The sequence below is a fragment of the Hordeum vulgare genome, chromosome 1H, assembly GCF_904849725.1.
Source record: "Hordeum vulgare subsp. vulgare chromosome 1H, MorexV3_pseudomolecules_assembly, whole genome shotgun sequence".
Taxonomy (NCBI): domain Eukaryota; kingdom Viridiplantae; phylum Streptophyta; class Magnoliopsida; order Poales; family Poaceae; genus Hordeum; species Hordeum vulgare.
Window position 1 is genome coordinate 449,908,362 of NC_058518.1, and position 71,427 is coordinate 449,979,788.

Below are 71,427 nucleotides of genomic sequence, written 5' to 3' on the forward strand. Positions count from 1 at the left end.
CAGATTTAAAACAGAAAACAAAATCTGATGACGTGGCACGATCTGATTGGCCGTATCCGTGCGCTCCTAAAACTAACTAACGAACGGCCCCAATGTAGGGAAAACGATTCGGTTCACTTAACTGGTGGACCGGTTCTTTAAGAAAAAACGAAAAGGTATGTCCCTTGTAATCTACACCGTAGATCTTGATCTAATACGCAAACCAAAAAAAGAAAAAAAACAGGATGAGGAGAAGGAGCCTTACCGTGACTGGCTGGGGCTGGAGGCCTTCTCCGGCGAGGTGGCTGGCATGGGGGAGCAGCTCCGGCGTGGGGGGGAGTCGCCGACGGGGTGGGGTGGCAGAGGAGGGGGGATTCGGCTCCTGGGAGGGGAGACGTGCTCCTTGCGAGGGGGGGAACCAATGGAGAGCTCCTGGCGGCGTTCTCCTGGCAGGAAGCTTCGGCGGGGTGGGGTGACCAGGGGAGGGCGACGAGGTGGAGGGAGGTGCGGCGTGTGGGGGTGGCGCTGGCGGGGTCTAGGTGGTGGAGGGGGGTGACGCTGGGGCGACAGGGCGCTCGGCACGGTCCTGGCGAGGCTCTCCCGGGGATGAACTCCAGCGAGGTAGCGCGCGAGCTAGAGCCGAGGAGAGCGCGGGGTTTCGAGGGGAATGGAACGAGGAGGCCATGGGGGTTCTTATAGAGGCGACGGGAGGCGAGGGGTGGGAAAGAGCTTCGCGAATTCCGGAAGGGGAGGATTTCTTGGTTCCTGCCATGGAATGTTCTCTGTACGTGAGGAACAAACACACGAAGAAGAAGATCCTCTGTTGGGCCAAAATAGGAATCCTCTTAATGGGCCAGCAAGAGTTTCCAAATAAAAGTGATTCCTTTCCTATTTTTAAAACCGGAAAGTAAACAATTAAAAGGGAAACTAAATAAATTCGGAATATAGAGTTTCTATATACTAAAATTACCAGAAAAATAAAATCTAAAAGATGGGCATTTTTCCACTGCCAAAATAAATACTTCAAAAATATATTTTTTTCAAAAAATCCGTAAAAGCTTTATTTTCTTTTTGCAAATATTTTCTCAATTAAATTTTGTTTTCTTGGCTCAAAATACTTCAACAAATGCCCCTGGCTTTGGAGGGTCATGTTCCTCCTCTCTTTTCTGTTTGACAAAATATTATTCCCCGACATTTCTTGAGTGGAGGGAAAATAGAACTTGCAAATTAAAATCGAAGGAAATTCAAATGCCAGCTCCATTCAAATTCTTTATAATTGAAGAAGTCATGTCATCTTCTCTCATTGCTTTTAACTCGCTGAATTTGAATTTACCAGAGCAGGGGAAAGTCATTTCATTCCCTCTCATTCAAAAGATTTGAAAAGTTTCAAATTTCACTCAAGTTTCAATCACTCAAGCAAACAAACAAACAATCTAATAATTATATTAACATTCCAAAATTTAAAATTTTGGGATGTTACAGCCCCAGATGGGAAGTTGCGGAGACAGAAGCTTGCGGCGGCGGAAAAGTACTTTCGATGATCTCCTGATTTTTTCTGGAATTATTGGGAATATATAGGCGAAAGACCTAGGGCAGAGGTGGCCGAGGGAGCCCACAAGCCTGGGAGGCGCGGGCCCCCCTGGCCGCGGCTAGGGGGCTTGTGGGGTCCCTGGTGGCCCCCTGCCTTGATTCTCAAGCTTCTCGATCTTCTTCTGTTTCGGAAAAAATCTTTTCGGAAGTTTTATTCCGTTTGGACTCTGCTTAAAATCCTCCTCTGAAAAGGGTCAAATACACGGAAAAAACAGGAACTCACACTTGGCACCGAGTTAATAGGTTAGTCCCAAAAAGATATAAAAGGCATACAAAACATCCAAAGTTTGACAGGATAATAGCATGAAACCATCAAAAATTATAGATATGTTGGAGACGTATCAATCCCCTCGTGGATACAAGGCCCCTCTCCTAGGGAAGACTAATGGTTATGTGTACCCTTTGTTGACTTTGGATATATGTATCTCTTGTGTTTGAGTGGATGTAGTGGATGTGTGATTGGAGATCGTTCTTGAGTTCGTGTGTTTCTCTTGGTTGTCTCCCTTTTCCCCCTCCAAGTGTGAAAATGTCGACACCCACGGGTTTGCCCCGTATCACATACCTAGTTCAATCTCGTTACTGGCAAGTATATTTACTCGTTCCATAATACAAGATCCCGGGACTAACTCCTTAGTCACATTGCTTGCAAGCTAATTGTGATGTTGTATTACCGAGTGGGCCCCGAGATACATCTTCATCATACAGAGTGGCAAATCCCAGTCTTGCTCCATGCCAACTCAACAAACACCCTTGGAGATACCTGTAGAGCACCTTTATAATCACCAGTTACGTCGTGATGTTTGATACACACAAGGCACTCCTGTCGTGTGAGTGAGTTGCATGATCTCATGGTCATAGAAATAGATACATTGACATGCAGATAGCAATAGCAGTAAAGTGGATAGGATCAAATACTATGATTAAGGTTTGGGTCTTGTCCATCACATCATTCTCCTAATGATGTGATCCTGTTATCAAATGACAACTCATGTCCATGGCTAGGAAACCCCAGCCATCTTTGATCAACGAGCTAGTCCAGTAGAGGCTTAGTAGGGACACTTTGTTGTCTACGTATCCACACATGTATTTGTTGGAATTATGCCCTAGAGGCAATAATAAATGTATAGTTATTATTATAATTCCTGTATCAAGATAATAGTTTATTATCCATGCTATAATTGTATTGAATGAAGACTCATTTACATGTGTGGATACATAGACAAAACACCGTCCCTAGCATGCCTCTAGTTGGCTAGCCAGTTGATCGATGATAGTCAGTGTCTTCTGATTATGAACAAGGTGTTGTTGCTTGATAACTGGATCACGTCATTGGGAGAATCACGTGATGGACTAGACCCAAACAAATAGGCGTAGCATGTTGATCGTGTCATTTTATTGCTACTGTTTTCTGCGTGTCAAGTATTTATTCCTATGACCATGAGATCATATAACTCACTGACACCGGAGGAATGCTTTGTTTGTATCAAACGTCGCAACGTAACTGGGTGACTATAAAGATGCTCTACAGGTATCTCCGAAGGTGTTAGTTGAGTTAGTATGGATCAAGACTGGGATTTGTCACTCCGTATGACGGAGAGGTATCTCGGGGCCCACTCGGTAATACAACATCACACACAAGCCTTGCAAGCAATGTAACTTAGTGTAAGTTGCGGGATCTTGTATTACGGAACGAGTAAAGAGACTTGCCGGTAAACGAGATTGAAATAGGTATGCGGATACTGACGATCGAATCTCGGGCAAGTAACATACCGAAGGACAAAGGGAATGACATACGGGATTATACGAATCCTTGGCACTGAGGTTCAAACGATAAGATCTTCGTAGAATATGTAGGATCCAATATGGGCATCCAGGTCCCGCTATTGGATATTGACCGAGGAGTCTCTCGGGTCATGTCTACATAGTTCTCGAACCCGCAGGGTCTGCACACTTAAGGTTCGACGTTGTTTTATGCGTATTTGAGTTATATGGTTGGTTATCGAATGTTGTTCGGAGTCCTGGATGAGATCACGGACATCACGAGGGTTTCCGGAATGGTCCGGAAACGAAGATTGATATATAGGATGACCTCATTTGATTACCGGAAGGTTTTCGGAGTTACCAGGAATGTACCGGGAATGACGAATGGGTTCCGGGAGTTCACCGGGGGGGCAACCCACCCCGGGGAAGCCCATAGGCTTTGGGGAGACACACCAGCCCTTAGTGGGCTGGTGGGACAACCCCAAGGGGGCCTATGCGCCAAGAATAAGAAATCAAAGGAAAAGAAAAAAAAAAGAGGGAGGAAGTGGGAAGGGAGGGGGACTCCTCCCACCAAACCAAGTCCAACTCGGTTTGGGGGGGGAGTCCTCCCCCCCTTGGCTCGGCCGACTCCTTGGGGGGTCCTTGGACCCCAAGGCAAGGCCCCCCTCCCTCCTCCTATATATATGGAGCAATTAGGGCTGATTTGAGACGACTTTCTCACGGCTGCCCGACCACATACCTCCATAGTTTTTCCTCTAGATCGTGTTTCTGCGAAGCTCGGGCGGAGCCTTGCTGAGACAAGATCATCACCAACCTCCGGAGCCCCGTCACGCTGCCGGAGAACTCTTCTACCTCTCCGTCTCTCTTGCTGGATCAAGAAGGCCGAGATCATCGTCGAGCTGCACGTGTGCTGAACGCGGAGGTGCCGTCCGTTCGGTACTAGATCGTGGGACTGATCGCGGGATTGTTCGCGGGGCGGATCGAGGGACGTGAGGACGTTCCACTACATCAACCGCGTTCTCTAAACGCTTCTGCTGTACGATCTACAAGGGTACGTAGATCACTCATCCCCTCTCGTAGATGGACATCACCATGATAGGTCTTCGTGCGCGTAGGAAAGTTTTTGTTTCCCATGCGACGTTCCCCAACAGTGGCATCATGAGATAGGTTCATGCGTAGATGTCTTCTCGAGTAGAACACAAAAGTTTTTGTGGGCGGTGATGTGCGTTTTGCTGCCCTCCTTAGTCTTTTCTTGATTCCGCGGTATTGTTGGATTGAAGCGGCTTGGACCGACATTACTCGTACGCTTACGAGAGACTGGTTTCATCGTTACGAGTAACCCCCTTTGCTCAAAGATGACTGGCAAGTGACGGTTTCTCCAACTTTAGTTGAATCGGATTTGACCGAGGAGGTCCTTGGATGAGGTTAAATAGCAACTCATATATCTCCGTTGTGGTGTTTGCGTAAGTAAGATGCGATCCTACTAGATACCCTTGGTCACCACGTAAAACATGCAACAACAAAATTAGAGGACGTCTAACTTGTTTTTGTAGGGTATGATTGTGATGTGATATGGCCAATGATGTGATGTGATATATTGGATGTATGAGATGATCATGTTGTAATAGAAAATCGACTTGCACGTCGATGGTACGGCAACCTGCAGGAGCCATAGGGTTGTCTTTATACTAACGTTTGTGCTTGCAGATGCGTTTACTATTTTGCTAGGATGTAGCTTTAGTAGTAATAGCATAAGTAGCACGACAACCCCGATGGCAACACGTTGATGGATGATCATGGTGTGGCGCCGGTGACAAGAAGATCGTGCCGGTGCTTTGGTGATGGAGATCAAGAAGCACGTGATGATGGCCATATCATGTCACTTATGAATTGCATGTGATGTTAATCCTTTTATGCACCTTATTTTTCTTAGAACGACGGTAGCATTATGAGGTGATCTCTCACTAAAATTTCAAGACGAAATTGTGTTCTCCCCGACTGTGCACCGTTGCTACAGTTCGTCGTTTCGAGACACCACGTGATGATCGGGTGTGATAGACTCAACGTTCACATACAACGGGTGCAAAACAGTTGCGCACGCGGAACACTCGGGTTAAGCTTGACGAGCCTAGCATGTGCAGACATGGCCTCGGAACACATGAGACCGAAAGGTCGATCATGAATCATATAGTTGATATGATTAGCATAGGGATGCTTACCACTGAAACTACTCTCGACTCACGTGATGATCGGACTTGGGATAGTGTAAGTGGATCATGAACCACTCAAATGACTAGAGAGATGTACTTTTTGAGTGGGAGTTTAGCATATAATTTGATTAAGTTGAACTCTAATTATCTTGAACATAGTCTAAGTCCACTTTGAATATATTTGTGTTGTAGATCATGGCTCACGCAAGGGTCATCCTGAATTTTAATACGTTCCTAGAGAAAGCTAAGTTGAAAGATGATGGAAGCAACTTTGTAGACTGGGCTCGTAATCTTAAGCTAATCTTACAAGCTGGGAAGAAGGATTATGTCCTTAATGCTGCGCTAGGTGATGAACCACCCGCTACGGCTGATCAGGATGTTAAGAACGCTTGGTTAACGCGTAAGGAGGACTACTCAATAGTTCAATGTGCAGTCTTGTATGGCTTAGAACCGGGACTTCAACGTCGCTTTGAGCGTCATGGAGCATTTGAGATGTTCCAGGAGTTGAAGTTTATCTTTCAGAAGAACGCCCGGATCGAGAGGTATGAGACCTCCGATAAATTCTATGCTTGCAAGATGGAGGAAAACTCGTCTGTCAGTGAACATGTGCTCAAAATGTCTGGGTACTCAAACCGTCTAGCTGAACTGGGGATTGAACTCCCGCAAGAAGCTATCACTGACAGAATCCTTCAATCACTGCCGCCAAGCTATAAAGGCTTTGTGTTGAACTACAACATGCAAGGGATGAACAAGTCTCCCGGCGAGTTGTTTGCGATGCTGAAAGTCGCAAAGTCTGAACTCTGTAAAGAGCATCAAGTGTTGATGGTGAGCAAGACCACTAGTTTCAAGAGAAACGGCAAAGGCAAGAAGGGCAATTCCAAGAAGAGCGGCAAGCCTGTTGCCAATCCGCCGAAGAAACCCAAGGCTGGACCTAAGCCTGAAACAGAGTGCTTCTATTGCAAGGGTATGGGTCACTGGAAGCGCAATTGCCCCAAGTATCTGGCAGATAAGAAGGCGGGCAAAGAAAAATCAGGTATATTTGATATACATGTTATTGATGTGTACTTAACCGGCTCTCGTAGTAGTGCCTGGGTATTCGATACCGGTTCTGTTGCTCACATTTGCAACTCGAAACAGGAACTGCGGAATAGACGAAGGTTGGCGAAAGACGAAGTGACGATGCGCGTAGGAAATGGTTCCAAGGTTGATGCAATCGCCGTCGGCACAGTGTCACTTCAGCTACCATCGGGATTAGTGATGAACTTAAATCATTGTTATTTAGTGCCTGCGTTGAGCATGAACATTATATCTGGATCTTGTTTATTGCGAGACGGTTACTCTTTTAAGTCTGAGAATAATGGTTGTTCTATTTCTATGAGTAACATCTTTTATGGTCATGCACCGAATGTGAGAGGATTGTTCATATTGAATCTTGATAGCGATACGCATATACATAACATTGAGACCAAAAGAGTTAGAGTAAACAATGATAGCGCCATATTTTTGTGGCACTGCCGCTTGGGTCATATTGGTGTAAAGCGCATGAAGAAACTCCATGCTGATGGACTTTTGGAGTCACTTGACTTTGATTCACTTGACACGTGCGAACCATGCCTCATGGGCAAGATGACTAAGACTCCGTTCTCCGGAACAATGGAGCGTGCAAGTGACTTGTTGGAAATCATACATACCGATGTGTGTGGTCCAATGAGCGTGGAGGCACGCGGCGGATATCGTTATTTCCTCACCTTCATTGACGATTTAAGTAGATATGGTTATGTCTACTTGATGAAGCACAAGTCTGAAACATTTGAAAAGTTCAAGCAATTTCAGAGTGAAGTGGAAAATCATCGTAACAAGAAGATCAAGTTCCTACGGTCTGATCGTGGGGGTGAATATCTGAGTTTCGAGTTTGGTGCTCACTTAAGACAATGTGGAATTGTTTCACAGTTAACGCCGCCTGGAACACCACAGCGTAATGGTGTGTCCGAACGTCGTAATCGTACTTTGTTAGAGATGGTGCGATCTACGATGTCTCTTACTGATTTGCCGTTATCATTTTGGGGTTATGCATTAGAAATAGTTGCATTCACTTTAAATAGGGCACCATCAAAATCCGTTGAGACGACACCATACGAACTGTGGTATGGCAAAAGGCCAAAATTGTCGTTTCTTAAAGTTTGGGGATGTGATGCTTATGTCAAAAAGCTTCAGCCTGAAAAGCTGGAACCCAAAGCGGAAAAATGTGTCTTCATAGGTTACCCAAAAGAGACAGTTGGGTACACCTTCTATCTCAAATCCGAGGGCAAAGTGTTTGTTGCTAAGAACGGAACTTTTCTCGAGAAGGAATTTCTCTCGAGAGAATTGAGTGGGAGGAAGATAGAACTTGACGAGGTTGTCGAACCTCTCATCCCTCTGGATGGTGGCGCAGGGCAAGGAGAAACCTCTGTCGTTGCGACGCCGGTTGAGGAGGAAGTTAATGATGATGATCATGAAACTCCAGTTCAAGTTTCTGTTGAACCACGCAGGTCGACGAGATCACGCGCTGCTCCAGAGTGGTACGGTAATCCCGTCTTATCAATCATGTTGTTGGACAACAATGAACCTGCAAATTATGAAGAAGCAATGGTGGGCCCAGATTCCAACAAATGGCTAGAAGCCATGAAATCCGAGATAGGATCCATGTATGAGAACAAAGTGTGGACTTTGGAGATACTACCTGAGGGCCGCAAGGCTATTCAGAACAAATGGATCTTTAAGAAGAAGACGGACGCTGACGGTAATGTGACCGTTTATAAAGCTCGACTTGTGGCAAAGGGTTTTTCACAAGTTCCAGGAGTTGACTACGATGAGACCTTCTCACCTGTAGCGATGCTTAAGTCCGTCAGAATCATGTTAGCAATAGCTGCATTTTTCGATTATGAAATCTGGCAGATGGATGTCAAAACGGCGTTCCTTAACGGTTTCCTTAAGGAAGAGTTGTATATGATGCAACCCGAAGGTTTTGTCGATCCTAAAAATGCTGACAAGGTGTGCAAGCTCCAGCGATCCATTTATGGACTGGTGCAAGCATCTCGGAGTTGGAACAAACGCTTTGATGAGGTGATCAAAGCATTTGTGTTTATACAAGTGGTTGGAGAATCTTGTATTTACAAGAAAGTGAGTGGGAGCTCTGTGGCGTTTCTAATTTTATATGTGGATGACATATTACTGATTGGAAACAACGTAGAGTTTTTGGAGAGCATAAAAGGTTACTTGAATAAAAGTTTCTCTATGAAGGACCTAGGAGAAGCTGCTTACATTCTAGGCATTAAAATCTATAGGGATAGATCAAAACGCCTGATAGGACTTTCACAAAGCACATACCTTGATAAAGTTTTGAAGAGGTTCAAAATGGAACAGTCCAAGAAAGGGTTCTTGCCGGTTTTACAAGGTACGAGATTGAGTAAGACTCAGTGCCCAGCAACTGATGAAGATAGAGAGCATATGCGCTCCGTCCCCTATGCTTCAGCCATAGGTTCTATTATGTATGCAATGCTGTGCACTAGACCGGATGTTAGCCTGGCCATAAGTATGGCAGGTAGGTTCCAGAGTAATCCAGGAGTGGATCACTGGACAGCGGTCAAAAATATCCTGAAGTACCTGAAAAGGACTAAGGAGATGTTTCTCGTGTATGGAGGTGACGAAGAGCTCGTCGTAAAAGGTTACGTCGATGCAAGCTTTGACACAGATCCGGACGACTCTAAGTCGCAAACCGGATACGTATTTATTCTTAATGGGGGTGCAGTAAGCTGGTGCAGTTCCAAGCAAAGCGTCGTAGCAGATTCTACATGTGAAGCAGAGTACATGGCTGCCTCGGAGGCGGCTAAGGAGGGTGTCTGGATGAAGCAGTTCATGACGGATCTTGGAGTGGTGCCAAGTGCACTGGATCCAATAACCTTGTTCTGTGACAACAGTGGTGCCATTGCCTTAGCAAAGGAACCAAGGTTTCACAAGAAGACCAGACACATCAAATGACGCTTCAACCTCATCCGCGACTACGTCGAGGAGGAGGACGTAAATATATGCAAAGTGCACATGGATCTGAATGTAACAGACCCACTGACTAAACCTCTTCCACGGCCAAAACATGATCGACACCAGAACTGTATGGGTGTTAGATTTATTACAATGTAATTCACATGGTGATGTGAGGGCTAGATTATTGACTCTAGTGCAAGTGGGAGACTGTTGGAATTATGCCCTAGAGGCAATAATAAATGTATAGTTATTATTATAATTCCTGTATCAAGATAATAGTTTATTGTCCATGCTATAATTGTATTGAATGAAGACTCATTTACATGTGTGGATACATAGACAAAACACCGTCCCTAGCATGCCTCTAGTTGGCTAGCCAGTTGATCGATGATAGTCAGTGTCTTCTGATTATGAACAAGGTGTTGTTGCTTGATAACTGGATCACGTCATTGGGAGAATCACGTGATGGACTAGACCCAAACAAATAGGCGTAGCATGTTGATCGTGTCATTTTATTGCTACTGTTTTCTGCGTGTCAAGTATTTATTCCTATGACCATGAGATCATATAACTCACTGACACCGGAGGAATGCTTTATGTGTATCAAACGTCGCAACGTAACTGGGTGACTATAAAGATGCTCTACAGGTATCTCCGAAGGTGTTAGTTGAGTTAGTATGGATCAAGACTGGGATTTGTCACTCCGTATGACGGAGAGGTATCTCGGGGCCCACTCGGTAATACAACATCACACACAAGCCTTGCAAGCAATGTAACTTAGTGTAAGTTGCGGGATCTTGTATTACGGAACGAGTAAAGAGACTTGCCGGTAAACGAGATTGAAATAGGTATGCGGATACTGACGATCGAATCTCGGGCAAGTAACATACCGAAGGACAAAGGGAATGACATACGGGATTATACGAATCCTTGGCACTGAGGTTCAAACGATAAGATATTCGTAGAATATGTAGGATCCAATATGGGCATCCAGGTCCCGCTATTGGATATTGACCGAGGAGTCTCTCGGGTCATGTCTACATAGTTCTCGAACCCGCAGGGTCTGCACACTTAAGGTTCGACGTTGTTTTATGCGTATTTGAGTTATATGGTTGGTTACCGAATGTTGTTCGGAGTCCCGGATGAGATCACAGACGTCACGAGGGTTTCCGGAATGGTCCGGAAACGAAGATTGATATATAGGATGACCTCATTTGATTACCGGAAGGTTTTCGGAGTTACCGAGAATGTACCGGGAATGACGAATGGGTTCCGGGAGTTCACCGGGGGGGCAACCCACCCCGGGGAAGCCCATAGGCTTTGGGGAGACACACCAGCCCTTAGTGGGCTGGTGGGACAACCCCAAGGGGGCCTATGCGCCAAGAATAAGAAATCAAAGGAAAAGAAAAAAAAAAGAGGGAGGAAGTGGGAAGGGAGGGGGACTCCTCCCACCAAACCAAGTCCAACTCGGTTTGGGGGGGAGTCCTCCCCCCCTTGGCTCGGCCGACTCCTTGGGGGGTCCTTGGACCCCAAGGCAAGGCCCCCTCCCTCCTCCTATATATGTGGAGCAATTAGGGCTGATTTGAGACGACTTTCTCACGGCTGCCCGACCACATACCTCCATAGTTTTTCCTCTAGATCGCGTTTCTGCGGAGCTCGGGCGGAGCCCTGCTGAGACAAGATCATCACCAACCTCCGGAGCGCCGTCACGCTGCCGGAGAACTCTTCTACCTCTCCGTCTCTCTTGCTGGATCAAGAAGGCCGAGATCATCGTCGAGCTGCACGTGTGCTGAACGCGGAGGTGCCGTCCGTTCGGTACTAGATCGTGGGACTGATCGCGGGATTGTTCGCGGGGCGGATCGAGGGACGTGAGGACGTTCCACTACATCAACCGCGTTCTCTAAACGCTTCTGCTGTACGATCTACAAGGGTACGTAGATCACTCATCCCCTCTCGTAGATGGACATCACCATGATAGGTCTTCGTGCGCGTAGGAAAATTTTTGTTTCCCATGCGACGTTCCCCAACAGTATTTGAGTTTCCAATCAATACAATTATAGCATGGATAATAAACAATTATCATGAACAAGGAAATATAATAATAACCACTTTATCATTGCCTCTACGGCATATTTCCCACAGTGTAGTGTCGTTCTGCAGCTAGTAGGGTTGTTGTTTTCTTTTTATTTGATCTTCGGATCTTCACCGTGTTGTTCTTCCCCTGCTTTGTGCTAAATCTGAATCAAGCGAGCAATTTGTTGGATCTTTAAAAAAAATGGCTCCACCAAATCAATAGTTATCATCTTTTCGAAAAATCGAAACATCTTTGTCCATCATAAGTCCTCAACATGTTGTCGAAGTCTGAGTCTCTCAGATGAATTCATCAACATTTTCCCCCTCTAACCGACAATAAACCAAGACGACACATCTTTTTTCTTGCACGGAACAGACGTAACTAAACCACTCTTATATCTCATGCTCCACTCAGTGAAGTCTATTTTAAACCTTAAGGTTGTATTGCTCGTCGTAAATAAACCCTCAATTCCAAATCCCTGAAGTTTGTACCCTGTCTTGTGTAATCCCGGTCACTTTCAACCCTACACTAACCCTAGACTGTTTGCAATCACAATCCCGGTCGGGATAACTCGTTCCTCTCACTGACCACTTAGACATGCAGCTGAGCACGCATGTGTATAAACACAGAAAAAGAAAAACGCATACATGCATGCAATGTTAGTCTAGCTAGCAAACTATGCAAGCGTGTTGAGCGGAGGTGGCAGACTGGCAGTCCAAGCCAGTCCTAGTCTTCTTCCTGCTCAGTGCTCACCATCTCTATGGCTGCGAACAGCGGCAAGCCTTTGCTGATGACGATCACCAAGTACAGTGTGTGCACGACGCTCTACACCACGCCGCTTAGTGCCTGCCGGCCTGCCGCTAGTGGTCAACCTCTCCGCGACGGCCAGCACGTCGTCGTGCAACGGGCAGATGACGACTGTGGCGCCTTCTTCCAACTCCAGGGACGTCACTCTAGGCAACAACTGGTTGTCCCCGGTCTCCTCCGCTACCCGCGGGACCGCCCCCTCAAGTGTCGTCGGGGCCTGGCTCCTCCAGCGCCTCGTTCGCGACCCAGTTGGCCAGCGCAAAAAGGTGTCCAACTTGTTCGTACTCTCACTCCCAGTCGACGGCAGGAACTGGATCAGCGTGAACGGCGTGGGTGCGGCCATATTCGACTACGGCCCGTTCTTCCTCGTGCCCTGGGCGGATCGGTCGTTCATCATGACACTCCTCTTCAATGACGCCCCGCTCCGCCAACCATTAACCGGGAATCTGGCTACGTCATGACTGACAGCAACAACATCGCCATCGATGGGACGCATGTGGCCGTCTCCAGCTCCAGCGCACTCGTGGTGGCCGTCAATAGCAGCATGTGTTCCACCATGGACGCGCTACCACCATGGGTGTAGCGCGAGCTGTCCGGCTCGGGCGTCAAGGGAGACTGCACATATCGTTACCTGCAATTAGGCGGAGAGAGATGATGACATCCGTGGATTGAACATTGAAGATGTACATGACATGTGGGCCACTGTAGTAAGTGAGAGTAAAGATTGATCCCAACCGGGGTCATTCCTTTTCCAAGTGCGCAAATGGGGTTAGGGTCAAGATAGGCCGGGATCAGTGAGTACATGATACATATTTTAAGGATTTAAAGGTGGGGGTTCATTTACCACGAGCTTTACAACCTGAAGGTTTAAAACAGATTTCACTCTGCTCCACCTAATCAACAATGAACGGGTTTGATGAAAATCAACAGTGAACCACTAATCTGTATACGATAGAGCTTGTCTACCTCTGTTCTCCTGAAAAGAGCCATCTAAGCCATTGATTTAAGTAAGATCAACAGCCCACAAGTGTTGGGGACTTCTCGAGTTCTGGGGTGTGCTCTCACCTCAACGTGGAGGGATTAGCCCAACATTTCGAGCTACGTGCCGCCATTAACTCTCAAGATTGGAAGGTTTGACAAACAGGGGTGGTGACCACTGACCACGTGACTGTTTCGTGTCACTGTACGGCACGGCAACCTCATGCTTCATGCTTCTTTGGTTGGCCCATCAAGTAGCAAAAATGGAACTTGTACGAATCTTTCACATTTTACACTCATGAGAAGTTAGGTACATCTTCAACGATAACTCATATTTTTTCCCGCATATGTTTATGAATAGGGGGACGAGTACGCCGATGCGGGACGATGACATTCAACTATAATCGCATATATTTTGATAATAACTCAAACCAACTGGAAGAACGGCCGAATTTCATACAAACACGACGAATTTCATACAAACACGACGAATTTCATTACATTTACATACAATCCGGCTCTAAAGGTATAACTAATATCTAATCTAAATTATCGTTGGCGTCCGTTTCCCGTGTCCGGCCATGAACCCGGAGAACTGAGACTTTGCCTTCTCCAGTTCTGCTCGGCGCTCTCTAGCTCTGCCTCTGTAACCTCCTCCACTGGGGACCCGACAAGCACAAATGTCTACCTCCACGTCGCCGCCAAACGATTATAGGTTGACGTTGTTCAGCCCACCAAGCTTGGCATCGACGGGAGGGGAGGAGCGGTGGCCTTCCTGGGACCAGAGCAGTGGCGGCCTCCCGTGCACTACTCTTCGTCGCTGCAGGCGGCGCCCGCGGGCGTGCTGACATCATTGGGCGCGACCTCGATGATGTCCACCTCATCCTCGTCGGTTTTCCCAAACGATGACATGCCCTCCTCCTCATCGACCTTGGCCGCAGCCGCCATCTCCGCCACTCGCTGTCGGTACCGCTAGCGGTCGAGGCAAATCTGGTGGGAGGAGCGCTAGGACTCCAGGAGCACCTCCTGCTCCGTCAGGTCCGTGTCAGGCGCGATCGCCTTGCTCGCAACGAGCTGCTCATTCGCGTGCAGGTGTTCGTGAAGGAGATGGTGGTTGTAGGCGGCGGCGGTCTACTCCTCCCGGAACCGCTCCTCCCGCACCATGTCCATGTAATGGGCACCGACCTCGCAGATGGTCATGGTGCAGTGCATCGACAAGGGAGGCATGGCGATGGAGGAGGGTGGCATGACGAAGGAGAAAGAGGAGGTTGCGCAGGGTCGTCGTCGGTCGCGTCCTTCATTGGGACGTCAACATCCTCCGGCTGCCTGCCGGCCCGCCATCGGCCAACAATGTCGGCCATCTCCTTCTTCTGCTCCGGTGTCAGCCCCTCCCAAAGAGCTTTAGCGGGGGAGGAATCCATGATGGGAGAGGGATCGGAGGCTGATGACTGCAGCTATTGTTGGGGCAACGGTTCATATATCAATGGCGGGCAACATATGGACGAACGGGTGGTGATGGAGGAGACGCCTTGGCAACAACATGCCATCAATGTGGGCGGCAGATGGACGGACGAGCAACCGTCGTGTCGTTTGAGCGCGCAACAGTCGCCTGCATCGAGAAGCGGTGCAGGCGATGCTCTCTTGGCCAACGCGCCGCTTCAATGCCGGTGCCAGTGAGCGGTCGTGTCCCCTCTGGCTGGGCATAAATGCGGACACTGACGCTCTAAAGCGATATTGGCCGTTTTCACAAAGGGAAGGGGGTGATGGGTCAGGACAATTAGAATCGAACGAAGTAGTAGCCCGCATTCCCGCAAACCTCTGCACGCTTGTCTTCGATCTGTGAGAGAAATCGTATTCGAAAAACTTCAGACATCATACAGAATCGTGTTAGATGACTTTCATGGATCGGATCATGCGACCCGGACCGATGCCAAAGATTTATAGGTGAACATGCCACACCAACAAAATAAAGACGGAGCCCATCATACACCTAGTTTACAGGTGGTCCGCTTGGGATGATGAAAATGATGGCCTATCTATCGGCCAAACCCTCCATCCCCATCACCACTTGAATAAAAAAGATCCCCCAAAAAAGATCAGAAGCTTTGTATGCTTTCCAAGCCATAACAAACTTTGCCGGTGGGATCTGAAACTAATCTGTTTCCTCTTGGAGATTTGCGCCCGGAGCATATAAAAAAATCGTCCCTATTTTCCTTGACGATGAAGGGAAAAAGAAAGGGTCGATAACCTCTAGGGACCAGGGAGTAAAGTATCCACCAGTCAAGCTAGCCTGTAACTTCCTCCCTGTTCTTCTTTGGTTTGGCCTACCCCGAGCAAAAGGAGGACTAGGACTAGGAGCAGGGGGGCGCCTCTACTCCATCCAATCCGATCCAATCCACTCCACAGGAGAAAAGCCAGGGGTCAGCCGCTTCCTGGTATGATGGACTTTCCTTTCTTCATTCGTGCTTAGTTTCGAGCAAAAGATGGATATTTTTGGGGGGCTGATTCGTCCCGGTGTGCTCTAAATCAAGAACATGGCGTGGAGCCTGTTCCATACCCCCCCTCCCGTCGAATAATATCATTTTCTCCTGCGAAGGGGCGATTAGGGTGCTCGTTCGTTCGGGGATTTATGCGGGGATTTGTGTAGGCTGGGATCGACGACGGGTCTCGCCACCAAATTTATTTCCGGCGCGACGCAATGTTGTGTGAATCTTTGAGTGGTGCCGGAATTGGTCCTTCTGCTTTTAGGGAGGAATGGTATCCTGTTCCCCGTAGGATGGAATCGGCACCTGGTTCTTGGGCTGAGAATCCTGCCTCTTGATCTCCGCCTCCCCTTCTCGGAGATCTCGGTGTCGCCGCGCCTTCAGTTGGGTCTTCTCTTTAGGAATTATTAGGACTGCCTGCCACTCCTGTTCCCAAAGAATCAAAAGACTAGAGTCAACTTTGTATTTGATGCAAGACCTAGCTATGTTCTTCGCCTTGTTCTTGTTCCTCATGCTGGCCTCTTGTAAGATATATGCATGCTTGCCATTGCGGTGTGGAATCTTGTTGCAGATGGACACCGTATTGCTCGTCTTGTTCCACTTGTTCTTGGAAAAATAATTGTTCCTGAGATGCTGCACTTATTTTCTCATATATGACAAATTATATCATGTGTGGTTGTTTTCTTGGGGATTTATACAGATTACCCTTCAACTAAATAATTGTGCATGGTTCACAGGTTTGACTTTTCACCGTGTTCTACGCTTGATCGACGGAAGGATTTGCGATATGGCAGAAGCTGCCATCACGCGGTACTGGTGCCATGAATGTCAGCAGGCCGTTGAGGAGGCCATGGTGGAGGAGCTCAAGTGTCCATTGTGTGACGGTGGGTTTGTCGAAGAGATGATCGGTGAGCATTTTGAGGCATTGGCAAGCCAGCTATCAGAGCAAGGGCCAACTCAGTGGGACCCGCTGGACAACCCTTTTGAGCAGCCAGGATCGCCGGGGGACAGCGATGATGAAGATAATAGTGATATAGGCCGTGAGTTTGAGGGTTTCATCAGAAGGCATCGGCGGGCATCGGCACTGCGCCGTGTGCTTGACAGCATCCATGATGACCTTAGAGATGACAGGGAAAGGGACAACTCCGTTCTGATCAGTGCTTTCAACCAGGCCCTCGCTCTGCAAGGTGCAGCGCTTGACCCTGACGAGGACCGAGGCGACCATGGCAACTCAAATAACGATGATGGTTTGCTAGAGGAGTATGTCCTCGGGGCAGGGCTTAGTCTGCTTCTTCAGCATTTGGCTGAGAATGACCCAAGCCGGTATGGTACCCCTCCCGCGAAGAAAGAAGCAGTCGAAGCCCTGCCCACTGTCAAAATCGAAGAGGTTGTCAGCTGTTCAGTTTGTCTTGATGACCTTGATCTAGGGTCCCAGGCTAAGCAGTTGCCTTGTGAACATAAGTTTCACTCACCATGTATCCTGCCATGGCTTGAACTCCATAGTTCCTGCCCAGTTTGTCGGTTCGAGCTGCCATCTGATGAGACAAAAGACTTAAGCGAGACTAGCAACGTTGATCGAATAGAGAGCAGCCATGAGGAGGTCAGAGCTGATGGCCCTGCAAACGATGGCGAGGACAGTAACACAAATGACAGAGAGGACAGTAACAGACCTTGGGCCCTTGTCCCTTGGTTTAATGGCCTATTCTCGACACCTGAGCCGCAAACTGTCAGGGCTACTTTGACTGATCAGCAGCTGCCTCCTGCTTCTGGAACCAACCCAAATGCAGGGCATAGTTGATCTTCTCTACTGCTGTGAATAATGATCGTACATCTGAGAATAGTGATGCAACTTTGTCAGTAGAACTCTTCTTTCCATCTTATCGATCATCTATCTGGATGAACAACAGGGTACAAAGTTTGTGACTGCTTTGACATATGATTTGCGCTCATTTCACTTTGCTTCAGTGTTATGGCTAAGGCAACCTCATATCTTATTACATCACTTTCCTTCCTCTTTAGTGGTGTGAATTATGCATTCATGATTGTTGCTATCTTGAGCTACTGCAGTCTTCTTTCACTTAAAACATTGACCAGAAAGCAACCTTTTTAAACCATCCTCGTCGAAAATATTATGAGTAGAGTCGTAGGGAAGTCAAAAGCTAATGTTGTGCATGAACTTAGTGAAGGTGTTGTTGCCCAAAATTATTTTTGACCGACTGTGGAACTATACAATAGTTCTATATATTTTAATTAATAAAAAAAATTATGTACTCCCTTTGATCCATATCAATTGTCGCTGATTTAGTACAACTTTGTACTAAATCAGCAACAATTAATATGGATCAGAGGGAGTACATATTATGCATCTGGTTGAAGGGAAGTTGAGCTAATGTTGTGCATAAAGTTTTTTTTTTTTTTGGTTTTGTTGTGCATAAAGTTAGTATTGTTGCCCAAAATTATACATCTGGTTCCAAAAAAAAACGACGATATTTGACAGTGTATGGAATTCCTCTTTACAGGTAGCTACTTTTCTGTTATGCCGAAATTCCTGCGGTTATGAAAATGTTGTGCTACAGTTATGCTATTCCCTCGGTTTTACCTTTGATATAAACCTTTGAATGATCCAGGTTTCATTTGTTTTCGGTTTAACAGATTTTTTTTCCTACGATTATGTTGTTTCGTTGTGGCGTCAATTTGATTAAACCTTTGAATGATTCATGTTTCATTTGTTTTCGGTTTAATGAGATGTCCTATTCCTCTGCTTAGCTGTGACAGTTGTTTGCTCCAAGTTGATTGCAGCCTCTTGTCTTAAGCCCACATTATTGCCCATTGGTTTAGTGGATGCCATGGGATTGAAATGATGCGATATCTAAGATAATCGCATCTAAATCTAAACCAGTCTGTTCATCTTTTGTCAAGCAGCAAATGCTCGGTTCCTCGGGACCGTGGCGGCATCGGAGAAAATTAATGGCGAGCTTAGTGGCTGTGGGATCTATGCTTGCCTTTGCATTATGCATCCGATTATTGTTCCTGAAAATTTAGGAGGTGCTTACAAGCATAAGCTTCGATATGAATTCCTTGATGATGTGATACTAATCAACGGTTGTCTGGTGGCACTCGATGCTTGAGTGCCAGGTGCCAAAAAACTGATGCAGGTTTACAAGAAATCAGCTAAGTTACACCACCAGTGAATGGTCTCGCTCAAGCATGCGTTTTGGCTCCCGGATTAACAATACCCCCAAAAAAATACTAAATGTTTTCAAAAGATTCTGAATTTTTTTGTAAACGTTTTTGTTAGTGTGGCAAGGATGCTTGACAAAATTCATGAGAAACAGAGCGCGTTGGTGAAAAAAAAAAATTGGGGTGCCTTTTGGGGGTGACATTTGGTGTTTTTAATTTTTTTTGCACAAGCCAAAATGGTAAGCTTTTTGCCTAAAAATTTTCAGTTAGCATTTGGGTGTGACTAAGAACGCATAGAATTGTTTTTGAGATTTTGTTTTGACATTTCAAAATTTATTTCCGCATGCAGGAGCATAAGCACCTGGGAGCCGAATTGGTTTTCCGCTCAATCATTAGCTTGTACTACTGCTAATCATATTAACATAAGCCTTTTGGTTCTCCCAAAATGGTTGACGTTCAATATTTTTGTTCTCTCTTCGGAATAAGAAAATATATCTAGCTTATCAAATGATCAATGCTTTCTTCCTTATCACAAGATCAACATTACTGTCATTCCCAACCTTTGGCAAACACAACACCACCTGTGATGTTCACGCTTGAAAGTGAAAGTACAGTCCACTAAACAGAACACAGAGAACTGAATACGAAGACCATAAGACCTTCTCCCATCGCCAACTTTTTTTCCTACAAAAGCTCGTACAAATATTTTCTACTTTCATCACCCTCAGCGAATATAGCAGCAAAAATGGCGCAAGTTCTCTGCTAAAAGGCAGAGCATTTGCTCCGCCGAACAAAGAACAACTTCTTTACTTGCGGTCAAGTGCATGTATGTAACTAGAATGACGATCTTGCGGAGAGACGTTAACGCCTCCGCCCGCATCCACTTATCGCTATCCGAAATCCTCATCTCCAACCTGCGAATGTTGGGTTGTGATGCCATTGCTGCAGTCCCCAACTTTCGGTAGCCAGCTTTAGATACTAGCTGTAGAGCAGCTTGCATATCACCATCCTTTGTTTTCTCACCTATCAGGTGAAATCGATGTCAAACCTGTTACAGCAAGAATTTCGCAAGGTCAAATTGCTTAACATTGGTGTGTTACATAATACTCCATATTTTACAAGAATTTGCCAGTTCTTTGTTGCGCCAAATCATGATAAAATAGTATGTTATGAGGAAGACGCACCTCAGCAATCATCGCCAACCCAGGCCCTAGGCTAAATCTTGGCTTTCAGGTGGAGCTCATAGCAGACAGTGTAGTGCCAGTCCTAGCTCATCTAGCATGTATCCCATGTAGGGAACCCCAGGATCCATTTTCTTCGGATCTAGTGGAACTATAGTCAAGACTCAAGAGCACCCACTGCTGAAGAAAGGCTACACAGCAATTATTCATACAGCACCTATGTGATGAATAGAAGTCAGACTCAAACAAATGAGGAAGAATGACTATATCCAGCATAAGTCGGTGCAGGTTCTGGTGTATGTTGTCCCAGAAAGAGAGCATCATCAACTTTTTCCCGAAGAAATACATCTGCAAGTTTGGTGTGATGCTGTTGATCAGTACCATCTCTACCAGGCAGACAAATCCTGGTGCACCTAACACCAGAGAAGGTGATAGTACATCTGCAATTAACCAGGAGGCGAAATGTGGCACCACTGCGTACAATCTAAAGGGGAATATCGTGCACGAAAGTGACTAATGTTAATCTGATCACTGGAATATGAAAAAGAGAGCAAAATCAAAAGCACTGACCAGGAATTGAAATGCCATATGCTCCAAAGGTGCTCCCAACAAAGAATACGGAACATGTCCCTCTCGACCACCTAAACATAATCTAATTTTAATCATAGATTTCTTTGAAACAAATCTAACCACGTGTCATCAGAGCACATATAAACAGATATAAACAAAGTAAAAAATCTCAAGTGCAAATTTGGCATTAGATACCATATCAGGAACGAACCCTTTCAGGTGCTTCCCCGGTGCCCATGAACTGCAAGAGCATCACATAACCACTAGACCAGACTAGTTGCTCAACAAGCATCGCTGAACAGTAACTATCAATAAGTGTAAGATAGTCGCCGCCGTGATAGTTTATTTGCAGGCTCAGGCAGCATATATTCTGAGAAAATCATAGAAAGCTGCAGTGCTACGCGAGGAATATTGAGATTAGGATGTGGGCAAGGAGCATCAGCCAAAAGAAATAAAACTGTGCATCTAGGAGCATTGATGAGAAAGAAAATGGATATGAAAAGCATCGCTCACCGAAATTGTGCGTGCAACTTGAGGTTGAACACAGATGCCAAGGACACTGAGAAAAGAATTGATGCCGTGGCGCTTGGACGAAGAACCTCCATTCATGAGATAAGTAGCTCATGCAATTGGTATGCGCTATTGACGATTGATTCCAATTGAATTTGCACTTTACTTTATATGCCAGCAACGACCAATTTACAAAGGATGGTTGGAGAAGGAACAAATCGTGTACTAGTGTACTCTTCTCGAAAAAAAGTATCAGAGACGTGAAAGGAACTTCAATTTTATTGACAACGGAAAGATTCTTAGACCAAAGCAGTTTTTCTTGTTTACCATAAAAATTACATAAAACCCTGAACTTCCAATGGGGCACCAAATATATTTTTATGCCTTCCATTCCCCCCTACCAGCTGCATCAGATTCGTTTATTTTCTTTTAACATTATCTGGTTAACCAGGTCTATTGACTGTGTACTCCATGAGAAATTTCATTTTGTAGACTTATATCAAACAGTGAAGGCTCTAGGCTGGCAAAGATGCACATGCAACTAAGCTTCGAAGAGGTTCACAGACACTAGAGCAGAAAGCTTCAGGTCATACATAACCTACAATTCTAGAACAGCTGCCAGGACCAGTCTCTTACAACTGAATATGCTCCCACGAGCTGATGTTGCTTTGCAAAAGATGGAAGAGCAAAGGATGATGCTTTGGATTCTTTTGATAAGTTCTTTACATGTTGATAGCAAGACAGCCCACCCTCCAGTTCAAACAATATGCAAAACCTGATAAGTAGATACACTAATTAAAATAAACTCAAGCAAGTAGAAAAAGAGATAAATTGATACACCATGCTACACGGACATGCAGTCATCAGCATATAGGAGTAAATACAGTAAATTTATGAATGGTGAAATAATTCAGTGCTAGTGTCATAAGCATCATGAAACAAAGACAAATGTTATCTGCTAAAACCTCTGAGGGGCTTAATGTTTCAAAGAGAGAAGAAAGATGAAGCGTAAAAAGAGAGTTACGTTACGAACTAACCATTGCCAGTAAGTAGCTAAAGGAAGACCTTACTGGAAGGGTTAGTGGACTCGGTGATAGTAAAGCATAAAGAGGGATATTCCCTGATAGTTCATTCCCTTAAGTGCAGAGCACCACTAAACCGTAGCAGCTGAAAATGTTTCGCTGGTGGTCCCAAGTGTCGACATATACCACTGGCACAGTTCTAACGAGTGCCACTTCAATCAACTGAATCACACATAGAGAACAGGCGCATAAATACAGAAGGAAACATAGCGCCTACTTCTGCTTAGAACTCACATCTAACTTTTCAGTGTCTTGGTTAGAAGAATGATTGCAATAAGGCAGCTGCCTATGCTAGCAAAAAGTACTGAAATGATGAAGGTTGTGTAGCACATACAGGATCATAGCACATAAGTGCTGTTGTTTGACTAGTGATGATTAAAAAGCAAAGTGGTCTCGTTCAAATGGAGCTTATCCCACGTAAAGAGCATAAGCCAAGTAGGTCCATACTTTTCTGGACTACAATGAGAATATGTACCAATCTCAGGAAAGGACACTGATGGAACTTATGCTTGTTCATATTCTATCCGCTTTACAGTAGTACAAAGGACGGCATAAATTGACAGAAAATTTGTGTTTCTGTGTGTAAGTGTCACTCTCCAAGAAGGCAACAAGTATCAACTATTGAAAAGATAACTTAATCGATTCATTTAAACAATGATACACATATTGCATTCATATAAGAACATTAACATCATTAATCCCGTAACATGACCCAATAACACTAAACTAAATAGTAACTAAGGTATCAGAGAAGTTGTGCAGATATTTCCATCTCGGCAAAATGAGTGATTCGGAAAGGTATCTTTCACGGTCCAAGCAGATAGCAGATAATATGCCAGAAAATAACATTTCAAAAAGATAAATTGCTCCAGTTGTAGGTATTTATTCTGTACATACACTTCTACTGATCTAATGAGTAAAATATGCAGCTGAATCTTCCATACAAAAATGCAGAGAAAATTACAGGATTAGTTTCATTACTGAGGGTACAAGGTTATTTTTAGTTTGGTTATTATTTCCAAGAATAACTAAGGACAGCATCTTCTGTCAGTTGGTTAAAGATTGTTCCTCTGCTGTTTGTTCTAAGATGCTAGATTCTATGTTTCCCCATATAAGGAGGCCCTCACAGGGCATTCCTTATCAACCTCAGAAGACCAAAGTGCATCAAGAGGCTTAAGCTCACAAGGAGAACAGGACTGGTATTCGTCTTTGTCAATAGGGAAATACTCGTACACAGTTTCAACGTGCAACGACAAAGAGGAAGGAAGCGACTGGAGAACAAGTAAGAAATTGGTTAGATCTTTCGGCCCTCCACATTTCCATTGTTCTAAAAATTTCTGTCCATTCTACAGCAGAAGATGTATCACCAACATCAGGGCCCTAGTGAGCTCTTCACTACTAGGACGACCTTTCCCATGGAGAGGCATCTGTTTCTGCATGGAGGAAGTACACAAGGAGATTCCGGGCTAGTTCTCTCAACCGATGCAAAACCAAGGCTGAAATGGACACCCGAGTTACATCAGCGATTTGTAGATGCGGTCAATCAATTGGGTGGAGCAGAGAGTTAGTACACGTCTATACGATTCTTATCTACTAATTGTACATAAGTCAGCTGAATTCTTACACTCATGTTATCACGCAGAAGCTACTCCAAAAACAGTCATGAGGCTTATGGGCATTCCAGGACTCACCTTGTATCATCTGAAAAGCCACCTCCAGGTACATGATAATCAGAAATTCTCATGTTAAAAAGGGCACCCATAACTGCAGACAAGTCACAATTTCTTTGATGTTTCAGAAATACAGGCTCAGTAAGAACCTCCAAGCTCAAGTTAACGTTGGGACAAACAAGAACAGTAAGCCGAAGTTTAACTTCTATAGTTCCATCTTTACCATTATAATAAAACTGTATAGTAACACACAAGTCATGAATTTTGCAGCCATAGGATGCGCAATTGTAGCTGATGGCATGCCGGGAACAAGTGTGCCAGCAATGATCAATACAAATGTCATTCCACAGCCAGAGAAGTAAGGAAACTGGCCATGCAGTTCAGAATTGTATTTCATGCGAATATTGAAGTACTAATCTCTCTTGCTGGGTGACAGAACTATGCAAATTGGTGAAGCCCTACAGATGCAAATCGAGGTGCAGAGGCAATTAAACGAACAACTCGAGGTGAGGTACTGAAACTAGTTGTGTAATAAGCTCTTAACCGACGTAATTCATTAGATGCACACAGTAGATGGAAATCAAGATAACCTGAATCAAGCATCCAGCTACCACTCCATCATGCCAACCAAGGAAAAAACTGATAACGTATTCTAAATCCTTATTTGACCTCTTTGAAGGTTGCACATCCTCCAGGGATGGCCCCATAAAACGTATACGGCCCAGCAATTAAAGAACCAAAAGAGCGAGAAAGCAATTTGGCACCACTCACAAAATTCAGATATTAATACCTCTTCCAATGTAGCAGTGAACTTTTATCAAATCCAGCTAAGTAACACATCATGCTTTCAGTGACTAAAACATATCTATCGGTGCAGTGGTTCTAACCTTAAATTAAATTGGCAACAGGTACAACGGCATCTGCAACTACGGATAGAGGCCCAAGGGAAGTATCTGCAGGCAGTTCTAGAGCAGGCCCAAGAGAGCCTTGGAAAACAGAATTCGGGTCCTGCAAACCTGGAAGATGCAAAATTGAAAATATCAGAATTAGTCTCACAAGTATCAAATGAATGTTTCGGCAATGCAGTTACAGAGATAAAAGAAAGTTCAAGTATGCACAGACTAGAGCCAAGGCAAATCCAATTCATGGAAAGTTCATCAACCAATAACTGTTTGGCTGCAGCCGGAGGATTCATCAATGAGCATAGACTACACAGCCATGGAATGCTCAAAGCATATGATGATAGTTCAATATTTTGTAGAAAGCAATCTCCTGGCCATGAGTATCAGTTTTCTCTTAATAGGAGCCTAAGCGAGCGTAAGATGGGTCATTTGCACAATGTGAATGAGTACCACAAAGCCGAGTTTGGAAGTGAAAGTGACACAGAGATTCAACATGAGTATATTACAGCTCAAAAGAATGGCAGAGGCAGCACCACCAGTTCAGCCTCAGGAAGCAAAGAAAGAGATGCAGGCAGACTATATCTTGAAGAACCAAACTGCAAGAGACAAGCGGTTGAACATTCAGGTTTTGAGCATCCAAGTTCTGGGAAGAAACTTGATCTGAACACTCAGAACACTGATGATGGTGATCAAGGATATAGGCATTTTGATTTAAATGGCTTCAGCTGGAGCTGAACTGTTAATGATATGCAATATGATTGAAGAGAAGAAATGAGCATACAAATAACTTTTCCTGGCATTTTCAACACCATTATTTGGTGATTTGCATAGGTCAAAAAGAAATACTAGTACACCAGAGTTCAACCATTGAGTACAGAAACTGAGATATTATGGATCAGCAGTTTAAATCTCCATTTCAAGAGGTGTAATATACATGAATAGGATATCAAGTCTGTACAATAACAAAAAGGAATAGGGATGGAATCGTGGAATATAGGAATAGAATGCAGAAGGCAAAGATAGCTATAGAACCACCAACTGAGCAAGCATCACAATTATTACAGATAAACCATGGATACCAAAGTGAGAAATACTTATCCATGTAAAGAATACAATTTTTCGGAATTTGAACAGTAATAATAACCGGAACCATGAGAACCTTACCCTCCCAAATAACATCAATTTAGTAACAGAAGCTATCCCTGCCATTATGGGAGGCTTTCAGCTCAACACAGCTTAAAACAGAAATAAACTGTTCATCAATTGATGCAGACTTCACGAACACAACTAACATCTCAGAGAAACACACGTAGAACAAAGATGGAAGTGATCCCTCCACGGTCATCTGCGCACATTGCTCAACCAGCATGATTAGGGTGCATCTATTCATCCACATAGCATGAACGATAGTCCGTCGCAGCACTTATTTGTGTACCATCAGGAAAGGCAAGAGTCACTTATTGCATAATTGAATTAAAAAGTGCAAATGAAAGAGCAAAGCTATGTATAATCTTTGGGGTGATGTGCATCACAAGTCATGAGAAGACATGTATGTATCTATTCCTTTGTTCCTCTCCTTATTCTCAGCTATACTTGCCATAACAGCAAGAGCACTGTATTACTATAGAGTACTGTATGTAATAAGTACTAGAGTAGAAAACTAGTGGTTTATTATGGAGGGCAGTAAGCGCTGGTGTGATCCAGTCATCGCTGCTGCTGCTGCTGCTACTTCTTGATCCGGCGCACCTTCTTGGCGCCCCAGACCTCCATCCTGCCCTTGGCGCAGCCGCAGGGGGCGCGGAAGATGAGGACGGAGCGGCCGTTGGGGGGCGCCATCTTCCTGAGCTCCGCCTCGAGCTCCCGGTGCTCGTCGCCGAGCTCGACGAGGCGCGCGGCGGAGCCGGCAGCGGCGAGGAGCGTCTTGGCGTGGCCGGCGGGCGGCATGAGCCTGCCGCTCCCGCGCACGCACTCCTCCGTCTCGAGCTGGATGTCGAACTCGACGGCCTTGCGCAGGGCGCGGCAGCGGGGCCTGCCGCACTTGCGCGCGTGGTGGCCGGCCGCCTCCCACGCGAGCAGCCCCGCGACGGCGGCCACGGCGGCGCCGGCGCCCGCCGCGAAGGCGACGTACGAGTAGGGCTCGTCCGGGTACTGGCGCACGAGGTCGGCGGCCTCGCGCGCGAGCAGCCTGGCGTAGGGCGCGACGAGGAAGGCCAGCGCGCCGAGCACGGCCAGGAGCGCGAGCGCGTCGAGGGCGGCCGTCGGGGGCGGGTTGTCGCAGAGCGAGGTGAAGAGCCTCCCCCGCGACGATGAGGATGAGGACGAGGCCGCGCGGCGGGGGCGGGCGCACGGGGAGGGGGGGCCGGGCGCGGCGGAGGCGGAGGCGCGGCGGCGGTGCTCGAAGGCGCGGAGGAACTCGATGAGGCTGCGGCAGTCCGCCATGGCGTGGCGGACGCGGGACGGGATTCGGGATCGGGATCTACGCGCCGGTGGGGTGGGGTGGGGTGGGGTGGGGTGGAGCGAGCCGCCTGGCCTCGCGTCGCGTGTGCGGGTGCGGGATCTGATCGTCGATCGGCGCCTTCCCTTCCCGGCGCGCCTGCGCTGTTTTTTTCTGACCCGGTTGGTGGGCGGCTGCGGCTCGTAGTCGTGGGGCGGGCGAGTGACGTGTGGCGTCAAGGAGAACGGATGGACGGAGCGGAAGGAGCGTTCCTCCTCCTTCTTTGTTTCCTCTGTTGCGAGGGAGGGAGGTTCACGTCACATGCTTCACACGGCGTTCTTTTCTCTCTTTGTTACTTTCCTCCCGCTCGCTTTATCTTTGTTTATGCGACCCGTTTACAAGCGCGGGCTCACTGCGCTCTTGGACTTGGTCACCTGACCCGTTCAATTAGTTAGAGGTTAGAGCAACTCCAACGCTGCGGTCCAAACGGACGCGGGGTTTGTCCGATTTTCGTTCGTTTGGATCAGTCGAGCGGACGCCGGTGTTCACTTTTTCAAATGGATCAGCCAAACCGTTCAACGCAGGCTCGGATGCAAACAACGATAAACATAATTAAACATTAAAAGGCCGGTCAAAGCGGGCCCAAGTCCTCCTTCTCCTCCTCGCGCCTGCGCTCGAGCTTCATCTGCTCCGCCGCCTCGGCCTCCTCCCTCGCCATTGTCAGCGACTTACGGTGCATGAGATACTCTTTCTCCTCCTCGCGGACACCCACTCCAGGAGCTGGCCGGTCCACTGGTAGGCGTGTGGCTGGCACGCCTCGGCCTCAGCGACCGACGGAGATGGAGGAGGGGGCACGACGCAGTCGCCCGCCTCGGACAGCGCGAGGGCCTTTTCGAGACCTACCCAGCGCGCATCCTCCTCGCGTCTGCTCTCCTCGATGGCGTAGGTCGTTGCCTCCTCGAGGGCGGCCTCCTCCTCCTACTCACCTAGCTTCACTTGAGGGGGTGGTGGAGGGATGACCGTATCGAACTAGGCGACGTGAATGCGCTCCCGCTCGTGCTGGACGGCGAACCAAACCTCCCATTCAGGGTAGTCGGTCGCGTACGTCGGATCGCGTCGCTGCTCTGGAGTGAGGAGCGCGCGCCGCCGGCGGAGCTCCTTCGCGTGCGCGCGCGCAGACCGCGACACTGCTGGGATAGGGATGCGGTCGGGGTCCAGATGCCAACCATGGGGGAGGTTGACATCTGGATAGGGCAGAGCTTGCATGTACTGCCAGTGCCGCCGAGCTTGGTGGACTAGGATGTACAGACGCTCCCGCGGTGGCGCGCAACGGCGAGGTGGCACCGGCACCTTGGACGAGCTCGCGTCAGGGGTGAGCTTGCCCTTGCCCTTGTCGAAGAAGCCCATGGCTAGGGTTTCGTGGTCGCCGCCGGGGAGCAAGCGTGGCCAGATGTGGACGGGAGGGGGAAGTGGATGAGGCCGGCCCCGGCGCACGCTTTGAAATAAAAAGGACGACCCACAACCACCTTCCACCCACTGCCAGGCGGACCCCGTAGGTAGGTGGTCACATTTAATACGACCGAGGGGTCGTTGGCCGGCCGACGAGTGGGGCCGAGGCGGACACGAGGAGGACGCGCCGCGCGTCCGCTCGGCGTCCGCGGCAACACAAATCCGGTCCAAATTTGCGTCTGAAATAGATCGGCGTGGACGCGAAACAAACGCGATTTAGGACTGAGTCGGCGCGTTGGGTGTCTGTTTTCGTCCGTCTCGATCCAAATGAACGTGGACGGACGAAATGAATCGCCGTGTTGGAGTTACTCTTATACTACTGTTGCTGCTTCTTCTTCTTCTTTACGGTTGGACCGTCGTTAAGTTTGAGGATCTTTGCCTGTGGTTCCGGTTGGACGTTTATGGTCACACAAGACCGGACGAATGAGTCCTCACATGCAAAGCGCACGTCACGTCACACAGTAAATTCTATGTAAAAATAAAGCATTCCCCCCATCTTCTCCCAGTTTCTACTGATAACACTGCCGTGCAGTCCGCAGGGGCATTATCCCGTGTCGTACACACACGCACACGAGACGTGCGTACCCAACGAAATCGTGGCCGTCTGCTACACTCTTACGCCGAAGGACCATCGAAAGCTCCCGGCACGCGGAGACGGCCCAGGAGGGACGCCGTGTCGCCGTGCGACGCAACCGTCCACATCGCGTTAATTACACGGTCCAGCAATTCCAAACGGTGGCAGTCTGGCACGACGCCGCCGCCGACTAGCCGTCGTTGTCCGGCGTCTTAAATCCCGTCTGGTCTTTTCCGGCACCGCAACCGCGTCCACTGGCATTGGTGCGATGTGTACGTCTTTCCAACCCCATGGAATTGGCCGGGCCATTACTGGGGCGTAGATAACAGATTACGTGCGGCGCTGGATCTCCCGGCCGGCCGTCCGTCGTCAGGCCAAGACTTTACGTGCTTGGCAGTGGCACGCGACGGAACGTTTGATTAAGCTAGGCACGGCGTGTTCATGTGATGTGAAGCGTCGAGCGCGTGTGGTTCGTGGCCTAAGCTGTGCCAGATATCCGCTGTCAGTGTTAGCGTTAGTGTTAGACGGAACAGACCGATGTATCATGGATCGGTCGATTCTTCCTTGTCCCGGCGATTGGGAAACAACAAACATAACAGTGCTGTTAGTCAACAAACAGTTTGATCGACGACGCGGCGAAGGCCGGCGCCGATGGCGATGGGCGGCCGACCCGTCTGCTTTTCCGGCGAATCGGAGCTGAACGGCACGACACCGCTGTATGTTTTTTTTTTTTATTATTCTTCCTCTCACGCAGGAACACTTATTCTTACTGCCTGATGATGATGATGGAGCAGTCAGCAGGACCAGGAGAGGAAGAGATTTGAAGTAGTCTATCAGAATTCAATTCGGACCTCCGATAATTCAACCATCTCACAGGCGGATCAACTAGGTCTACTGGAAGTTTTGTTTTTGGACGCCGATATCTCCGGAATTCACTATTTAGAGATCCGATTTAAATGCAAATTTTGCTAACCGACGCCTGTAGTGCTCCGCCATGGACCGGCCCATTTAGAGACCCGATCCGTGTTTCAGTTCGTTTTTTTTTTTCTAAATCGATGATTTTTTTTTTTAAATTCGTGATTTTTTTTAAACGATGATTAATATTTAAAAAACAGATGAACTTTTTTGAAAATCGGTGGACATAATTTAAAACTTGTGAACTTTTTAAAAAATCGATGAACTGTTTTTAAAAATTGATGAACTTTTTTTTGAAAATTGATGTTCTTTTTTTAAAATTCAATGATTTTTCAAATTCTGTGAACTTTTTGAAAATACATAAACATATTTCAAAAATATATGAACTTTTTTTATATAAGCATTGAACTTTTTTCGCAAATCTGTTTTTTTTTATTCTATGATTTTTTTATTTTTAAGGACCAACACATTCTACATGGCCGGCCTATGAGAAGGAGCGCTGAAGGCGTTGGTTTGCCTAACCAGCGCTGAAGGCGCCGTATAGGACCTCCTGATATCTCCCGACCGAGTAGTTCGTTGGGGACCCAATCAATCGAACAACGAGAGATGCCCAGCCCGAACACCATCATCGCATGCCTTTTTTTGTCAAATAAAAGAAAACTAAAGCCCAGCTTGCCTAAAAACTATTGTGACTAAGAAAGCCCACTTTCAGCTAAGAATAATAAAGGTCAGATTTTGCCATACTCTAAAAAAATTGAAATGGTCCGAAAATTAATTTTGTCATGACAGATAGAAAATAAAGAACAGGATACTGCTTAAACAACTACTATAGGTTGAAGCCAAAAAAATTGCAATCATATTAACAAGCAAAATTTATCATGGTAGAAAAATCATTTTATGCAAGTGACAAAAAAGAAAAAATTCATGGCAAATTTGCATCTCTACCATGTTGACAAGAAATGTAAATGAACGACCATTTGTTTAGTAGTAACTGCCATGGTTTGTAAAGTAAATATATCATAGTCTACATGAGCAAAAATTCCCATGAACGATGGAAAAGGCAAAAATTGACGTGGATGTAAAGTATTTTTGCCATGGAAAAAATACAAGTCAAACTTGCCATGCTCCATAGAAATAAATGTGTCATGAGTGACAAAAAGGTAAATTTGCCATGTATGTTAAATAAAAATTGCCGTGGCTATAAAAAGTTAATTTTCCATGTCAATAAAAAGGTTAGTTTTGACATTGTAAAATTTGCCATGTATTGTCAAGTAACTTTGCCATGTACTTACAAGGAAAATTGCCATGGCAATTAAGGTAAACATTTCCCATGGCAACATAAAAGTAAATTTTGTAACATGGCAAAAAAGTGTAAAATTTTCCATGTATGTTAAGGTAATTTGGCATGTACTTACAAGTAAAGCTGCCATGGAAAGTAAGGTAAAAATTTGCCATGACAACTTAAAAGTAAAAAATTTGACATGGCAAAAAAAGTAAAATTTGCCATGTACTTACAAGTAAAGTTGCCATTAAACTTAAAAGTAAAAAAAATTGACATGTGAAAAAAAGTAAAATTTGCCATGTTCTTACAAGTAAAGTTGATGGCAATTAAGGTAAAAAAATCCCATGGCAACTTTTTTTTTTTGACATGGCAAAAAAGTAAAATTTGCCATGTACTTACAAGTAAAATTGACATGGCAATTAAGGTAAAAATTTGCCATGGCAACTTAAATTTAATTTTTCTGACATGGCAAAAAAGTAAAATTTGCCATGTACTCACAAGTAAAGTTGACATGGCAATTAAGGTAAAAGTTTCCCATGGCAACTTAAAAGTATTTTTTTGGACATGGCAAAAAAGAGTAAAATTTGCCATGCATGTAATAGTAAATTTGCCAAGTATTTAAACGTAAAATCGTCATGTCAAGAAATAACGTGTAGTTAAATTTACGTGGAATATATTTTCTAATGAGTGAAACCAGTTTTTAAACGAGTGAAATATAGTCTTTCAGTTGAGTGAGTGTAATGCGTCTTCTAAAATGAGTGAAACTGTTTTTCTAAACGAGTGAAATATATCCTTCAGTTGAATGAGTGTAATGTGTCTTTTGAATTGAGTGAAATATATCTTTTCAAAATAAGTGTAATGCATTTTTGAAAATAATTGAAATATATTTTGTGAAATAATTGAAATCATTCAAAATTTATACAAAATTTTGGGTCAATTCTTTTAATATGTGAAACTTGTTATTTTGAATATGTGAAATGCATTGTTTCATGCGTGAAACTGATTATTTTGAATATATGAAATATTTCATCATAGTGAAATAATTTTATGTTTTATGAAAGTCATTTCAAAGATAATTGAAATATATAAAATAAAAAATAGTTCAAATATATCCAAAATTGATCTTGTTCTGAGGATTTTGCCACCACGATTCCAAATATATAAAAAGTTTTAAAACTGAGAATTTCATTTAGCAAATACCAATCATTCAAAATATAAGAATGAAATAAAATGCAACAATTTTGCTTGGGGAGAGAGAACACATGGCTGTCCTTTTCTTCACACTTACTCTCTGTCATAGGTCATAGCTAAAGCTGACACAAATCTGACATACACTAGTGTATTTCTTTCCTTGCTGTTCGTATTGCATAACAAATTAGTTGTACTTTATACACAAAAAGTTGGCACAAATCTCAGAGGAAGCAAATGAACGGGCGATCCTCCACCAGTAGGTACCGGCTCTTGTAAAAAAACTACTTCCTCCGTAAACTAATATAAAAACATTTAGAACACTATTTTAGTAATCTAAACGTTTTTATATTAATTTATGAAGGGAGTATTTCATTGGGCCTGGCTTCGCTCCCGACTTCGCTGCTCACTTGATCGGAGTAGAATGGAGCCTGAGCTGTGGTGTTGGAGAAGTCGGAGGCCATGCCAACGGTGCAGAAGCCCGTGGCTCCATTAGAACGTCAGCAACGGGTGACGAGGATTGCTCCTTGTTGGCCCCCGTGACTAGACCAAGTTTTCTTTATGATTCCGTTTTAAAAAAAAAGGAGGTTCACTTTTGGCCTCTGCATTAGAACGATACATACGGCCATATTATTAGAATCGAAGCAAAAGCACCCGCACTTGAAAACTATCTTACAAATAAAGTTCAAGAAAAAAAAACCACAACCAGCGTAAAATGGTACTAGAAATCTATCCGTCTATTATACTATTGTACCGTCATCCAAATCGGTTGTATATATCCTGTGTTACCATCTTTCATCGGATAGATGCAGTAGCCAAACACTCCTTGTTCTCCGTAGTAGTGAGCAGCAACCATGTACGGATCAATGATGTTGCCCTATACAAAACCTGCAAGAAATTTGTGCGATTTTGTCTGTTAAAGACCATATCATTTCTTTCATTTCAAATAGCCCAAAGTAACACACGGACTCCTATGCGAATATTTTTTGCCAAAACAATGTCAACACCGTCTAGCCAATTTCCAAACAGCGTGGGAATGCTAGGTGGAGAATCCCTTTTAAAAAAATCTCCGTTATTTTGGATTTTTCGTCCAAAATTTTAAATGAATTTTGAATTCATTTGTCTTACCATCTAAATATATGTAATTTAGCAAATACTCCCTCTGTTCTTAAATATAAGTCTTTTTAGATGTTTCGCTAGAAGGCTACATACGACTGTATATAGACATGGTTTCAAATGTAGATTCATTCATTTTACTTCGTACGTAGTACTTTAGTGAAATCTTTAAAAAGACGGGTACTAGATGAAAAAAGAAAGTTCAAATTCAAATGATTCGAAAAAGTTCGTCTGGTAACAACTTTTGTCGGAGGGTAACGGAAGGGCCGGTTTTTCGATAATCTCTAGCGACAAAAAAAACCTCGACTCGACCAAGTAGTGTCACCGCAGCAGCCAGATCACGTCTCGGCGCGCGGGGTGACGACGCGGGCTATATATCAGAAGTTTTGCTTGAGCACGCATGGCTGTTGACGATTGAGCCCCCCTCAGCATGGAAATCTCTTTTGCCTGAGTGCTTTCTTGGATATCTATCTCCCTCGTGTTGAGTAAATAGGCAATTTTCCGAGTGTATTAATCCACGAGATAATAACTAGCATGGTATTGACTAGACTAATGATGTACTGATCTTGTACTAACCTAACACATACTACGCATATAGTTGATACATCTATGCATGCAAGTAGTACTGCTAGGATAAATACGAACATGAGGATAAACAAGTCATAGCCTCCAATAGGCCAGTTGGCCGTAGCAGCAGCGTTGGCATTGGACACGGCCGTAGCAGCAGCAGCATCCTCTGCCCTCTTCGTCTCGGCTTCAAGGGCGAGACGATCGGCCTCAGATGGTGAAGACATGGCGATGACGAGGACGACGCGGATGTAGACGAAGCAGACGGACGGAGGCGAGCAGTCGCGTGATCGCTCTCCAAAAACCTAATTGCCCCTCTCCCGTACAGGAACCGAAGAGGCGGGGTCTCGGAGGTCTGCTCTCCCGTCGACCGTGTACGCGGTAAACGGGACGGAGTCGCCGGCGGAAGCAGCATCAAAGGGAACGAACGCGTGAGGCAGATGTGATCTGATTCTCGTGATGGCTAGGGTAGGCGTTAGCCTGCTTATAAAGGCGGCTCGGCGGAACCCACGTCTGAGTCGGTAACAGCCCACGATCCGACGTCTCGGATCGTGCCGCGTTACGTATTTTCCGTTCCCGACCGACAAAAATAAGCGCGTAGGTATGAGCTCGGCTCGGCTCATTCCCGCAACCTGCGGCGCGTCGTGTCGTGACGTGGCGAGGCGGGCGGCGGAAGAGGAGTGCGCGAGGGCACCTTGTCTTCTCACTCTCCAATAGCATGTGGAAGAGAGACCCTTATAAAGGGGTCCAACTTCTCCTCCACTAGCGGGGTGGGACTAAACTTCCCACCGCCACCTTGTCATACCACCACCTACATGGGCCCTTGGAGATTTTCTGAAATTCTCTTATGGGCCTAAGGCCCACTACTAATTTCAACAATCCCCCACCAGATCTCAAGGGCACATCGTGTTCCCTCGTTCCAATCACTGTTTTAATATACCAGCATTTCAGTAAAGACCTCTTAAGGTTGAGCTTCACCTAGAGCAAGCAGCTACACCCCTTTACAACTGAACAATCGACTATGCCTTGAATTGTTAGTTTGGCGTAAAGAAGCTTCAACACAAGTCTTACTAGTACTAGGCTACCGAAGGTGACCCCTCGGGTGGAGCATATTAGTCACACTCGTGACCTATTCATGAGTTTACTAGAGATCACCCAAATCTCATAGACTGTGACGAGCAGTCAAGCTCATATAGGTGTGTTCCTCCAAAGATCGCTTTGTAGGACAGCATCTTGCTTACACATAAGCTTCATAACACATTAAGATAGTAGTCATCCTACCATACCGTATCCGAGATCATTGCATCTCCAGCGGAGTGGGTTAGTAAAGTTACTCTCCTCAGTTCACCACTGGCTTGTTTTCCCAGGTCTTACTTCACGGGATCTCCGATCATATAGGTTGGGTTACTGCCATGGCAACTCATGTGGGCCTCATACCCATCTCCCTCGATGCACTATCTATCACAACACGTGATAGCCCTTTAGTAAAGGGATCTGCCGGATTCTTAGCCGTTTGGATGTAATCCAACGCTATCACTCCGGAGTTTCTTAAATGTCTGACAGACTCCAATCTCCTTCTTATATGTTTGTTGGACTTCATATGGTCCTTTGAACTCTTCACTTTGACAATAACCGTCTGATTATCGCAGTTCATAAGGATAGCCGGAACCGGCTTCTCAACCACACGTAAGTCCATCAAAAGATATCGAAGAAATTCTGCTTCGACACCAGATGTGTCTAATGCTGTTAATTCTGCTTCGATAGTCGATCTCGTTAAGATCGTTTGCTTGCAAGACTTCCAGGAAACAACATCACCCCCAAGAGTAAAGATATACCCAGTAGTGGCCTTCATCTCATCAGCATGAGAGATCCAATTCGCATCACTATACCCTTCAAGTATCGATGGGTATCCCGTATAGTGAAGTCCATGGTACACAGTACCTTTCAGGTAGCGCATAATTCTTTCAATAGCACGCCAATGAACATCGCCCGGGTTTGCAACAAACCGGCTAAATTTGCTCACAGCAAACGTGATGTCAGGCCTCGTTGCGCTAGCTAGGTACATAAGAGAACCGATAATTTGAGAGAATCTCAATTGATCTATAGCTGTGCCTTTAAACTTTCGAATAAGCACACTAGGATCATATGGTGTTTGAGAAATTTTGCAGTCTGAATATCCAAAGCGACTCAAAATCTTCTCAACATAGTGGGATTGCAGAAGTGTAATCCCACCCTCATCATCTCTCAAAAGCTTGATGTTCAAGATAACATCAGCCACCCCAAGGTCCTTCATCTCAAAGTTTTGGGACAGAAAAGACTTAACCTCCTCAATTACTTTGAGGTTGGTTCCAAATATCAGTATGTCATCAACATACAAGCACAATATAACTCCTTCGCCCCCACCATGGCGATAGTATACACATTTGTCAGCTTCATTAACAACGAAGCCAACAGATGTCAGAGTTGTATTAAACTTCTCATGCCATTGCTTAGGTGCTTGTCTCAGACCATATAAAGATTTCAGCAACTTACACACCTTTCCTTCCTGACCTTCTATCACAAAGCCATCTGGGTGTTGCATATAGATTTCCTCATTTAGCTCTCCATTGAGGAAAGCCGTCTTAACGTCCATTTGATGAACGAGAAGACCATGAGAGGCCGCCAATGAGAGTAGTACTCGAATGGTGGCCAGTCTAGCCACAGGTGAGTAAGTATAAAACAAATCTTCTTCTTTCTGGGCATAGCCCTTGGCCACAAGCATAGCCTTGTACTTTTCAATCGTACCATCGGGCCTAAGCTTCTTTTTGAACACCCACTTGCATCCCAATGATTTGCAACCATATGGACGATCAGTAATTTCCCATGTCCGATTAGCCATGATGGAATCCATGTTGCTACGGACCGCACTTTACAGTAATCAGCATCTGGAGAAGCATACGCTTCTAAAATAGAAGTGGGATTATCATCACCAAAAGTCTTTGCAGTCCTTTGTCTCTTGCCCCTACCAAGGGTTTCCTCATCATCCTCCCCAGGATTATCATCATGTGTTTGTTCATAATATTCCATAAGAATGGCAGGCTCGGGAGTTATCTCAGATTCCTCTCTAGAAGTGCTTTGTATATCTCTCATGGGAAATATATCCTCAAAGAATGTAGCATCCCTCGACTCCATTATTGTACCGACCTTCACGTCGGGTACCTCAGATTTCACTACTAGAAATCTATAGCCTACGCTATTCTTAGCGTATCCCAAATTAACGCAGTCCACAGTCTTTGGTCCAAGCTTACGCTTCTTGGGGATTGGTACATTGACTTTCGCCAAGCAGCCCCAAGTACGTAAGTACGAGAGCGTCGTCCTTCTCTTCAACCACTCCTCATAAGGAGTGACTTCATTATCTTTTGTAGGAACCTTATTCTGGACATGACGCGCAATTAATATAGCCTCCCCCACCATGCCTTGGATAACCCCGATGTATCTAACATGGCGTTAACCAAATCAGTTAGAGTACGGTTTTTCCGCTCGGCAACCCCATTTGACTGGGGTGAATAGGGAGGCGTCCTCTCATGAATAGTGTCGTGTTCCGCACAAAAGGAATCAAACTCGTTTGAGAAGTACTCTCCACCACGGTCAGACCGGACTCGTTTAATTTTCTTTTCAAGTTGATTCTCAACTTCTGCCTTATAGATTTTAAAGTAGTGTAGAGCCTCATCTTTAGTATTTAACAGATACACATAGCAACATCTAGTGGAATCATCTATCAATGTCATAAAATATTTCTTTCCACCTTTAGTCAACACACCATTCATCTCACAAAGATCAGAATGTATGAGTTCTAATGGTGCCAAGTGTCTCTCCTCTGTAGCCTTGTGAGGCTTGCGAGGTTGCTTTGCTTGCACACACGAATGACACTTAGAACCTTTGGCTAAAGTGAAAGTCGGGATTAAATTCAGTTTTGCTAGCCGCGACATAACACCAAAACTTATGTGACAAAGACGTGAATGCCAAACTTCAGATTCATTAACACTCGAATGAATATTGTTCACGACTTTATTACAAAAATCTGCGAGGGAAAGGCGGAACAGACCTCCGCACTCATAACCTTTTTCAACAAAAACTCCATATTTCGTAACTAGTACTTTATTAGACTCGAATACCAACTTAAACCCTTCTCTACACAGAAGGGAACACCACTAAGGTTCTTCTTGATGGCGGGGACATGCTGCACGTTCTTCAGCTTTCCCGAAGTAAACTTCAGATCGACCGTGGCAACAGACGGGAGGCGAACAGTCGCGTGATCGTTCTCCCGCGTAGAGCGGCTCGGCTCAATCCCGCAACCCGTGGCGAGGCGGGCGGAGGAGGAGGAGTGCGCGAGGGCACCTTCTTTTCTCACTCTCCAATAGCATGTGGAAAAGAGACCCTTATAAAGGGGTCAAACTTCTCCTCCACTAGCAGGGTGAGACTAAACTTCCTACCACCACCTTGTCATACCACCACCTACATGGGTACTTGAAGATTTTCTGAAATTCTCTTATGGGCCTAAGGCCCGCTACTAATTTGAAACACCTCGGCGTTAGGTTTAGCTTCAGTCCCGTCATCTGGGCAAATCGCCAGTGCCGTCCCGGCCGGCCTATATCCCAAACAGATATCCAGCCGCACGTTTTCTTTCTCTGGCTATATACCACCCGGCCCCCGGAGCTCGAGACGCACCGGCTCCTCCGGTCGACGCGGCTATGGTGAGCACCCAGTACCAGTTCCATCTTGGCGCGCACCTCCTCCGATCTGCAATACATTTACTGCTTTTATTTGTTGGCGATACAGATGACGGTGTGGAGGACCCGACCCAGCTCCAGCTGACGCTGGCGCCTCCGGGCGAGAGGAGCCGGGAGCGGGCGATGAAGAATGCCGCCGCCGGCGAGGCAAACCTTGTCAAGGTGCGGATGGAGGGGGTGCCGTACATGCACGAGGTCAACTTGGCGGCGTACAGCAACTACCCCGGGCTCTTCGGGGATCTCAACATAATCTACAACTGCTGCTCCATCGGCATGGGTAAGCAAGCAGAGCCGGTCGCATCTTTAAATCTTTGATCATGTTAAGATTTTGCGTGTTGGAGCTGCTGCTCTTCTTCTTCCTTTCGTCTACCTCTCACACGTCACACACCAACACAAGAATTTTTGGCATCAGCTCCCTTATTCATGCAGCCTGAGCTTTTCTTCTTTCTACGTCTCTTTGCTCACAACCACCAACCCTAAAACCTAAGGGATAAACCCTCAACGGTCAACGCCTAACTACATGCAGGGTATGCAATGCATACAACAAAACGCAAATACGCATGCAGATACAAGATTAGTGCTAATTAACGATGCATGCATGCATCACAGTTGTGAAGGGCGGGGATAGCGTGTGGGAGCACACCGTGGCGTTCCTGGACGCCGACGACGGGATGCTCGTCGGCGACCTGCCTTGGAAAGTATGCGCCTACCCCCCCGCCCCCCACCACCACCAACAACAAATAACTGTAGCTGCCGATAATTTTTTTTATGCCGACGGTTCATATGGCCCAATTTCTGCACTATGCAAATATTATGAATATTGTGATCTCAACCGTGCATCCTGTTGGGTGAATTTGCAGGGACTTCAAAAGCTCGTGCAAGGAGATGCGGCTGATGCGCACATGCGATGCGAAACCGTGATTTGGTGCTGCATGCAGGTGAGGATTCCATTCGCCAAAACCCTAGGAATGTTTGATCAACCAAAACTACTACGATCGTGATAACGCCCACACGTATATGCGTTAAGGGGTCTTAACATACGTCTTGTGTGGTATCTAAGAAAACCAGCCCACAGACCTACGTGTGGGTCAAACAGATAATAACCACACGTCCGGCCTCCTGTCTCGTGGTCCCGCCTAGACGTCTACGTGTGGGCAAAACAGGTAACGCCCACACGCCCGCATGTCTGATCTCCTACACACGGCCCCGCACGCCCGCGTGACAGTCAGCACGCGTCCTCACCTCCGAACCTGTTCGGCTCCTCTTTCATGTTTGTTTAACTACAGTTGCCATGGTTGCTGAACTGCAGTTGTCATGTCTGGACAACTACAGTTGCCATGGTTGTTCAACTACAGTCGCCAAGTCTGAACAAATTGCAGTTGTCATCTCACGTCAAGTACAGTTGACATTTATGGATAACTACAGTTGTTGCCATGTATGGCCTGGTCTACTGCAATTGTCATCTCAGGTCAAGTGCAGTTATCATTTATGGACAAGTGCAGCTGTTGCCATGTATGACGTGATCTACTAGAGTTTCCATGATTTGAAATCTTTAGGAGTTGTCACCTACTAACACTAGGCAGTTTCCATGTAACATTGGAAAAACAAGACAAAAATAATATCTTGGAGTTGCCATATGCTTCTAAGTACACTAGGCAGTTGTCACATAAACACTACAAAAAAAGACATGGCAAAATAACATATTCAGGTAAGAGAGAGAGTTGCCATTTGCTTACAAGCACACTAGACAATTGCCATGTACCACTACAAAAAACATGACAACTGACAGTTTGAAGTATGGGAGAGGAGGCGGGTGGCGATCGTGTGAGCGTGTGGAGGTGAAACAGGCATGTGGGCGAACTGATAAATGCCCACATATGAGTTCATCGGCGTGAATGAAAACAGGCTGTGGGCGAACGAATAAACGCCCACACACCAGTCCCTCTAAGTGCGTGAAACGAATGTGTGGACAACGAGATGAAATGCCCACACACGAGCCCAGCACTACGTGGCATAGAAAATCTGGCAAAACTTGCCAAGATTTGTGCAACCACAAACGAACGTCGATCCATGCGTGTGGGTGAAATGCAAACGCCCACACGTATGGACGTTATCTTTTCTCAACTACTACTCCCTCCATTCCCTTATACAAGGATAGTATCTACGGTACTCCCTCCATTCGCCAAAACCCTAGAAAAGTATGTACAGTAGTGCTATTTTAGCATGTAGGTAGAAGATACTACAGTTTTGAAAAACACAGAGTATTTTGAAGTATCGAGGAGCAAGCAGCATTCTCCTTAGTTAATTAGATTATGATAGTTTGAGCTCTCCTACGTAGTTTCCTTCCATCTCGTCTAATTATAAGGCTAATCATCCATGTCATCTCTGGACTATTCACTTCAAATTGGTTGCATACTTGCATGTTCTGATTGCTTTTCTCTTCGTGTTTAATTTTTGATATAGCCTCTGAATTTTATCTTTTCTTTCATTGTCTGAAGTGACACATTTATAGTGAGGTTTTCATTATTCTATAACCGAAAAAAATAATATGTTTTTTTTATTTTTCAAGAGGCACGATCCTGCCTCTCACAAAAAAAATAGAAACACATTTTTTCGTACAAAAAACAAAATGATTTTTTTTCATCCAATAGATAAGAAAAACCTGTGAAAACCGGAAACAAAAAACAAAAAAAATCCATTCTAAAATACCAAAAATGCGTGCACAAAATTAAAAATAAATTTGAAGGAAACGCACAAAAAGCAACATGTGGCGGCGCATAGAGGCTTTCGAGGAAGTGCTGCTGAACTAGTTGCTCTTCTACTCATGTGGTATTTGGGTTGGCGTTTCCTATTGAGGACTGCACGCGGTTGTATGTATTTCATAAACTGGTGCCTGCAATGACACGTGATGGGCCGGCCCATTACTCTGTACTTTAATACAGCAAAAATATGTGCACTAGGCGGATTTGAACCAGCGACTAGCTAGTTCCAAGAAAGCCACGATAACAACTCACACATCTCTTTTGACGTGCCAGATAAGCTTCTTTCGTTTTGATTACTTTATTACTCATTTTCCGAATGGTTCTGCTCAGTTTTCTCTTTCTTAATTTCTCATTCTTACTTTTTTTTGATAAATTTGGATGTTTTCTTTTGAAAATGGATGATTTTTCAAATTATGATGCTTTTTTTTTAAAATTCGATGATTTTGTTTTAAAAATTGATGAATTTATTTGTAAAATCGATGAGCCTTTATCAAATTCAATGATTTTTTTAAAAAAACTGGTGATTGTTTTTCAAAATCAATGAACTTTTTAAAATACGATGAAATTTTGCCAAAATTGATGAATTTTTTTAATTTTGTGAATTACTTTTCAAAATCACTGAAACTTTATAAAACCTTTGATGAGCTTATATTCAAAATCAATGGAGTTTTTTGAAAATTGGTGAACTTTTCTTCAAATTTGATGAATAAGAAACTCGATAACTTTTTTCAAACCCATGAACTTTGTTGAAATCTCGAATATTCAATTTTCAATATATTTTTCTTTTTCTTTTTTTAAGTCAACGGTTGACCGGTTTACTAGTCAACCTCGAACAAGCGAGTGACCAGGCGGGGAGAGCGCTCGTGGCATGGACCGACCCACTATCTAACGGCTGTGAGCGCCAGGTCTCTTAGCTAGCGCCTGAAGTGCCAACTAGGAGCTCGTGTTGGCTCACGTCAACACCAAAGGGTTTCATGAAAAGTGTAGTAGGAGCCGCCCCGGCAAGAACTTTTGGCCCCCTTGCCTCTGGCTGCCATCTTGGCGCTGTGAGGTGGGCAAACCTCGCATCTTTAAGAGTTTTGTGATCTTCGACAACGTCTAGTGATCTTCGTATTTGCGAGAATAAAAGTACTCTTATTTTTTTGACGATGTCACGAGGTTAATCTGATTATTCGGATATGATGAGTTTATTTTGATGTGTCAAGGTTTGTTTTTTGTGAAGGTGAAATCTTTCATCAACACCATGATAAAGAGACTCCCTTCATTTTTTATATAAAAGGCCAAAAACTAAAATTACAAGTATCAAAGTCAAATTTAATACATGTTTTACAACCTAGCTTTTCTTTTTTGTTTATTGGGATTATTAGTACACTGTATGCATGCAAAAAACATTGAGTGAAGGAAGTAGTTGAGTATCATTATGACTGTATGCATGCAAATATCAAACAAATTGTTAGTTCAAGAAAACATCATTAATTTTTACCCTAATTAATATTGGTGGCCTTGTATAGATGCAAACTATATACTCCCTCCATCCCAAAATAAGTGACAGAAATTTTGTATTAAGTTGGTATAAATTTTATACTAAAACAACGACACTTATTTTAAAACGAAGGGAGTATTTCATAATGGCTTTGTATAATTAAATGGAGGGGTATCATGATTTGACGACCTGCATTTCTAGGAGATCATCCCCGACATAAATACGTTCATCGATAAAGGATTTCCGTCTTTTTGGATGGGCGGCTCAAGTTGCTTCCAAAAACCGTTATTGGTAATGCTCGTGTGGGTGAAGGATGGATAAAATCGTTGCTCCAGTCCAATTGCAATCTCGCTGCCAAAGATTTTGAAGTATTTATTCTAGCAGGGATTGATACCGCGAAGAAGTTACTCCTAAATATTTTTACCGTAATTCTTAGTTATAGGAGTTATTTTGTATTTTCTTGGCTAATAGATGCGGATCATTGTCTGTAATTGTGAGGAGTATGAATAAAACTACAGGTTTCTCCTCAAAAACAAACAAACAAATGTGGTGCTCGGGTGTTCGCTCACTTCACCCCTCTGCCAACCCCTTTTTATATCGATCTCGTCCGCTCGCGTCCACTGGTGCGTGGATGGATGTGGCCGTTAATTCGTGCATCGATGCCATCCGCTGCTGCTAAAGTGCCAAGCCTAATCCCTCGAATACATGCTCCAGAAAGCGTGCTTACTTAAGCCCGCGCACCACGTCCGATCGGGTACGCACAGCTGCACGGCGGAGATGCTTCCTAATCCTGTTTTCTTCCGTGGAGATGCTTTCTAATCCGAGACACGCAAAGCCGGCCGGACGCGTTAGATCCAGCTGCAGGAATCCGAGAAACGGATGATATATATCACTACGGCGATGACTAGACTAGACGGCCGGATTCCTTCTCCTCGCCATTGATACGTTCCCTTGACGATATGAATAAAAGGCCACGTATGGAATCTGGATAGCCTCGCCGACGACATGCAAGCACGGGTGTGGGTGGATTGGTTAAACAAGCCAGAGGATTCTCGGGTTGAAGACGTACGTGATCTATCATCGCATGTGTGCATGCGTGTGTATAGCATCTATCCATCGGCCCGCAAAGTCAAAGGCTAAAGTGTTACTCACGCTGGTGGAAAAACAGGCTTCCGTCCAGCCCCATAAGTCGCGAAGCTGTAGGAACCGCGACTAATGGGACCTTTAGTCGCGGTTCTGGAGGTGAACCGCGACCAAAGGCCTGGGCCCAGGGCGCTCGGTGGCCAGCTGGTGCACGTGAGGGGCTTTAGTCGCGGTTGGCCAGGACAACCGCGACTAAAGGCCTTCGGGCACCTTTAGTCACGGTTTGCCAGGCCAACCGCAACTAAAGCCCCTCCCCTATATATACCCATCCAGCAGCCAACACTTAGCCATTTAGAGCCATTCTCTTCACACTTAGGGTTTAGGTTTGCTTTTGGTTCCTCTTATGCACATAAGGTGTTTGATGAAATGCCCCAAGAGCATGAAACAAACATGACATGAAGTGTTGGAGCCACACTCCTCGATCGCGGTTAGCAACTTGATGAACCTTTGATGTGTCATTGATAAAATATGCATGTGTGTAGTTCATTGTTTAATTTATATTGTTTGTAGCTAGTTAGTTTAACAAATGCATGATGGTTAATTATATATTTTATATTATAATAATGCAGATGAATCGGCAATGGATGTACGTTAACCGACTCTCCGGCGAGTTCACTACGGGTTTGAAAGATTTCCTCGTAGTGGCTAATGCGAACAAGCGGGGGGGTTTTGTTATCTGTCCATGTGTTAACTGTAAGAATCAGAAGGGTTACTCTTCCTCAAGAGATGTTCACATGCATCTGCTTCGGCACGGTTTCATGCCAAGCTATAATTGTTGGACCAAGCATGGAGAAAGAGGGGTTATAATGGAAGAAGATGAAGAAGGGGATGATTTCATCGATGAAAGCTATCTTGCTCATTTCGGTGATACTTTCATGGAGGATGCTGAAGGTGAAGGGGAAGGTGAAGAAGAGGCACGTGATGATCCCGTTGATGATCTTGGTCGGACCATTGCTGATGCACGGAGACGCTGCGAAACTGAAAAGGAGAGGGAGAATTTGGATCGCATGTTAGAGGATCACAGAAAGGCGCTGTACCCCGGATGCGATGATGGTCTGAAAAAGCTGGGCTGCACACTGGATTTGCTGAAATGGAAGGCAGAGGCAGGTGTAGCTAACTCGGCATTTGAAAACTTGCTGAAAATGTTGAAGAATATGTTTCCAAAGGATAACGAGTTGCCCACCAGTACGTACGAAGCAAAGAAGGTTGTCTGCCCTCTAGGTTTAGAGGTTCTGAAGATACATGCATGCATCAACGACTGCATCCTCTACCGCGGTGAATACGAGAATTTGAATGAATGCCCGGTATGCACTGCATTGCGTTATAAGATCAGAGGCGATGACCCTGGTGACGATGTTGAGGGCCAGAAACCCAGGAAGAGGGTTCCCGCCAAGGTGATGTGGTATGCTCCTATAATACCACGGTTGAAACGTCTGTTCAGGAACAAAGAGCATGCCAAGTTGTTGCGATGGCACAAAGAGGACCGTAAGTCGGACGGGGAGTTGAGACACACCGCAGATGGAACGCAATGGAGAAAGATCGACAGATGGTTCAAAGATTTTGCAGCTGACGCAAGGAACATAAGATTTGCTCTAAGTACGGATGGCATGAATCCTTTTGGCGAGCAGAGCTCCAGCCATAGCACCTGGCCCGTGACTCTATGCATCTACAACCTTCCTCCTTGGTTGTGCATGAAGCGGAAGTTCATTATGATGCCAGTGCTCATCCAAGGTCCGAAGCAACCCGGCAACGACATCGATGTGTACCTAAGGCCATTAGTTGATGAACTTTTACAGCTGTGGGGTGGTGTCCGTGTGTGGGATGAGCACAAACAAGAGGAATTTGACCTACGAGCGTTGCTTTTCGTAACCATCAACGATTGGCCTGCTCTTAGTAACCTTTCGGGACTGTCAAATAAGGGATACAATGCATGCACGCACTGCTTACATGAGACTGAAAGTGTACATTTGCCAAATTGTAAGAAGAACGTGTACCTTGGGCATCGTCGATTTCTTTCGAAAATTCATCCAGTAAGAAAGAAAGGCAAGCATTACAACGGCAAGGCAGATCACCGGCCGAAGCCTGCGGAACGCACTGGTGCTGAGGTATTTGATATAGTCAAGGATTTGAAAGTCATCTTTGGAAAGGGTCCTGGCAGACAATCAGTTCCGAAGGGAGCTGACGGGCACGCAACCATGTGGAAGAAGAAATCTATATTCTGGGAGCTAGAATATTGGAAAGTCCTAGATGTCCGCTCTGCAATCGACGTGATGCACGTTACGAAGAATATTTGCGTGAACCTCCTAAGCTTCTTGGGCGTGTATGGGAAGACAAATGATACAAAGGAAGCACGGCAGGACCAGCAACGTTTGAAAGACCCTGATGACCGGCATCCGGAATGGTTTCAAGGTCGTGCCAGCTACGCTCTGACCAAAGAAGAGAAGGTCATCTTTTTTGAATGCCTGAGCAGTATGAAGGTCCCGTCTGGATTCTCGTCCAATATAAAGGGAATAATAAACATGGCGGAGAAAAAGTTCCAAAACCTGAAGTCTCACGACTGCCACGTGATTATGACGCAATTGCTTCCGATTGCTTTGAGGGGGCTCCTGCCGGAAAATGTTCGAGTAGCCATTGTGAAGCTATGTGCATTCCTCAATGCAATCTCTCAGAAGGTAATCAATCCAGAAGTTCTACCACGGTTACAGAACGATGTGATCCAATGTCTTGTCAGTTTCGAGTTGGTGTTCCCGCCATCCTTCTTCAATATTATGACGCACCTCCTGGTTCACCTAGTCGAAGAGATTTTCGTTCTCGGTCCTGTATTTCTACACAATATGTTCCCCTTCGAGAGGTTCATGGGAGTATTAAAGAAATATGTTCGTAACCGTGCTAGGCCAGAAGGAAGCATCGCCAAGGGCTATGGAAATGAGGAGGTACAATCATATTATGGGGCCAGGAGGGTATCGCATTTTGTTGCCTAGGTTGGAGAAGATGGAGAACGAGCTGAGGGCGCGAGGAATCCGTCCAGGTACGGAGGGATGGGACCCAAGGGCCAAAAGCTGGTGGTACGGGCATGGGGGAACGCTGAACCCGGAGACAGGGGAGTGTGTTTACCGGGGCAAATTAATTAAACCCACCCAAGCCCTTATTGACGCAATGAGGGATGCTCAAGAGGGGAAGATCAAGTTCAACAGAGAGAACGACGCGCTGACAAAAGCCCTCGGGAATCCTGAACACGGAGGACGTGTACGAGGCATGGGGCACATTCCGTGGAAAATAGGGTTCCCCCAGAACGATGACCCGTACGGTTACAGAAGCCGTAAGAGAAAGATGGATCGGGAAGCAGATGTTGTGGCGCGGTTGGCATCGGAAATGGATGTGATGAAGAAAACCATGAGTGTACTAGTAGCCGAAAGAGATGCAGCTCGGGTGCAGCATGAAGATCATCCAGCGGATCTCGGAAGCCAGCAGCGGAGAAGCAGCGTGGCTTCCACGGAGGCCCCACCGGCTGGTGCAGATGCACCGACGATCGAAATTAATGCACCGGAGCCTCTGGTGGTCGAAATTACTGCACCGGAGCCTCTGGTGGTCGAAATTACTGCACCGGAGCCTCCTCGCTACCCCGTGGACGATATAAAGGAGATGAAAGAATGTCATCTGTATTATCCTATCGGGAACATGTCCATGAAGGTAGCCATCGGCAGTGCTTTACCATGTTTACCTGGAGCACTCCACCACAACAACCCCATTCAAGATGGCTATGCTCGTGTCACGGTGGAGGACATAGTCCAAGGGTTTGAGGACCTGGAGATTGACATTGCTACACCTGAAGGGGAGAAAAGACTTGGAGATGTCAAGCGCCATTTCATTCTATGGCAAAAGAAGTTTATCAAGTTTCCAGGCGAGGCGCCAAGGACAACAAGTCCACCCCCCTACGGTGGTGGTGGTGGCGGTGGCGGTGGTGGTGGTGGTGGTGGTGGTGGCGGTTCACCTACACCTCCGTCACGTCAGCCGACGCCCCCCAGTCCACAACGTCCGGCGGGTGATCAGACGCCGCCCCCCAGTCCTCGTCCGGCGGGTGATCAGACGCCGCCCCCCAATCCACCTCCGGCAAAGAAGCAGAAGCAGAAGCAGTCCTGGATTATTAACCCGGACCCTTATGTACCTAAGACCACAAAGGTACCGGAGCCATCACTGAAGCCTCTCCCCACAAGGCCTTGGGAACGTAGTGCCGAGGAAGTCGACGCGGCCGCGGCTGCTGATTTGGAGAAATGGAAGGCGGACTGCAAGAAGAAAAGAGAGCCCGAGCCCAAGCCAGTATTTTCTGATGAGCAAAAGAAGTGGGCTAAGTCATTTTTGAGCACACCGTCCCAAGCCGCGAAGAATCTGCCTGACGACTATGCACGTGAACTTCGCAGGCAGGCACTCATGTTCAAGGAGAACAAAGAGCGGGAGAAGGCCGAAAGTAAAAAAAGCGGGAAACAAGTTGCCCAGCTCGGGGAACAAAGTAAACAATCGATTGCCCCGCTTATAGTGGAAGCCGCCGGTCCGGATGCCCCCGAGATCATACAAGCTGCGGCAGCACAGGGATTGACTGCAACGAGTGCCAGAGAACAAGCGGCCAACTTAGGTATTACTCTTCGTGAACTGTTAGGCCTTGATGAGGCGCCAGTGAAGGAGGTAGTAATTACATATGTCAAGAATGGGCCTCTCGTCGAGCCTGCGCAGGAAAAGGATCTACCTCCACAAATGAAAGGTCTGCTGAAATGGTACAAGGGTTACATAAAAAATAAAAACGCCAAAGATTATATTTATGCGGAAGTTAGACATGAGCATCACTTCAAACATTACTATGTACAAATTGAACTGAGTGAATTGTTCCAGCTTTTCAATCTGCGCGATCTCGACAAATCTATCATCAGTTGCTACGTTCTGTAAGTGATTTATTTCTACCCCATCTCGTTCATATTGCCTGCACTATATATATGTCCTAACTATATTGTTGTGTCCGCTATTATACATGCAGAATGAAGATTAAGGAATGCAGAGTAAGGAACATCCATGATGTTGGGTTTATTGACCCACACATCGTTAATGGACATGTGTTGGAGCATCACCCCGCCGACATGGAGGCAGACCTGTGGCAGTTTCTTACAAAGCAGGAACTCAAAAGTGATATTCTATTTCCTTACCATTTTGGGTGAGTGTTTCTGTCTTGAGCACATTCTCTTTTGTTTACTCCATGCATGGTATGTGGCCGGCTAATCGATGAGTTATGCATGACGTACTGTGCATGTATCGTGTCCGCAGGTTCCACTGGATTCTGCTAGTAATTAAAGTTAACACCTCAGAATGTCTCGTCCACGACTCTCTGAATATGGATCCAAAGCTTTGGGGCGGCATGAGAAGAATGCTGCAGAAGTAATTATTTTCATTCATTTGCGCTCTATATCGATCGGCCTATTTCGTTCATTTCCTAATATCAAGTAACTAATAACTCTCTTGTTCATTTAATTTTCTTTGCCTCGTAGGGTTTGGAGACGGTTCGTAGATACAAAGGTCGGTGAATTCAAAAAAGAGCTAGAATTCAAAAGGTCAAAGCCTAAGAATGTTGGGGATATTCAGCCAGCGGGGACCAATCTATGTGGATACTATGTCTGTGAGATGATCCGGAGATACACCTCTGAGCGGGTTCCGAGTGATACCAATGCTCAGAGGAATAACCTCCGGATGATGCTTAGTCCAGAAGCTCGCTTCCGACCACTTCAAGAGGAACTAGCTGGATGGTTCAGCAGGGAAGTCCTCCATCCTAAAGGAGAACACCATTACGAGGACGTAGAACTTTATATGCATTAAATTATGTATGGAAACTTGTTCAAAATTGTATATGGTCATCCGATGATATTGAATATATATTGTATATTCCTCTTGAATTCTTTTTGGTTCTAATTTCAAATTTGTTTGAAATTGTACATTCATATGCATGTATGTAGTACCGTAAAATATATGAAATTCCTTCAAAATTAAAATAAAGCACAAAAGAAATAAAACAATACAAATTAAACAGAAAACGGGTTCAGGGGGGGGGCGCGCGCTAAAACCCTAAACCTGTGGCGGCCTTTAGTCGCGGTTGGCCAGAAGAACCGCGACTAAAGGTCCTCCGCCCCGACGGCCGCCTGGCGCCCACGTGGACGGGCCTTTAGTCGCGGTTCTTAAGAAACCGCGACTAAAGGTGGGGGGCTTTAGTCGCGCTTAGTTGGTCGCGGTTGCGCAACCGCGACTAATGGCAGTTGCGAACCGCGACCAAAGGCCTTTTTTCCACCAGTGTCACTAGCATACTACCATACACTAGTGGTAGAAAGAGATGATCGTGTGATGGATATTGTGCAACACAATATTATAGTACGAGCGTGGGAGGCTCCACTTTTCTGCTCGGTCTATACTTGGATTGCGATGTGGCGTGACGTGAAACCGCATGGGGAATCTTTGTGTCGTGGTCGGGCAGTACCGCTGACTGCTGCCTCGCCGCCCCTCGACAGCGCCGTTCTTGTATGTTTCCAGCTTCATTATTTTCCTTGCGCCACGTCGGTACTACAGCACGCAATAATGCACGCCCGTACGTCTGATCACTGATAATACTAGCGAGGCCTTCACCGATCCATTTCTATCCGAGAGGCGCAATGCATTGTCCATCCACTTGTAGGTCGCAACATCGATCGATTAACGCGTGTGGATCTTCCGGATAGATAGAGTGCATGTGCCTAACTTCAACCTCCGGTGACTCCATCAGGGGTCGGATAAGGCGATAGCAGAGAGGCCGTGGAAAAACGGCGGCATTTCGTCCATGCAAAAGTAAGTAGCCACGTACGGGCATCTAATGGCTACTGTGGACGATAGCTAGCAAGGTAGGGAGCGCGTCTCCGGTGTAAGGATCAGAGGAATGCGTGCATGAGAGGGGAGGAGCCCACTGATCCACAGCGAGCGGCAGATGGATGAGCAACCTCTGAAAGCTTCCGCTTCTCTAACTCGAGACGTCAATGTGTCGTGGTTGCAGACGAAGACGTGGTTCAGCCGGCACGGCGTGCATCAGTCAGTCGCGGTGGGTGCGTGTGTGCCGCTAAGCTCGACACGTACGTTGCGTCGGAAAAGCATCGGCTATACGCGCCACCATGCATCAGCCGTTGTTTAGCTCTAACTCGGACTCCAGAATCTGATGCCTCACGCGTTTAATTAGATCGGTGCAGAGCTGCAAGCCGTAGGAATTTGGGTTCCTTGTTGTCAGTTGTCACGATTGATGTGTTCAGTTCAGTCTCTTCCCGACGTGACCATCCGCTAGCTAGCTAGCCAGAGGCGAATCTGACCAACCGACCGAAACCAGCTTTATCAACGGCGGTGGACGCGGAGCCCCGTAGGCCTAAGCGTGTGGATAGCTTCGCATTTTGCTTTGCATGGAGCTATGCATGCATGGAAGGCGTGGGTTAATTAATCGATCCCGAGGATGAAGATGCGCGATCTAAGACCACTTATAATGGAAAGTAACATATAATAGTAACATATGTATGTTACTAGTCTAAGTTACTACCTTCATAATGGATAGTAACGTAGAAATACTTCCTTCATCACAGTTTATAAGGCATGCACGTGTATATAGGTCGTTAATTTGACTTATATAAAATATATTGTTTTAACATAAAAATTATATCATTAGAAAATAGAACATCTAAAATTTGTAATGATATATCTTTTCTAATATATGCCTCTTATTAAATTGGTTAAATTGATGACCTAGATACACGTGCCGGACTTATAAACTGAAACGGAGGAAGTAATAACATTGAGTCTTTCATTTATGAGCCTATAGGCTCATCTTGCCTCGGTATCCGTTATGTTACATCTACTACCTCCTCCGTCAGAGTATATTGGACGTATCTCACATGACTCTCGGACCTAGATGTTTTTCGGTAGGAAAAAACCGAGCCGATGAGTTGTTGAAGCGCCTAATTAATCACAAAACTGACGCATTAGTAAACCCCGTCCACTAAACGAGCGACTTCCTCGCATGCATTGATGAAGACGGTTTCCAAAACACCCTAATTAATAGGCTAATTAATGTCATGTGCCTTATTTTCTTCTAATTCTGAAAAATTATTGTTTTGGAGATACGCATAATATACTGTGATGGAGGAAGTATGGGTAACATGCTAAGTTACTCAATTTTTCTCTTTTCTCATTAATTAGTTATCACATCATATTTCTTGCTTAGATGACATCTATGTTATTATTTATGTTACTCCCATTATGGATACTCTCTCCATCACGGTTTAGAAGGCACAGTTAAACTTGCGTGCATTTTTAAAATAGACAAGGTTTAAGGCGCGAAAGCAATTACTTTTATTAATTAGTACTAGTACTAGTCATGCATGCGCCCTCTTAATTTGCTGCTCACACATTAGTACTAGTATTTTTTCAGTTGATTAGACGCATTAGCATTTACACCTGCTACATCTTAGAATCAATCGATGACTATCTTGATCCCAAAGATTTTAATGCGTGTCTTATAAACCGTGACGGAGGGAGTAGTACTATTTAAGTATGCATCTATCCACAAACTACTACTCAGAGGGTGCTTGGATCCAAGGGACTAAAATTAATCTGACTAAAACTAGTCTCTTTAAGAGGCTAATGTTCCAAACACCCCTGACTAAAGAGAGGATAAAACTAGTCTTGAGGCTAAAATCTTTTAGTCAGGGGTACCCCTACTAAAATGTGCATTAGTCCTCTCTCTCCTCATTTAACTCCTCAGGCGAGTTCTGGATTGGAGGGTTTGGAGGATAATAAATGATCATTAACTTGATTTTAGTCTCTTTAATATTTGAATCCAAACATGAGTGAGGCTGGCAAATTTTAGTCTCACTATTTTTAGAGGGTGCTTGAATACGTTTTAGTCCCCTGACTAAATAAATGCTCAGGTGCACCATGCTTGGCTAATTATTCTTTGTTACCAACGTTGTCGACCCTTGGGTAGAGGCGATAATTGATGTCTTTTGCTGCTACTTATTATCCATATTGCAAGTATTAGTCGGCTCTATTTACTAAGTACATTTTCTTATATGTTGTCATATCGAGCCAATTTTTTCTATTTCTGAACTTTGCTTTTGATGAATATATGTATATTATATGAGTTTTCCCTCGATTACTAACTAATAATATAAGGTTATGTTTGTGCAAGTATAATATGTTTCATGTGGCTATATATTTACAAAAATTTCTTTTTTTTAGAAAAGGAGGATGACCTCCGGCCTCTGCATCTGGAAGATGCATGCAGCCATTTTATTAATTATTCGCAAAGATCTTACAAAGAAATACATCAATATATCTGAAGCCGCCCTCTTGACAATATTTGTCGCTACTCCTATCCAATGATGAAGGGGTGCAGAAAGTGTGAGCCACATACCCAGACCTCTCACCTAGCCTAACATTTAAAGCCGGAGGCCCCGACCGAGCCACATACCGGGTCAGGGGCAGAAACCGGTCCAACGCACCCTCATAGGTCGTCGCCGCCGCTTACCATCAATCCATCTTCAGAAGAGTTACTAACGCATCGACCTTGCAAGGCCTGCCGTCGATGCCCCCACGGCGCCAGACAACGCCTCCTCCCTACGCGCGCTCATCATCACGCATCTATCGCCGAGACTTTGCTGCGCCTCGCCGCCGAGACTCCACGACGTCGATGTGTCACAAGGAACGCCGCTCCACCGTAGATGCCGACCAATGATCCCTCGAGCCCGTGTGTACCTCCATGAATGACGCCCCCAAAAGGAAAACGACACCAGAGCGTCGCCGTCATCCGATCTACTGATCTATGGTTTCCCCCGGATGTAGCAAAGAGTGGCCCTGAACTTCTCCTCGACGATGCCTTCAGGAAGGGAACGACGTAGACTACGTAGTAGCCGAAAGCAAGCTTTTACCCAGATCTGTTCGAAGAACCCATCTCTCCTGCACGGACCACCACATCCTACGACGTCCCCGGGAGCGGGATCCCAAGATCCGCTGCCACTGGCAACGCCACAAGAACCCACCACCTGACCGTCATCCCTCACGAAGGGGATGGCGCCACCACCTTGTTCAGATCCAGCATCATCCGAGGAGGAGAACCGATCCGGGGTTCACAACCCTAGATCTGCTGGCAGCCCCCGCTGCGCCGCTAGGATCCCATCGGACCATCGGATCTGGGGTTGTGAACGGAGCTTGACTTTCGGTAATATCTACAAGCCCGCAATGCTGGAGTTGAGCCTGTTTCATGGTAGATAGTGATTTTCATTTACCAATTTTTTTATTATTTATTGTATAAATAGACGGGCGCAGCCACACACGTCATCAATGGTCTAGTATATACAATGGCAATGCAAACGTGGGAATCTACTGGTCGTCATGTGATGTGAAGCGGCCGCCCATAGACAGCGCCGGTTTTGTATGTTCCCATCTAGGTCGTCCGTGCGCCACGTAATCCTGTGAGGCCATATATACGCATCTAATGGTCGACAGGGTTCCATGGAAATTCCGCGCTTCTTTCCGGGAGGAATAACGCGCAACGTCTATCCCGCACGTAGCCTTCATCCAGTTAAGAACGTGGATCACTCAGCCATCGAGCACTACATCCATGTACCGATGTACGGCTGCGAGCAAGTTCTTCCGGATAAACTTGGATTTGACCACAGCCATGAATCGGGTGGATCTCCATTCTCCAAGAAAAGGATCAGAAACGCAACGCATGGGAGGAGCCGCTGGCCGCTCCACAGAAAGCTCATGGCACCCTCCTCCGGCTTTCATGCGTCGCATTCTCCCATCCCGTTGCTCTCCGCCGGCTAGCGACGTACACTCAGAAAGGAAATGCGCATCCTCTGCGTACGTACGTAACGTCCACGGTCCAGAAGCGATTCAGGAGCGCGCAAAGTCAAAGCGCAAAACCCGTGTTCCGCTCATCGCACACCTTTAAGCAGGGATCAGATGCACGCGCCTGTCGCCTCTGTGTGAAGTTGCTGTATGGCACATAGGTTCCGTTGGCGGCACCACCACTGATAAGGGGTCCGTCAGACACAGATCACGGGACAGCATCTATCTAGGCATCTCACGTCACGATGGAATCCGTGCACCATCCGACCATCCATCCGTCCGTCGAGCAGCAGCAGCACAGGGGTTGTTTTCGGAGCAGAGGTAGTTGGCGTGTCACGAGCAACCCTTTCCCTCTCTCCCACTGCAACCGTGCACCGACGACGCGTCACGACTCACGAGCGAGCAGGACCCCACGCACATGTCGGGTTACGCCCAGAAGCAACAGATCGGACGAGATCTAGCAGAAACAGGACACGGTCAAGCCAGCAATGATGCCCGCCCCCGTGCGTCGTCTGCCTCCGCTCAGCTGAATTCATTCTTAAACTTAAGCTTGAGCATCGGTGCGTTAACTGATTGGAGCAACCCGTGGGCGCGCTGAACCGACTGATTGGACGCAACGATCGAGAGAGCCCCCCTGGTCGGCTCGGCTCCCATTATCTAGTCTCAAACCGTGGTGGCATCTGGAACATGATGTACGTACGTACGTAGTACATGACAGTTGAGTTGACAGACACACAGTACTAGGAAGAGAGGAGAAGAGGCACGGCGAACAAAACATCAACTTTTCTTGGTTTATAATGCATGGTGTGAACTGTGAAGTACTAGTAGTAGTAGCAACAGCTATGGCTACGGACAGAGCGGCACCAACACAACAGGCGAGACCAGCTGGTGGCGGTGAGCTGAGGAGCTCGCTTCACCCTCTTCCGGGGCCCTTGGGAGGGTCATGGCGGTTGTTGGCGCCGGACCCCGGGTAGTCGTTCACCTCCACGTCCATCCTCGCCGCCGCCCGGCCCTGCAGCCTCCCCGCCACATCCTGCAAGCAGAGCAACAGGTATTAGCCGTCAGCCCGCGTCAGGATTTACGGAACCCAATCAACGGCAAGCAGGCAGGCAGGAACAACGAACCTGCAGGGAAGAAAGCTTCGGAGACGGCGAGCGCTGCTGGTTCCTCAGGCGCACGCTCCCTGCGAGACCACACCAACGATCAGCGACAGCAACCGCGCCGGGACAGAAAAGCAAGGCGGAAAGATTCAGGATCCGAGTAGCCGAACGAGCAGAATGGGTGAAAACTTACTGGTCGTTGGCACCGCGGACGCCGGCTGCAGGGGGAGGGCCAGGAGGAGGACGACGACGAGGAGGCAGAGGGAGGCGAGGAGGAGAGGCTTCGGCCTCGTGGAGCGGCGGGACTCCATTGCTATTGCTAGAAGAGAAAACAACTGTCACTGCTCACGGGTGGTGGTGGTGGTGGTGGTGGAGGTGAGGCGTTGCCTGCTAGCGCTTGGGGTTTTATAGTTGGACCAGGGGCTGGCTGGCTTCCTCTTCTTGTCCCACTACAAAAGGTCAACTTCGCGTTGCTTGCCATGTTTAGAAGGCGGAGGATGCTCTGCGAGGCCCTCCCCTGTGCATATCCTTGTGGCACTGTTATTATTTCAATTTAATGGCTGCCTTTGTGGTAACTGGAGCCACGGGAATGTTGATATTGTTGTGAAGTTCATGTATGGAATTATAATGTCCCAAAAATAGATCAAATGTAATGCACGTAATTAATCCGGGAATGTCGATATTGTTGTGAAGTTCATGTATGAAATTATAATGTTTCAAAAATAGACCAAACGTAATGCACGTAATTAATCCATGGGTTGATTGGCACTTTAATACTTGACATATACCCTTACCGTTTTCAGTCAACATGGTAATGTACATTTCTCTTTTGATAGGGGACGACATGATGTACGTAATTAATTGAATTGATTAGAATACAAATTTTCATCTGTAGCTTAAAATTTCCATGCCCCGTGGTTGCCTGGTCACATGCTTGTTTAGGGGGCATCTTCAATGCTGACCCCAAACGGTCCACAAACATGGATACGAAAGCCGACCATCCATCCATATACGCAAATGCACGTAGACATTTTGAAAGATATTTAACAAAAATGAATAAATTTGATGCATATTTAAACAAACATGATTTTCGTTCATACTTGGATTTCTTTATCCAAACCAAAGTGAATTTAGTACATTTCGCCATATATCAAGTAAATTGCACTCTAAACATAGTATAAGTGACCATCGACACCTATTTCCCATGTCTGACTGATTGTGAGCCTTGAAAAAATGAAGCTCCCCCTCTCTAGCCTGCAAACGGCTAATCGGTTGATGATAATGAAACTGTAAAACTTAACTTCAATGGTAGGGAAGGAATGATGACCTTCCTGAGACCCAAGCACCTCACATGCTCTACTCTTCATTGCCACTCGCAGCTCTTGTAGAGGCACCAACTTCGTCGTCTTGACGACACGGCGTCGCTTAGACGTAGCTGACATCTACGATGTTGTCCTCATTCTTGTCATACACTTCAGGCCAGTTCTTTTGAACAAATTATGAAGAATCTTAGTCTGGAAAATCTTTGGCCAGAAGAACTTGATCGCCCCTTCAAAATCTGTAAAGGATTCTGCAGAATCGTAGTGCAATCCAAAAATCTTCAAAATAGTTGGATTTTCTCGGAATCCCAGATACTACCTAGTCATCAAAAGAAAACGTTTGGAGTTAACAGAATACTCATGTTGTAGCTCGTTATTACCTCAAGAATGCCACCCCGCAGTCTCATTCGAATAGAGGAAAACCAACGCCTTTGCCTTGCGATGCCCCGCCTGGTCGCTCGCCTCGTCGGCCTCGCCTGGCGTCGTCGGCTTGGACCTCCCCTCCGCCGGCCCCACCTCACCTTCGCCGGCCCTAGTTCCTCCTCCGCGATCCTGCGTGTCCGCCGCTGGCCCCACCTCACCACCGGCCCAAGTTCCTCCTCTGCGACCCGCCTGTCCGCCGCCGGCCCGAAACTCGCCGCCGTCGGTCTGAACCTCTCCTCCGACGGCTCGTCCTATCCGTCGAAGTCATCCTCTCTCTCCCAAGTCTTTGTTCTTTTTTTAAGCTATGAATTGGATAGATGCAAAAACTTTGATGCATATATAGATGAATCGATGTGTCAATTGGATAGATAGATTGCTTGCTTGTTTAATTTGTTAGATGGATGAATGATGCTAGAATTTCTTTCTTGATATTTTGTCAATGCTAATATGATGGAAGTTGATGGTACCAAACCAGGAAGTGATGAGCATATTCGACTTAGCGTTAGAAACAAAAAAAGGTGTTAACAAATTATCAAACAATTTTTATCTAATGATTATACGGACATTTCAGCACACAACATTTATCAGAATCTCAAACTATAAACTCTGAAACGAAGTTGACGATAGATTTTGGGAGGAACAGATTCTAAGAAAAATTTCCAAAATCTTGATTCTATGGTATCCTACCTGAAAAGAACTGGCCCTTCATCCGTCGCCATATCAACCTCTTTGAGGATGGTTTCTAACTCGATCTGATAGACTGTCAACAGCCGCGACTTATGGAGCGACAGGATTGGAGCAACGGACGGAGCGGTACGTAGGATTGCAGTCAAATCCCAGTTGTGGCCGAAGAATTTGTTTCTCAGCGAAGGACTAGCACCAAGCTGTTTGTCATCCAAGGAGTATAATGGCACCGGAGCCAACGCTGGACTCATTTCTTATTTTAATGGACAGTCACTCCAAAAGTTGCCCCACCTGACAGCGCGTCGTGTGCATGCAAAACAGCGGCATGCTCTTCGTCCTGACGCAGAAAATCCGGTGGCGCTTCGGACCACCACGAGTCACGAGTAGTCGTCAACAGTGGGTCTCGACTGTTCATGGCCGGAAGCGAGCACTGTTGGGTGGCCACGCACCGAGGGCAACAGTAGTGGCCTCTTGCGACTTGCGACCATGACATGGTAAACAGGCTATGCCCGCCGGCCTACCGTGCTACAGTATAGCCAGCCCGGACTGCACTGAAACGGCTTTCCTGTGTTTTCTTTTTCATGGCTCCAGTGCAAAAAAAGAAAAAGTTTATTTTAAACACTGAATTCGTAGAGGTCAGACGAAATGACCCACAACTTAAAATTTCGGTCGATTTTACCCAAAACTACATAATACCAGTCTAAATCAAACTTTCGAGTTATTTACCAAACAGAGATTGTCGACGTGGCACAGGATGATCGGGTTTGGACCGGCCCAGTACACGGAAGCGCCTGATGCGTGTTGTTGCTTTAGTTTTTATTCTTTTATTTTTTTCCTTTCATTTTTTTTCTTTTTCTTTTCTAGTTCTTTTTCCTTTCATTTTCATTTTTTATTTTTTGTTCTTTTTCCTTCAATTTAAATTTATCTTTTTAGTTTTTTGGTTCTTTTTTCCTTTCATTTAACATTATAAATTTTTTCTGCTTCTTTTTTCCTTTCATTTAAATTTATCTTTTTTGGTTTTCTTTTCTGGTTATTTTTTCCTTTTCTTTTTCTTTTTTTTCCTTTTCTTTTTTTGTTCTTTTTTCCTTCTGTTTTTCCCCTTTATTTTCTTGTTCTTTTTTCCTTCTGTTTTTGTTTTTGTTTCTTGTTTTTGGTTCTTTTTTCCTTTCATTTAAATTTATCTCTTTATTTTTCTTTTCTGGTTTTTTATTTTCGATTTAATTTTTCTTTTGTGTTTCTATTTATATTTATATGCCTTTTTATGATTTCTTTTTTTGTTTGTTTTTACTGTTTCTTTTTACCTATATTATACAAAGTTTATTGTGTGTCATTGAAATGTACGTTGTATATTAAAAAGTGTGTCATTGAACGAACCATCATCCGACAACAGCTTATCGACACTTGGCCTCGTTTCGTGTGGTCGTTACGGATGCACGCGTGCATGGAGTGTACTACACGCGCAAGCTAGGGTACAAAGGACAAAACTGCCGATAACGATGACCTGTTGTTCTAACGGAGATCGACCGACGGACATGACGATCAGGGGCGGAGCCAAAGGGGGCAAAATAAAAAAATAATCGTTCATGATATAAAAGTTACGATATAGTACATCCTGTTATATTGTATAATTTTTTTGAAACACAAACGAATATAATTATATTATGCTAAATTTACTTCTAGGACCACCACACATCATCTGAAGAAGAGAAAACCCCACAAAGGTGACATTTGCAGCTATTTATTTCCTAATAAAAGAAACATGTACTCCCTCCGTACCTAAATATAAGTCCTTTAAGATATTTCACTAAATGTCTACATACGAAGCAAAATAAGTCAATCTATACTCTAAAATATGTCTATATAAATCCGTATGTGGTCCATTAGTGAAACTCCTAGAAAGACTTATATTTAGGAACGGAGGCAGTACTGCATAGTAAATTAATAACGGATAAATCTGATAAGTAAATTAATCTCTTTACTTTATACGCAAGTTTCTAGTAATTAAGATTAGAGTGTTGTAATTAAGCAAAAGAATACTAACCAGCAGTAGCTGTTGATTAGTAACTTGTGTATAGCGATGCGAAAATGGCGTTTGGTGGCCGAGCTGTCTGAAGGCCGGTGTCACACTCACACGCATCTGTTTCTGTCCGGATCAGCGCTAGCCACGTATTCCTTCTCTGTATTTCAGCATGGAGCCCTTTACACGAGACCGTATTCCTCTTTAACAAACAGTGGCATCCCATGTAGACGAGTCTGTCCCGCATCGCAGGCACATGTTTCCAGAGGCATCCCATGGACTTGAACCTGTCAACAGTCGTAACATCGAGACCCCGCGAAACAGAACATCATGAATATATAGCTACTTGTTCTATTCTCCTAGATTAATCCAAACACACGCACACATACCATTAAAGTAAAACAGTTTTCAATATGCATAGTACAAGCATCTACGTGTCACAATTCCACCGCATTATTCTCGTCCACACAGACAATACAAACCAAAAGGTACGATCGACTGGAATTTTAACTTGAGGATTAATTCCGTCTGACCTCCACGAATTCAGGGTTTAAAATGGACCTTTTTCCGGTGTAAACACCAGGTTTCACGACGACCTGCCTTGCCTCCACACCCCCACTCCCCACTCAGCTTGTACACAACGACCTCCCTCGTGGGCCTCTATCGCTTCGGCCAGGCCACCGAACAGTGGCTCTGTCTCGTCCGCAGCGAGACACGAGCTCGTCTCGCCTCGACATGTTTCATGACGTTTGTTCGCTTTCTTTTCTTAATTGGGGGTTCGTATTTTAGAAAAATAGTCTCAATACATTTCTTCAAAAGCAAAATTAATTTTGAACACTAAAGACAATGAATTTAAAATTGTGGTTATAGTATCTTAAAAAAACTCTTGATAGCATTCATAAAAATGTTTTGACATATCAACAATGTTCACAACTTTCAGAAAAAATGTACATGGCATTCGAAAAATGGTTATACATTGTAAATAAATGTTTGCATAATTCTAAAAACTGATTTCTGTCATTCAAAAAATGTGTGTGACATTTCCAAAAACAAATGTTCACATGTTTCAAAAAATATGTGTGACCTTTTTACAAATCTTTCAACACAATATAAACAAATTTTCGCCTAGTACCTAAAATGTTCAGTACCATTCATAAAAATCCATGTGACATGTACCAAAAAAATCATGTGTTTCAAGAAAAATCTTTGGACATTTAAATAATATTAGAAAATGTAAAACCATGTCTATGTAGTATAAAAATATATTTCATGGGATTCAATAAAAGTTCAATGAGGATTTGAATAATATTTAACATGTATTTGAAATAATATTCGATAAAAGTATTTGGAATAGAATGTACATCGTATATTTGCAAAAATGTTTAACGTTTATCCAAAAAATGTCCCCCGTGTACACTAAAAATGTACAATGTGTATTTGAAAATATTAGACATGTACTGAAAAAAACCCTGAAGAAACTAGTGAAGAGACATAAGAAAACTGAAAACCCAAAGAAAACACGTGATGATGTGAAGAAAAAACTAAGTGTGATAAGAAAATAAAAATAGAAATAAAACTTGCGAGGACGTCATGACAGTACTAGGCCAACCCACTCCCTCGCAACTAGAACTGGCACCGACTTACGTCTCGTAAAGGACGAGAAATAGGGGGACCTCCTATACGGCGCTACAGGCCCCGTTTGCCCTCCTGGCAATTGCAGCGCTGCGCGTTGGACGGGCCCATCAAACAGCTCGCGTTCCTGCAGGCCCTGAAAATGTTCATTGATTTTCGAAAAATAAACTACACCGATTTTGCAAAAGTAGTTCTTCAAATGGGAAAAATGTTGACAGCTTTTAAAAATAATAATAATCAATTTCGAAAAATATTTATCACATTTGATAAAGGTTCATTAATTTTTATAAAAAGCTCAGTGATTTTGAAAAACATTCATCAAATTTGAAAAAAAAGTTAATCAGTTTTCAAAAAATGTTCATCGAGATTTAGAAAAAGTTAATCGAGTTCGAAAAAGTCCATCTAAATTTTTAAAAAGTTTATCAAATTAAAAAAAAGTTTGTTAATTTTGAAAAAAGTTCATCAAAATTTTAAAAAGTTCATCAAATTTGTAAAAAGTTCATTTAGTTTTTTAAAAAATTCATTGAAATAAAGAAATTTCATTGAATTTGAGAAAAAATTCATCAAATTTTCAAAAAAGTTCATTCGATTTGGGAAAAGTTCATCAATTTTGACAAAAAGTTCGTCAAATTTTGAAAAAAATCATTGATTTGAGGAAAAAGTTCACGAACTATAAAAAATCATAGAGTCAGGAAGAAAAAAAAAGAATAACAAAAACGAAACCAGAGAAGCAAAAAATGAAAAGTAGAAGCAAAAACGGAAACCAAAGAAAAAAAATTAAGAAAAGAGCAAATGAAAATTATTCATCAGATCGGGGGCAGTGGCGCGGTGGTTACTGCGCGTTAACCCGAGGTGGAGATCGAGAGTTTGATTCCCCATGGTGCAAGTCGAGATTGATGGACAAGATCATTGCTAGGAAATCTGCTAAATTATTCCTAAGTACTTCCATGTTCACTGTTGTGCCCACATTATCAATTTGATAGTGAATGATGTCATTGCTCTATTGCAAACTTTTATCAATAAGCTCAGTGATATTGTCAAGTATTTGAAAAAAATCTCCATCACACATGTACAAATTATTGATGGTTTGCAAGTCTTTGAATATGGAAACTGAGAGAAGTTTATGCGTGGATGTATCTACTAGATGGAATTCTACATGCAAAAGGGTAGAATCTTGCACTGTGTATAAGGCTGCTTTCAAGGAGTATGTAGAGGCACATACTACCTACAAATGGCAGCCTAAAGATGAAAAGTGGACATTATATGAAAAGATTCAACCCATCTTGAAATCTTTTACCGAGGTAACCACTGTATTATTAGGATCTAACTATCCTACTACCAACATTTTCTATTCATATATCATGAATGTTAAGATTGCTATCGTATAGCGTGGCATGGGTTCAATTGCAAACTTGAAAAAGATGGGATAAGCGATGCTTGAGAACTTTGATAAATGTTGGGATGACAATAGTGAGAGTGAGGGAAATGAAAATAGTGAAAAAAGAAGGAAAAGAACAATGTCATGGTCATTGCCACCATTCTTGATCCTAGGTTTAAGATGAAACTTGTTGATTAGTATTTTAAGAAGATGTATGGAAGAGAGAAGGGTAGTATTGAGGCCGAGGAAACCAAAAGTAAATTCTTTGATCTCTATGCTACTTATGAGATGGAAAATCGCAAGAATGAGGCTCGAAACAATAATGAACAGAGTTCAATATCAAGTAGGCATTCAACTACATCTATGTCCTCATTGTCAATTGGGTTTCAGTCCTTCCTAGAGGAGACAAATTCAGAGCCATCTAAATCTGAGTTGACCAGTTACCTTGAAGACAAAAACCATCCAATTATGGATCCAACTTTTAGAGTAGTTGATTGGTGGAGGTTGAATGCTCATGGATATCCTATCATGACAAAGATGACAAAGAAGTTCTTGAGAATACCAGCAACTAGTGTCTCATGGGAGTCGACATTCTCTATGAGCGGCATAATTCTCGATGACTATCGTAGCTCTCTCCGCCCAAACATGGTTGATGCACTTGTTTGTGCTTCTAGCTACATTAAAGGATCAAAAGAAAACCAGTTTAAGCCTACAATTACAGTGGTAATATTTTTCTACTATGTATTGTCTTCTTGTAAACTTAGACTTTTGCTAAATGTTAAATAAAATTATATATTTCCATTTACCTTTCTAGGAAGATGGCAATGATGACGATGCTGAGTTCGTCTATTTCCCGAAGATACAACAGAAAGCAACTAGTCGGCCTCCCGTATTTTTATTTAGTATGTATTGTTGTAATTTGTTGTAGCATTGTACTGTTGTTTATTTGCTTGCATCATAACAAGTGCAATTCTCTATGTCTCTCTAGCCAGCCAGCAATATACAATGACACAACAAAAGAACATTTGAACAACAATCATAAGTCAGACCACCATTATAGTTCATACATCATACACAAACACTAAGGCCCTGTTTGGATTGTAGTTTTTATGCTAAATACACTTGTAAAAAATACAGACGTCCCCTTGTCGTTTTGGTTTCAAGCTAAAAAAATGCTCTAGCCCAGTAATTTACACCGATAAGTTAAATACATCTGTATTAAAATACAACCATACCAAGCGCATCCTAAGTGAACATCAATAATGAGTAGGGTCATTGACAAAGACGAGCCCAAGACTTCAAAAGACAAAGCCAAACATGGCTTAGGCGCTCAACATTCCATCAAGTTCGACTAGCAGTACATATTTTATTAACTACTTGTTGCATCATGTGCTGCTATTTCAAAAGAATAAATTTGACAAAGGCTGATGCATTACTACTTTACTATATGTTTAAATAATGAATATATGATGGAATGCTTCTGTATTGGTTACTAGTGTAACGAGCGCTCGTGATCTCATGAGCTTAATGAGTATTTAATGAACCAAGCCGATCAACAGTTTGAGCTTGTTAAAGTTAACGAGCTTAACGAGTCGAGTAGCTTGTTAGTCCAGCCCTAATGCCAGCCGCTGGCATAGGGTCGACAATGAATTATGTGCGTTGATATGATCGTTGGCATGATCTATGCTCATGGATCTTTTTTAATTTCATATTGTTTTCTACGCACATAAGAATTAAATTGATCGGTTGGACACATGTTAGATCCAAACGTAAAAAATGACTATGTGACTCAAACTATAAAAACGGACAACAAGCACATATGTTCGCATTGGAGTTATTCTAAGAGCATCTCTAACAGACCCCTTATAATGTCCCGATCCGTAAAATAACAGTCAAAATACGGATCCGTGTGAAAAAAGCTATCCGAATAGACCCCGTAAACAACTTCGACCTGTAATTTTTTTAGGGACGCGGTAAACATTTTCACCGAACCCATGAAAATAAGGATTTTGGAGCGAACCCGAGAGCGCCACGTATATGCAAAAGACCGTTGGCGAGAGTCCAACTGCCATCGTAACCTTCATGACTTGTTCCCAGCCATCGCCCCGTCCATCCCCGGTCGTCGGTCGTTGATACGTCCCAAACGTATCTATAATTTATGCTTGTTCCATAATATTTTGGGTGACATTGTTATATGTTTTGCTATACTTTTATATCATTTTACACATATTTGGACTAACCTACTAACTCAGTGCACCCAGTGTCAGTTTTTGTTTGCTGATGTCTTTTTTGCAGGGGCTTTTACCTAATTTTCCAAAGCCCGAAAAAATCCAGAAAAATATATTAAAAAAATCAGCGAAACAGAAGCTTCGGGATCACCGAAGGAGGGCCAGAGGGGGGCCAGGGGCCTCCCAGGCGGCCTGCTGGCGCGGCGAGGCCCTAGGCCGCGCCAGGAGGTCGCATGAGCGGGTCCCACCTCCTCCGGTGCCCTCCTTTGGCCTATATTTAGAGATCTGTGAGGAAACCCCCGCAGACTTTCTGGAATCGCGAATATCTCCATCGTTCCGCCGCCGCAGCGCTTCCAAGATCGAGGGCGTGAGGACACCTCTTCCCGACACCCTGCCAGAGGGAGGATTGACCTCCGGGAGCTTCTCCACCGCTATGGACGCTTCCCGAACGTGCGGTGAGTAGTCCTCCTTGGACCATGAGTCCATGACCAGTAGCTATGTGACGTTTTCTCTCCAATCTTGTGCTTCAATGGTTAGTCCTTGTGAGCCGCCCTACATGATCAAGGCATATATGTAATCCTCTTGCTTCTGCTATGCTCGGTTTGTTGGGATCCGGTGGATTATGAGATTATGTTCAGATTGTTATGAGTTATATATTTGATTATCCTTTTATATTATGTTCCTTAGTGATTCATGCATGTTCTGTGTTGCTTTTTATTACTTTGGCCAAGTAGTAGAACGTAACTCCAAGAGGGAGCGTTATGCACGATTGTGGGTTCGGGCCCCTCGATGTATAGCATGAGTGACAGAAACATGAGACTAGGGGTGTGCTTGTTGCCACCAAGAAGAAAACAACGATGCTTGTGACCACGTTGCAAGGATTGTTTACCTTATGCATAGTTCGTTAATGCAGTTGTCTGTTGCTTTGAGTTTACACTTTGGGTGGGACTCGCAACTTAATACCGGAGAGATTTTCTGGATAGATATCTCAAGGTGGATGATTAGTAAGTAGATGCTGATGAATAAATGGTCTACTTGTCTTGGTGTATTGCCCATTACTATTGAACCTCTAACTATCAAGGAGCATAATTAGCATTGCGGTGCGATCATAATTCTGTCAATTGCCCAACTGTGATTTGTTTACCCTAGCATAGTTGTTTATCGTCTTTTGGGAGAGAGACATCACTAGTGAACGTCATGTGACTCCGGTCCATATCACCATCATTGTTTACACCTCCACCATTTACCGCTTTCATTTAATTTTCCGTTGTAATCACTATTACCTTCCCGCTTGTGTTTTGATCCTTTGCAAGCTACAAGGCCCGAGAGATTGACAACCTCTGTGTACTCGTTGGGAGCAAAGTTATTTGTTATGTGTGCAGGTCCACGTCTTCTGCTAGCACCAGGAAGACACCTACTTGTTGAGCCTAGGATTCCTCCTGGTTCGATAAACCTTACAGTCTCAGTGTAAGGGAAATTTGCTGCTAACGACATCTCCACCTTCCACTTGGGGTATCCAACGAGGGGTGAGAAGTATATAGATCATCTCGTCATTAGGTACTAACCACTCTAATCAGCTTATGATGAGTTTCGTATGAAGGGAGTTTTCAAGTATGCGATCGGAGATGATGAAAGAAGATACATGAGTGTCAAGTGCTCAAGCTTGGGGATTCCCCCATGCACTCCAAGAAATATTCAAGGATACTCAAGCGTCTAAGCTTCGGGATGCCCTCGTGCATCCCCTTCTCTATCAACAATCATCAGTTCATCCATCTCCATGCTATATTTTTATCACTTCATATGTTATGTGCTATGCTTGGAGCATCCCGCTATTTGATTTTTAGTTTGTTTTAGTTTTGCTTGCTGTTCATAACAAGTGGGAACCTAGCCTACCTTGTTTGGGAGAGAGACACACTCCATTCCACTCTAGAACACAACAAAGGTTTTCATGCTTATCTTTTTTGTGTGTTCTTCATCTTTTCATAGCTATTGTCATGCTTAGCTCTTAATTTTCATGCTTATCTTTTTAAGAGCTATTATTTAAGTTGCTTCTGGAACTCTCTTGAGTTATCATTCTTATCTTATTTAGAGAGTTGGCTTATTGCACTGAGTTGTGTGTCTTGCATGAGTAGGTAATTGAGGTTGCTATTTAAGTATAGTAGTAACTTGCAATAGTTTTGAGGTATTGATTTGAGTAATGTTTGGACTGTTGGTGCCAAGAGCTTGAGCCTATTAGTGATAGCTGTCGTATTTTGGGAAATCCGTGTGTTTTTCAAAAACTAAAAATTAGTTGAGAACTCTAGCTACTAAATTGATTGCTAACCTCTGGAGGGGTTGGAATATATAGAGTACCCTCACGTTAACATGAGTCGAGCATGCGCAAGGATAACCAAACCCCCAAACACTCCTCCTCGGGGTACTTGTTTCTTTTTGAATTTCCTAACTAGATAGAGAGTTACCGATAATAAGTGTATGAGTTTTTCAGACTAATGTGAGTATTCGATTGTTGGCACTTCCACTATCCATATTTTGCTAGCCTCTTCGGTACCGTGCATTTCCCTTTCTCACACTGAGAGTTGGTGCAAACTCCGCCGCTGCATCCAAACCCATGACATGATGCCCTCTGTCATACATAAGCCTCCTTACATCTTTCCTCAAAACAGCCACCATACCTACCTACTAAGGCATTCCCATAGCCTTTCCGAGATACATTGCCATGCAACATCCACCATCTCATGACTTGATCTTCATGTCATACACGCTTGTGCTTGATCGTAGAGCCACATGCTAGTTGGGCGTTGCCCTTATTATTGCTACATGGCGCGCTAGTATCATTGCATATCCTGCTACACTGGCAGAGGCATACATTTGCATACATCATGATAATTTTCACTTGTCTTTATGTTGAGTACTTCTTATAAAGTGTGATGATTTTTCTTTTTATTCATGTAAAACATAGAGTGTTGTCCTTAAGTGAGGAAAAGATCCCAAAGAGGACAAAAAAAAAGATCCCAAAGAGGACAAATGGGAGATAAAAAGAAAGAGCCAAAGAGGCCACAAAAAAAGAAATAAAAAGAAAAATAAAAAGAAAAAGAAAAAAAAGAAATAAAAAGAGAGAAGGGGGCAACACTACTATTCCATTTGAAAGATCCACACTCGTACTCCATTGCTATATTGGTACTACATAGAGATTATCATTCATGCATAACTATGTGGGGACCCTTACACTATAGAACTTGGTTTGCATATTCCAATGACGAGCCTCCTCAAATGAGCTCTAGGTCTTCATGAGAAAACAAGTTGGATGCACTCCCACTAGTTCCATTAGAGAACTTACCTTAGCTCATATGTGCATCCGTTACATGGCAATCCCTACTCCTCACATCATATCTATCATTTGGCTTTCTCTCGCCTATGGTTGTCCTCATTGATGTGAGCCTTTTACACCTTTTTGTCTTCCCCATCATTATTCCATTCGCCATCCTAAGTGCCAACATATATTGCTTACGCTCATCCATTGCATGCGTGTTCAAAGTCGAAAGGGAGAGGATCATTTTGACTTGTGCCTAACTAGTGGTCTCGGGATGAGTCAAAAATAAGATTCCGAAGGAGACAAAGTGTGAAATTTTAGTAGATTGAGTTCTCAATAAAAAAACTCTTGCTTGTTATTGTCTTGACTTGAATTATATATGTCACTTGCTTTACTTTGAAATTCATATATGTGTGTTAGCATGTCACCACAGAAATTATTGTGTTATCATTTATCTACTCGAGGACGAGCATAAATTAAGCTTGGGGATGTTGATACGTTCCAAATGTATCAATAATTTCTGCTTGTTCCATGATCTTTTGGGTGACATTGTTATATGTTTTGCTACACTTTTATATCATTTTACACATATTTGGACTAACCTATTAACTCAGTGCACCCAATGCGAGTTTCTGTCTGCTGATGACTATTTTGCAGGGGCTTTTACCCAATTTTCCGAAGCCCAAAAATTCCAGAAAAAATATATAAAAAATCAGCAAAACAAAAGCTTCTGGATCACCGAAAATGGGCCAGAGGGGGCCAGGGGCTACCCAGGCGACCTGCTAGCGCGACCAGGCCCTAGGCCGCGCCTGGAGGCCGCCTGGGTGGACGCCACCTCCTCCGGTGCCCTCCTTTGGCCTATATTTAGAGTCTCGAGAGGAAACCATTACAGAACTTCTGGAATCGCGAAATTCTCCATCGTTCCGCCGCGGCAGCGCTTCCGAGATGGGGCGTCAGGAGACCTCTTCCCGGCACCCTGCCGGAGGGAGGATTGACCTCCGGTAGCTTCACCACCGCCATGGACGCTTCCCGGACATGCCGTGAGTAGTCCTCCTTGGACCATGAGTCCATGACCAGTAGCTATGTGATATCTTCTCTCTAATCTTGTGCTTCAATGGTTAGTCCTTGTGAGCTGCCCTACATGATCAAGGCATCTATGTAATTCTCTTGCTATTGCTATGCTCGGTTTGTTGGGATCCGATGGATTATGAGATTATGTTCAGATTGTTATGAGTTATATATTTGATTATGCTTTTATATTATGTTCCTTAGTGATCCATGCATGTTCTCCATTGCTATTTATTGCTTTGGCCGAGTAGTAGACTGTAACTCCAAGAGGGAGCGTTATGCATGATTATGAGTTCATGCCCCTCGATGTCTAGCTTGAGTGACAGAAACATGAGACTAGGGGATGTGCTTGTTGCCACCAGGGAGAAAACAACGGTGCTTGTGACCACGGTTGCAAGGATTGTTTACCTTACGCGTAGGTCGTTAATGTAGTTGTCCGTTGCTTTGAGTTTACACTTTGGGTGGGGCTCGCAACTTAATACCGAAGAGATGTTCTAGATAGATATCTCAAGGTGGATGATTAGTAAGTAGATGCTGATGAATAAACGGTCTACTTCTCTTGGCGTACTGCCCATTACTATTGAACCTCTAACTATCAAGTAGCATAATTAGCATTGGGTGCGATCATAATTCCGT

At 44.8% G+C, this 71,427-nt stretch overlaps 5 protein-coding genes and 1 long non-coding RNA gene across 10 annotated transcripts; 3 read left to right on the plus strand and 3 right to left on the minus strand.

Annotated features, from left to right (window-relative positions):
* Positions 1-15,637: 15,637 nt before the first annotated feature.
* LOC123444355 (E3 ubiquitin-protein ligase SIRP1-like) lies at positions 15,638-17,899 on the plus strand. The gene is made up of 2 exons (XM_045121049.1): positions 15,638-15,854; positions 16,640-17,899. The coding sequence occupies exon 2, from the start codon at positions 16,690-16,692 to the stop codon at positions 17,698-17,700; it is 1,011 nt and encodes a 336-aa protein (XP_044976984.1). The 5' UTR covers positions 15,638-15,854; positions 16,640-16,689; the 3' UTR covers positions 17,701-17,899.
* Positions 17,900-19,608: 1,709 nt separating this feature from the next.
* On the minus strand, positions 19,609-23,387 carry LOC123444372. Of its 4 annotated transcripts, XR_006630985.1 has the most exons (4): positions 21,045-23,387; positions 20,834-20,904; positions 20,267-20,611; positions 19,609-20,130 (listed from the first exon to the last, which is right to left on the minus strand). It is a non-coding gene; the product is annotated as an uncharacterized LOC123444372 (long non-coding RNA). The 4 variants fall into 4 exon arrangements; XR_006630984.1 differs by having other exon boundaries at positions 20,267-20,904; XR_006630983.1 differs by having other exon boundaries at positions 20,834-23,387.
* A 173-nt stretch (positions 23,388-23,560) lies between these two features.
* On the plus strand, positions 23,561-26,035 carry LOC123444340 (myb-related protein 2-like). 2 transcript variants are annotated; one of them, XM_045121030.1, is made up of 7 exons: positions 23,561-23,707; positions 23,778-23,988; positions 24,068-24,144; positions 24,224-24,281; positions 24,366-24,453; positions 24,532-24,601; positions 25,004-26,035. In XM_045121030.1, exons 2-7 carry the CDS (start codon positions 23,784-23,786, stop codon positions 25,730-25,732), a joined length of 1,227 nt encoding a protein of 408 aa, XP_044976965.1. In that variant the 5' UTR covers positions 23,561-23,707; positions 23,778-23,783; the 3' UTR covers positions 25,733-26,035. The 2 variants fall into 2 exon arrangements, with proteins under 2 accessions (XP_044976965.1, XP_044976973.1); XM_045121038.1 differs by having other exon boundaries at positions 23,781-23,988.
* Positions 26,036-26,484: 449 nt separating this feature from the next.
* Positions 26,485-27,814, minus strand: LOC123444365 (uncharacterized protein At5g19025-like). Its single transcript, XM_045121059.1, has one exon. The coding sequence runs from the start codon at positions 27,434-27,436 to the stop codon at positions 26,723-26,725; it is 714 nt and encodes a 237-aa protein (XP_044976994.1). The 5' UTR covers positions 27,437-27,814; the 3' UTR covers positions 26,485-26,722.
* A 17,494-nt stretch (positions 27,815-45,308) lies between these two features.
* LOC123413684 lies at positions 45,309-47,120 on the plus strand (the record flags this gene model as incomplete). The annotated part of the gene is made up of 2 exons (XM_045106612.1): positions 45,309-46,328; positions 46,725-47,120. Coding segments are annotated over exons 1-2 (1,416 nt in total), but the record flags the coding sequence as incomplete, so codon positions are not given.
* A 9,284-nt stretch (positions 47,121-56,404) lies between these two features.
* LOC123413701 lies at positions 56,405-57,122 on the minus strand. Its single transcript, XM_045106613.1, has 3 exons — positions 56,926-57,122; positions 56,757-56,815; positions 56,405-56,665 (listed from the first exon to the last, which is right to left on the minus strand). Exons 1-3 carry the CDS (start codon positions 57,041-57,043, stop codon positions 56,546-56,548), a joined length of 297 nt encoding a protein of 98 aa, XP_044962548.1. The 5' UTR covers positions 57,044-57,122; the 3' UTR covers positions 56,405-56,545.
* Between the last annotated feature and the right edge of the window lie 14,305 nt (positions 57,123-71,427).

Bases quoted from the DNA above. Each gene is read 5' to 3' on its own strand.
- LOC123444355 (XM_045121049.1), top strand. From the start codon at position 16,690: ATGGCAGAAGCTGCCATCACGCGGTACTGGTGCCATGAATGTCAGCAG.
- LOC123444340 (XM_045121030.1), top strand. From the start codon at position 23,784: ATGTATCACCAACATCAGGGCCCTAGTGAGCTCTTCACTACTAGGACG. The intron at 23,989-24,067 runs GTTAGTACACGT...GTTATCACGCAG, and splicing joins TCAATTGGGTGGAGCAGAGA to AAGCTACTCCAAAAACAGTC. The intron at 24,282-24,365 runs GTAAGCCGAAGT...TGAATTTTGCAG, and splicing joins CGTTGGGACAAACAAGAACA to CCATAGGATGCGCAATTGTA.
- LOC123444365 (XM_045121059.1), bottom strand. From the start codon at position 27,436: ATGGCGGACTGCCGCAGCCTCATCGAGTTCCTCCGCGCCTTCGAGCAC.
- LOC123413701 (XM_045106613.1), bottom strand. From the start codon at position 57,043: ATGGAGTCCCGCCGCTCCACGAGGCCGAAGCCTCTCCTCCTCGCCTCC. The intron at 56,816-56,925 runs GTAAGTTTTCAC...GTGGTCTCGCAG, and splicing joins GTCCGCGGTGCCAACGACCA to GGAGCGTGCGCCTGAGGAAC. The intron at 56,666-56,756 runs GTTCGTTGTTCC...CTCTGCTTGCAG, and splicing joins CGAAGCTTTCTTCCCTGCAG to GATGTGGCGGGGAGGCTGCA.